This window comes from Coenobita brevimanus, chromosome 61 (assembly GCF_032717465.1).
Source record: "Coenobita brevimanus isolate Jiangsu-jjx chromosome 61, ASM3271746v2, whole genome shotgun sequence".
Lineage (NCBI taxonomy): Eukaryota > Metazoa > Arthropoda > Malacostraca > Decapoda > Coenobitidae > Coenobita > Coenobita brevimanus.
The window spans coordinates 14,949,021-15,021,109 of NC_137014.1; positions in this window are offsets into that span (position 1 = coordinate 14,949,021).

A 72,089-nucleotide genomic window follows, 5' to 3' on the forward strand; every position below is an offset into this window, starting at 1 on the left:
TGGTTCCCATGGATGCTTTGAATGCTGCTCCCATGATCAACTCCATTGCATGGTGCCGACAGGCCAGTAAGGTAAATCTCATCCAATCTTTTTTTGAAGGACAGCGCAGGTTCCTCCATGCTGACCCGTGTTCAACGTGGTAGTGTCAAAGCACATGGAACTAATCTGCTGGATTAGGCCGCAGTCATCAAGGCACTCCATGATGGCGTGGGCTGGGGCTTCTGCTGTCCCAGAAGAAAGCTTTGACACTCCCAACAGTTGCTCTGTCTCGAAGCCAGACACCAAAATCGGAAGACCGTCCGCATGTTCCCTTGAAGTAAAATCTTCCATAAGTTTTCCATCCAAGTGCACCGTCAATTTTTTATTTCTCTGAGCTCACTCTTCAGTTCTTGAGCCTTTTGGGCACGAAACTGTGCCAATTGGCAAAGTACGGTTGGTGGATTGATGTTTAGTTCAGGAGGATCATGACCTAACTGACAGCAGTCTCCATCAGAAGATACACTGCCTTGCGGGAGGATATGTTTGTTTGGTTGAGAGCGGCCAATAAGTCCTTTGTCGCATTATTTCTCATCGCTCGTTGTTTTGGAGGAAAAGGGTCATTTGTAGTGTCTGAATTGATGTGGATGGTCTAGCACAGGTTCCTTCAATCTTGGTCTCTTCCTCAGAACTGGCTGAGGAAGATTCCAGGATGATTTTCTCAGCAGCTGCCTCCACCTCATGCTTGGAACGCTTTCTCAACTTCTCAATAGTTTCTTGCCGTTGTTGTCAAGCCTTGACCTTTTTCTGGTGAATCATGTCGAGTCCGTCTATGCTTCCAGGACGTCCTTTCTGGCGATGAAGAAGGAGAAATTCCCAGTCCTCTCGACGAGATAACGCCACCCGACATCAGCATGAGCAGTGTCAAATAAATCTTCGAGGGAATCCAAAAACAAACGCTTCTTCCTTGTGAGATTCCGTTGTACGGGAAGAGTGTTTCTTCAGCTCAGACCCAAGCTGTGAAGATCTTTTTCAACTTCTTGATACAGCGGTATTCTTGTCGACATGGTAAATCTGCATTATCTCACAATGTCTTCACTGTGCGAACAGAATCACGAAATGCATCCCTTTTCTCTTTCCGTTGCTCTCTGTGCAAATGCATAAAGTACCTAAAGGCCTGTCGATTCGATGGTAGTTTTTTAGTTAACTCTGTAACCAGTGAACCGGGCAAGTAGACTGTCTTGCGAGTTTCCATTTGGGAATGACCTAAAATAAGTAAAACAATTAACACCCTTATTGAACACTGAAACCAAACAAACTAATGTATTCCATGAATGCATGAACGCTGGCCCTTTGATAGTTCAGAGTGTAGAGCAACAACAATGGGTGACAAGGGGTTAAACTCTACTGCTCCAGGGTGACCAGTAAATATCATCCAAATGGAATGAAAATCGGTGTGCCTTGTTTGGTTACGAGTAGAACTAAAACAGGGGGTGAGAAAAAGAAACATCAAACTTGTATTTCTAAGACACATCCAAACATATATATATATATATATATATATATATATATATATATGTATATATATATATATATATATATATATATATATATATATATATATATATATATATATATATATATATATATATATATATATATATATATATATATATGTATGTATATGACTAGCGGAGTTCCACAGGGCTCAGTGCTGGCACCAGTTATGTTTTTAGTGTATATAAATGATACAGACAGTAACATTGGAAATAAAAGCTATCTAAATATGTTTGCTGATGATGCAAAAATATAAAGGAGAATTACTAACACAGACTCTTGTAAAGAGCTACAAGAAGAATTTAATAAACTTCATGAATGGAGCAATACATGGCAAATGGAATTCAATGTGGACAAGTGTCATGTAATCAAGTTTGGTAAAAGTGGAAAAAGACCTGATTGGGATTATAAGTTAGGAAGTAAAACCCCACACACATCAGAAAAGAAGGACCTAGGTGTGATTATCAATAACAGACTATCTCCAGCTGACCACATCAGTGAAAAGGTACGGAACATGTATACACTGCTTGCATATATGAGAATAGCATTCACATACATAAATACAGACATGCTAAGAAAGATAACATCATTCATCAGACCAACCCTGGAGTATGCGTCAGTAGTCTGGAGTCCTCATCTTAAAAAAAAAAAAAAAAAAAAAAAAAAAAAAAAATACATAAGATTGAAAAAGTTCAAAGGATCGCTACAAGATGGGTACCAAGCTAAAGGGATCTAAGCTATGAAGAATGACTAGAAAAACTGAATCTACCTACACTACAGGAGAGAAGGAAAAGAGGAGACATGATTATACCATATAAATGCATATCAGGGAAGGAGAAAATAGAATTAAATGATTACATAACCTATGGGGATGCATCAGCTAGAGGACACTGCAAAAAACTGCAAAGAAAGAGAGGCGATAAAGACGTCAGGAAATTTAGTTTCCCAAATAGAGCAATTGATCAGTGGAATGCACTACCGAATGAAACAGTCTGTGCCAAAACAATTCATAACTTTAAGGATATGTACGATAAAAATGGTTTAAGACACGGGACAGTAAGAGCTTGACTCATTCCTGTAAAGATACAATTAGGTAAGAACACACACACACACACACACACACACACACACACACACACACACACACACACACACACACACACACACACACACACACACACACACACACACACACACACTTGCCTGTGTTGCTCAACGACCAGGAGAAAAAACTGTCGTTGATCTTCGTTCTTAGTCAACACTGGATTAAACTCCTGAATCAGTGCTACTCCTTATTCACCCCTCTTTCAGCAGTGTCATTTATTACCTGTAGACCCTGGATTATGGGCTCAGCTTCCTTGTAATCCTCAGGACTTTCCCATATGGATGGATTGAATTCTAGGAATGAATGAGGAAGGTAAAGCAGTGTCAAGATCTTCTTGGTGTTACTGTCCACAAAACTTGAAACTGCTTTCTGATTCAGTGTTGTTGCCTCAAGTTCAATTGTTGCTCTCTTTAGTTGACCTTTGATTCCTTCTTCATTAAGAACCATCACAATTTTTCGTTTCTCTTTAGGGTCAACAATTGGATCAAAAAAGGCCAGTCCAGTTAATTGCCCTGACAAATACCACAAGTGACGACCAAATGCTTTCAAGCAGACTAGTGAGATGTCCTTATCAGGATAAAGTGATAGTTCCTGAAGAAGCCTCAGATCGTTTGCTGGAGCTGGAGCTGATTTTGTTGCCATAAACCATGATTTCGTGTATTGTTTCATGACGAACACAACAAACCTCTTCAATCTTCGGCCTTGCTTAAGTGTGATGCTTGTCTGATGATGGAAAAGATAGATTTTGATGCTGTATATAACATTAGTTATCCGTCGGGCTTGGTGGCAAGCCCCAGGGCACTGAAACCATGTTCCAAGGAGCGGTTCACCACACAAGACAACAGGGGACAGTTCTAGCAGTTCTCGATAATCATCTCGAGGTTGGCTTAATTGCAGCTGTTTCATACAAAATGCTATGAGTGCATCACATTGCCCACTATTAATCACCGGCATTTCCTCATTGTCGTTCAAGGTCTGAAACCGTGTTGTGTCAATAGCATTCCATATGGCTTTGAACTGCTTAAATATGTGAATGTCGGGACCAGAGGACGGTCTAAGGCAAATGGTGGAGGCCTTTTGAGCAAGGATCTCAATAATGTGATTCCGACAAGCTAGGTGGAAGGGATCATTGCGCAGCTGTTGTTGAATAAGGGCGCACGCCCCTGCCCACAATCCAGTATTGCTGGCAGTGGTGTCGAATGCCATTCCTACCACATGTTCAGATATACCCCAGTCATTCAAGGTTTCAGTGATAGCATTGGCCATGGCCTTTCCTGTCCCTGATTCCAAACTGGATACCATCAAAAGTTTTGAAACTCCATCACGTGAGGCGAGAATTGGAAGACGTCCAGCAGCATCTGCCCCTGTTACATTGGGAATTAGTTTTCCATCCCAGTGCACTGCTACTGGCACAGTTGGATGGAATGATTTCTTCAGTCTTTGTGCAGAGTCCCTCCGACCCTTGATTCGATCTCGGAAGATACTTTGCCTGTTGATGGTATATATTGTTGGATCTTATCCACTGGCAGAAATGGTCGCAGAAAGCAGGTGGACTGCAGCACGGTCTGAAGTCTTGGTCCGATCTAAAGCATCGGCGACTGGAGAGGTGACAACTGTTTTTGTGCTCGTTGGCTTTTCAAAGGAGGAGATGCAGCCGAGAAGGAAGGACCTGCTATATCCGTATAATCGTCACCTGTGTCGTCCTCATCACTATTTGGGCTTTCTCTTACTGTTCGATGACATTTCTCACGCTCTCTCCTCTCCTGCTCAATCTGTTCTCTCTCCCCTCTCTCTCTCTCTCTCTCTCTCTCTCTCTCTCTCTCTCTCTCTCTCTCTTTCCAGTGGAGTTTGACATCAATACCCAGCATAAAGCCTCGCCTTCCTTTCTCCCTGTGAGCCACAGGAAACTCCTTATCCTCACGATTTTTGATGAGGTCGAAGGCATTCGTGTGTGCAGTGTCAAAGAGATCTTTCATCTGTTCTTGAAAGTTCTTTCACTTTTTCTCCTCTCTTTCTGTATTTCGGCTCTTACTCTTCTCCAACTTTCTCCATTCCTCATAAAGAGATTCGATTATGGGGATACGATTCCGTGGCTCAGATGAAGGAATGCGAGTTCTCTACCAGAATCCCCCTAGTTCCTCAGACAGAACACATGCTGAATCCCTCGTGTCTCTGTTCGCATCAGGAAGAATAGCCGCGCTAACACTTCTTCACAAGAATGTAACTTATTTCCAAGTTGTCTTTCACCTGGTTGGCCAACAAGTCAGATCTTGGTTCTGCTCCTGCTTTTCATCACTGGCGCTGACAATTTCACCTCAGTCATGGTAAATAAGTGCTTAGTAATAACTGAAAATACAAATCCACACACAAAAAAGAATCAAATACGGGTATTACTAAAATGTAGCCTCCAATTAAGTAAAGCAAACACTTGTTTTCCAGTTAAAAAAGAAAAATGAATATCACAACAATAATTCTACTTTTTAGTCTCAAACTTTGGGTGAGATGCAGCACTAGTAATTATCATCCAATTCGGCTAAAATCTGGTGTCTCAAGAGTTTACATCTAAACTCACAATATACACTGCCAGCAAAGAAAACATTCCAGAATTTATTTTCCCCCTTAGTAATAAGGACCACTGTATTTTATATATATATATATATATATATATATATATATATATATATATATAAGGGCTTTGGAGTGGAAACAAGGAATGGGCAGTGCAGAGTTTTTCAGTGTTTCTTCTTCCTACTCAAAGAAATCGTAAAATTTCCCCTGTCGTAAAGATTTTAGACTACGATGACTTTTTTTTATATTGTATTGTTGCAGTTTCCAGTCAATAAAATTCAAATTAGGAATGACCCCCCTATACTTAAGGCCGTGTTCCTGAAGGCTTTATAGAACCCCTCAAATTACAGAAGAGTCTTTTATCGTGAGTAAAATCGACGGGAAATTACAAGAATGGACCTATTTCTTACTTGGACATGTTGCTTACTTGACAATATCTGTTGCCTATTGTTGATCTTCTGTACTGAGAGAGAGAGAGAGAGAGAGAGAGAGAGAGAGAGAGAGAGAGAGAGAGAGAGAGAGAGAGAGAGAGAGAGAGAGAGAGAGAGAGAGAGAATATTTGTACATGAACATACGATGGTAATCATTCTACAAAGGATTGTAGTATTTCATACTTGCTCATTTCACATTAATGCTGCACCAGGAAAAGAAATATTTCATAAAACCGACACGTATCGCACTAGAACAATATTGCAGGTGTATATTTTCTAATAAACATAACACCTGTGTACCCTTGCATCCTGAGGATGTGTTTTCCAGTTTAATCAGGGTATCGCCAGACGACTTGATGGAACGATTTTAACTGTATCACTGAAAGTATTAACTGGCTGTTGCACCTCTCCCTACAACTGAGAAAGTCTATCTTATGCTGAAAAAAAAAAAATCGTGCAGAAAAAACAGAGTTAAGAACACACCACAGGTTTAACAGCTTAAATTAGTTAGAAAAGTTAATGTGATTTCTAAAACGAAAGACTAAATATAAAATGAGGAGAATAACTAGAAGATTATTTAAGCCTCTGCCTCGGGTAACTTATTAATTTATTTTTGCCCCCACCAGACGACTTTATTCATCTTATGATGAATTCCTGTTAACCAGGAAATGATTTAATATGCTAGACGGTAACCTTGTAACCAACCGACACATGTTCCCTACGTGTGAACAAGTGAGTTGGCGAAGGGTTAGTGCCCTTCCTCGGAGAAAAACTAAGTAAAAATACAAACAAAGTGCCTCAGATAAGGACAGACCAACAGGTGACGACCAAGGACCGGACAGAGAACATGGTTCTGATTGTAACGGGGTGCGAATGATGAGGTGTAAGAGACATTGTGCAGGTCCTTGAGGGTGCAAAAATGGATATGTGGATTGACTGAGACTAAATGGTGAAGTGACAGTGTGAGAGACTGAGAATATGGATGGGTTATATGAACGGGAGTAGGTGAGAATGACGAGGCAAAGAGGGTGGATGTATTGTCGTGTGCAAGAGATGGAAGGAGAATATAAAGAGATTCAGCTGGTTCCAGGATAAACGTGGGCTATTGTGTGTGTGTATGTGCCAACGCAAGATCATGCAAGCAGACTGAAAGAAGAGTTCTGGACAAATGTGGAAGCGTGCATGGAAAATTTCATAGGAATAAGAGAGTGTTTTTGACTGGAGATTAGAATGGAAAAGTAGGGAATGTGAAGGTGGATGAAGTAGGTGGTGAGTGGGGTGTGCCTGCGGAAATGGATGAGAATGGCAGTACTCTAGTGGACATTCATGTGGAGAGGAGGTTGGTGATAACTAATATCCTCTTTAGGCACAAAATAATCCACGGGTATACGTGGTGAGTGATGAGAAGGGAGGGTGGTGAACTGAATGAACTGAAGTCAGTGACTGATTATTTGTGTGTGATGAGAGAATGAGGAAGTATGTAATGGATGTAAGTGCATACAGAGGTCGGGGAAGTGGACTTCTTGACCACCAGTTGGTAGTGGTGAAAGTCAAGGTACAAATGCAATGGATGAACAGGAGGGAAGGACAGGAGGAAGTGGTGAATACAAGGAGGGTAGAAAGGTTGCGAGAGGATGGAAAAAATGCAGAAATTAAGAGAGAACTGAAGGAATGACTGGGTAAATATGATTTTGAGCAGAGCAGAAGGGGAAGGTGGAAGGTGTGTGCAAAATATTCACAAAAGAAATCTGTGCAGCATGTGAGGTGGTGCATGGGAGAAGAGAAGACGAAAGAGGGTGGAAGGAACAGCGTAGCGAAATGAAAAGGTAAGACAAGCTGTTGCGCAGAAGAAGAAAGCATATAGTGAGTGGATGGCAGCATAGGGATGGAGGAAGTTGAGAGAAGGAAGACAGAGTTATATGTGGAGAGGAGGAGAGAAGTGAAAAGCTTAGTAAGCGAGAGTAAGATGAGAGTGGATTAGGAATTTGAAAGGAATATGAGTATAAAGCTGAGAGAATGTAAGAAAATGCTCTGGAAGGAGGTAAAGAAAGTTAGACTGGGTGATAAAGAAGTTAGCAGTGGAGTGAAAGATAAAAATGGTTGATTGATAGCTAAGAAGGAAGAAAAATTAGTAGATGGAGAAAACACTTTAAGGAATTGTTAAAGACAGAGAGTGAAAGTAATGCGAGTATAAGTAGGTGGTGAGTGACTGGGAGAAGGAGGGAAGTGAGAAGGGAGGAAGAGATCAGTAGGATGGAAGTAGCGGATGCACTCAAGAAAGAAAACAGGGGGAAAGCCTCAGGAATTGATGGAGTGTGTGTGGTGCTGAAGCATGGGGGAGAGATAGTAGTAGAACGGATATGGAAGATGTGCAGATTGGCCTGGGAGGAAGACAGAGTCCTGGAGGATTGGAAGTAAGGTATAACAGACTAATTACCCTATTCAAAGGAAAGGTGGAAAAAGAAGTGTGTGGTAATCATAGGGGCATTTGCCTTCTTAGTTTAATAGGCAAAGTTCTCGTATATTGTAGGATACTTATTGACAGAGCTTGGGAAATAACAGAGGAATAAGTGGTGCTAGACACAACGAACCTCGACCAAAAGCAATTATTTTATTTTCAACCATTTTCAAGTTATAGCCATCGGTTCGTGATCTTGCATTTGACCTTTCAAGGTCATTCCAGGTCAAAGGTCATGGTGCCAAATGAACGCCCATAAGAGAGTTCTTATATCTTGATAACAGTTTATATATCATGAACCAGTTTCGAGTTATCCCTCGAATATCCATGACTTGAGTTTGTCCTTTCAGGGTCACTTAAGGTCAAAGATCATGGTATCAACGAAAAACCAATATGGGACTTCCTATATGTTGATAATAGTAAATCTCTATCTACAACCAGTTTCGAGTTGTAGCCCCCTGAATAACCGTGACCTTGAATTTGGCCTTTCAAGGTCACTTAAGGTCAGAGGTCATGGTACCAATTAAAAGTCCATATGGGACATCCAATCTGTTGATAGTTTTTCTGAAACTAGTTTCGAGTTATAGCCCCCTGAATATCCGTGACCTTGAGTTTGACCTTTCAAGGTCACTCAAGGTCAAAGGTCTTGGTGCCAGGTGAAAGCACATATGGGAGTTCCTGTACGTTGATAATAGTAAATATCTCTATCTTTAACCGGTTTCAAATTATAGCCTTCTGAAAACCGTGACATTGATTTTGTCCTTTCAGGGTCACTCAATTACCTCCAAAATTTAGCCACTCTTTTTTTTTATTTATTTTATTTTTTTTGACCAGTGCTCACAAATCCTGAAGTTGCATGTAATTTCATCCAGCCGTTTTTCCGTAATGTTGCTGACAAACAAAGAAACTCGACCAAAACAATACCTCGCTGGACTCTGTCTGGGAGAGGAAACTAGTCTGGAAAGAACAGCGAGGTTTAGGAAGGGAAATTGTGGTGTAAATCAGATATTCATCCTTAGGTATTTAGTGGAAAAGTTTCTTGAGAAGGGAAAGAAGTTGTATGCAGCCTTCATGGATCTGGAGAAAGCATATGACAGGGTGGATAGACTTGGAATGTGGAAAACATATGACGTAAAAAGGAAGCTGTTGAACGCCGTGAAAAGTATGAATGAAGGTGCTAAGGCTGCAATGGATGTGGATGGTTAAATGAGTGAATTTTTCTGTTTGAATTTTGGACTGAAACAGGGCTGTGTCATGTCTCCATGGTTGTTCAGTTTGTATGTGGACAAGGTTATAAAAGAGATACAAGGTAGGGCAGTGGATGTTGGAGCGTCCCTAATGAGAGAGGGCAGTGTTTGGAAACCATCTATCTATTGCCAGATGCCAAAATCCCGTAAGGGGTGGCCACAAATAAATCGCCTCCATGTCGCCCTGTCCCCCACCATTTCACTGCCCTGCTTCCAGCTCACACCCCCCTCCCTCATATACCTCTCCACTCCATCCTTCCATCTCATCCTTGTCCTCCCCCTCCCTCTCCCCCCCTCCACCTCACTCACATTCATTCTCCTCGTCAGTCTCTTTCTCTTCATTCTCTCCACATGCCTAAACCTTCATATACTTTTGTTTGCAGATGGCACTGGACTGTTGAGTGAAGGTGAAGGGGAACTGGAAGGCTTGGTGAATGAGACTGGGTGAGTGTAAAAGAAACGGAATCTAAAGGCGAATGTAGGGAAGAGTAAAGTTATGGTCTTCGAGAAGAATGAAGGCACTGAATGTACTAGAAAACAAAAATTTTCTTCTATAATGATTATTAAGAAGTAGGAATGGCAAAAGTGCACAGATAAGAGATTAAAAACGCACAAAAACAAGACAGCATTCAGGATGGAAAGATATTTGGAGACCTATACCCATTATTACCTTCCACCAGCTACGGTTTGTGGCTAAAGTGTGGAATGTAGTAGTAGTAATAGTGGTTGTTCCCTAGGCAGTCTGGCCAAACAGCCCTGAGTCCCTAAGGAAGGCCATGGCCGAGACCTGGCTTTCCCACAGAGCTCGCAAGGTGTGTATGTTATGTTGTTGACGTAGGTGATTGTGTGCAATGCAGTCTTCCATAGTGTGGCTAATAGTAAGGGGTGCTGTGTTAAATTTTGGAGAGGCGTCAGTGACGGAGTCATCCAGCCTCTTCTGGTAACTTAAGAGGGCTGGATGATGCTCACATCTCAACCTGGCCAGGTGGACCTTGTCCTCACGAGGGAGATAGGATTCAGAAGGGTGGATATCAGGAGGCCGTGCATGCAGCTGTATGTTGTCTTTAAGTGACTGAATGGAGCGGCGAGTGATTTGAGTATGGATATGCTTCTGGAGGCTGGTCTGAGGCAGGTGAGGGGGGAGAGATGACAGTATTTGTGTATGATATCGTGAGCTGGGTGTTGTTTTGATGTTCCTTGCAGTGTGTGTATGTGCTGCCATGTAGTGTAGTGGATGTTGTGGGTTTGTGGAGGTTGCAGGGAGAATTTGGGTGCCCCTCATGTCTGGGAGATCTCCTGGGGGTAGGGGAGTTTTTCAAGAATTCTCCCCCAGTATCCCTGCTTGTCGTAAAAGGCGACTAAAAGGGTTGGCGGAGGGTTAGTGCCCCTCCCCGGAAAATAACTAACTAAAAAGACAAACAAGAAGCCTCGGACAAGGACTGACCAAACGATGACGACCCAGGACCGGACAAAGGACTTGGTAATGGCAACATGGAATGTAAGAGGTGCGAATGATGAGGTGAAAGAGAGAGAGATTGTCCAGGTGCTTGAGGGTGCGAAAGTGGATGTATGTGGAATAACTGAAACAAAATGGGAGGAGAAAGTGTGAGCGAATGGGAGTATGGATGCGGTATATGTGCAGGAGTAGGTGAGAATGAGAGGGCAAAGGAAGGAGTATGTATAGTTGTGAGAAAAAGATGGAAGAAGAGCATAAGACAGTATGGATCACTTGGGTCAAGGATTGTGTGGGTAAGATTGAAAGTTGGAATACAAATGTGGGCGATTGTGTGTGTGTATGCACCAACGCAAGATCGTGCTAGCAGAGTGAGAGAAGAATTCTGGACAAATGTGGCAGTGTGCATGGAAAAGTTTGGAAGGAATGAGAGAGTGTTTTTGATCGGTGATATGAATGGTGTGCCTGCTGAGATAGATGAGATTGGCAGTGCGTTAGTGAACATTTGTGCTGGGAGGGGGTTGGTGATAGCCAATACCCTCTTCAGGCATAAAATGATCCACACGTATTCATGGCGAGTGATGAGAAGGGTGGGTGGTGAACTGAATGAAAAGAAGACAATGATTGATTATGTGTGTGGATGAAAGGATGCAAAGATGTGTAATGGATGCAAGAGCTTATAGAGGTTGGGGGAGTGGACTTTCTGACCACTACGTGGTGGTGGCCAGAATTAGGATCCAAGTAAGAAGGAGAAATAGAAGAAGGGAAAGGCGAGAGGAAGGAGTAGTTGCAAGGAGAGTGGAAAGGTTACAAGAGGATGAGAAAAAGGCAGAGTATAAGAGAGAAGTGGAGGAACGATTGGGCAAATATGAATTGGAGCAGATGGGGGACGTGGAAGGTGTGTGCAGGATATTTACAGAAGAAATATGTGCAGCATATGATATGGTGTGTGGGAGGAAGAGAAGATGGAGGGGGGTGCAAGGAACAGTGTGGTGGACTGAAGAGGTGAGACAGGCTGTGGCACAAAAGAAGAAAGCATATAATGAATGGATGAGAAATAGGGGCGTGAAAGAAGTTGAGACACGGAAGGAAGAGTTATATGTAAAAAGAAAGAGAGAGGTGAAAAGATTAGTAAGAGAGAGTAAGAAGATAGTGGATGAGGAATTTGGAAGGAATTTGTGTTTAAAGTGGAGGAACTGTAAGAAAATGTTCTGGAAAGAGATGAAGAGAGTAAGACAGGGTGGAAGTGAGGTTAGCAGGGGAGTGAAAGATAAAAATGGTAGATTACTAGTGGAGAAGGGAGAAAAAGTGAGCAGATGCAGAGAACACTTTAAGGAATTGTTGAACATACAGGATGGAAGTAATGCGAGTATAAGTGGGTGGGGAATGGCTGGGAGAAGGAGGGAGGTGAGAAGACAGGAAGAAATCAGTAGGATAGAACTTGTAGAAGCAATGAAGAAAGTTAAATTGGGGAAAGCCCCAGGAATTGATGGAGTGTGTGGTGAAATGCTGAAGCATGGGGGAGAGATAGTAGTAGAGTGGATGTGGAAGATGTGTAGATTGGCCTAGGAGGAAGGTAGAGTCTCAGATGATTGGAAGTCAGGTATAATTATTCCCTTGTACAAAGGAAAAGAGGAAAAAGAAGTGTGTGGTAATCATAGGGGCATTTGTTTTCTTAGTATAATAGGAAAAGTGTATGGTAGGATACTTATTGACAGAGTTAGAGAAAGAACAGAGGAATTAGTTGGAGAAGAACAGGGAGGCTTTAGGAAGGGAAGAGGTTGTGTAGATCAGATATTCATTCTTAGATCTTTAGTGGAAAAGTTTCTAGAGAAGGGAAAGAAGTTGTATGCAGCTTTCATGGATTTGGAGAAAGCATATGACAGGGTGGATAGACAAGGATTGTGGAAAGTATTAAGAATATATGGAGTAGATGGGAAGTTGTTGAATGCTGTGAAGAGTATGTATGACGGTGCTAAGGCTGCAGTGCGTGTGGATGGTGAACTAAGTGAATTTTTCTCTTTGAAGGTTGGGTTGAAACAGGGATGTGTCATGTCTCCATGATTGTTCAATCTGTACATGGATGAGGTAATAAAAAAGGTACAAGGTAGGGTAATGGATGTTGGAGTGGCCCTGGTGAGAGAGGATAGTGTTTGGAAACTCCCTGTACTGTTGTTTGGAGATGATACAGTGTTGTTGAGTGAAGACGAAGGGGAGCTGCAAGGCTTGGTGGATGAGTTTGGGAGAGTGTGTAAGAAACGGAATCTAAAGATGAATGTGAGGAAGAGTAAAGTGATGATCTTTGAGAGAGGTGAAGTCAGTGAATGTACAGCGAGGTTGGATGGTGAGGAATTGGAAAATGTGAGTACGTTTACTTGGGTAGTGTGATGAGTAAGGATGGAGGTTTGGAAGGTGAAGTGCTTGAAAGGGTACAGCAGGGAAGAAAGGTTGCTGGTTCTTTGAAAGCAGTGATAAGAAACAGGGAAGTGGGCATGGAAGTGAAAAAGTTACTACATGACAGTATTGTGATACCAACTCTAACGTATGGAAGTGAAGCTTGGACGTTGTTGGAAAGACACAAGTCAAGAGTGAGAGCAGTGGAAATGTGTTATTTAAGAGGAGCCTGTGGAGTCACATGGAGAGACAGGCTGACGAATGAGGATATAAAGCAGCATTGTGGTGTGGATGTGGATGTGATAGGAAGCGTTATGAGGAACACACTGAGGTGGTTTGGCCATGTGGAGAGGATGGAGGGTGAAAGACTGACGAAGAGAGTGTATGTGATGTGAGTGAGGTGGAGCGGGGAAGAGGGAGCGGGAGGGCGAGGATGAGATGGAGGGATGGGGTGGAGAGGTATATGAGAGAGGGGGGTGTGAGTTGGGAGCAGGGCAGTGAAATGGTGGAGGACAGGGCGACATGGAGGCGTTTTGTTTGTGGCCACCCCAAACGGGATTGAGGCGTCTGGCAGTAGATGGATAGATAGATAGGTTTCTTGATGTAAGTGGTCTGTGGGTGTAGTAGCTGTGCAGCCTATGATTATTTTTAGGGACTTGTTCTGTAAGGTCTGTAGAGTGTTGTAGTGTGTTTTAGTGAGGTTTGGAGCCCAAGCAGGGCTTGCATAATTCATCACTGAACGTATATATTGTTTGTATACTGTGGTGGTGGTTGTGTCCAAATGTTGTCTGGGCAAGTGACCTCAAGGCATTGAGTCTTGGTGTGTGTGTGTGTGTGTGTGTGTGTGTGTGTGTGTGTGTGTGTGTGTGTGTGTGTGTGTGTGTGTGTGTGTGTGTGTGTGTTTATGTTTGTGATGTGTTATTTAAATGACACTGATGTATGTTACATCAAGGATTTTGGGGGTGTGCGTGTGTGGTAGGGGAGTGTTGTTTATGGTGAGGTGTGGAATGTGACTGTGTTCTGCTGTCCAGTTTGTGAGAAGCGTAATTGTAGATTTGGCTGGGGCTATTTTGAGCCTGTTTGTGATTAACCATTCGTGTAGTGTGTTGACATAAGGTTGGAGGATGTGTGCAGATGTGTTTGCATTTTGGTGTGTACATGTAAGTGTTGTCATCTGCATAGGAAGCTACGTGTATCTGTGGTGTGTGGGGTGTGGGTATGTCGTGCATGTATAGGTTAAAGAGTGTAGGGGACAAAACAGATCCTTGAGGGACACCATTTGTGAAGTTTCTTATGTTCGAAGACTGACCGGCAAATGTTACATGTGCACATCTGCCTGCTAAGTAGTTTGTCAGCCATCTTTTTGTGTTACTGTGCATGTTTGTGTTGATTATTTTGTTTGTGAGGTTGTGGCGGGGGATGGTGTCAAAAGCTTTGCTAATGTTTAGTGTGACTAGGAGTGTTCTGTGTAGTGGCCTAGCTGAATTCATGCCATCAAAAACTCTCTGTGTAAGGTCTGTAAGAAGAGTGTTTGTGGAATGTAGTGGCCTAAAGCCATGTTGTGATGGGGCCAGGGGGAGGTGAGGTGTAACTAGTTGTAGTACCAGTCGTTCAGTGACTTTAGAGGGGGTGCAGAGGAGTGTGATGGGGCAGTGTGAGGAAGGTAACGTGGAGTCTTTGTTGGGTTTAGGGATAGTGATGATAATGTCATGTTTCCAGATGTTGGGTATAGTGCTTGTCTGCCTTGTGGTCCAAGGTGTTTAAACTGAATGTTGTTTATGTTGTCTGGTCCACAGGCAGATGAGTGCTTAAGGTTGCTAATGATGTGCTTCGTCTGGTTGTAAGAGAAAGGTGCGTAGTCTGGGTCTGTGGGGAATTGTCTCTTACGTCGGATGATATGTCGGTCGTTGCGATGGGGGTTTAGATGGCTGACATGTGAGAAGTGATTGATGAGACTGTTTGCTTGTTGTTTGTTTGAAGGTATGGTGTCTGTTGTTGTAATAATGTGATTGTGCAGTGTTGCTGTTGGAGAGTGTGATGCTGTTTAGTGTTTTGTAGAATTTGCTGGTGTTTGTTTTGTGGTCAAGTGTTTGGAGATAATTATTCCAGTTTAGTGTTTGCTGTTCTGATATTTTATTGTTTACTTGAGTGTTGAGTTCTTGTATTTGTTGTACGGTGTCTTGTGTGTGGGATGTTGGGGAGTTTCGTAGTGTGTCCCGTTGACTGATGAGGCATTGAATTTCTGGTGTGAAGTTGGGATTGTGTCTCTTTTTGTTGTCTCTAGGGATGTGTCATTTGTCGGCATTTTGTATAAGTGTATTGAAAGTGTGCACAGCAGTGTTGATGTTTGTGATGGCTGTACTGTTTGTTTCGAAATGTTGTTCTGTTTCAGTTGCGAAGGCCTCCCAGTTGGCTCTCTTATAATTAGTGTATGTGTGTCTGCATTCAGGTACTTGGGTAGTGTGATGAGTAAAGATGGAATGTTTGGGGATGAAGTGCATGAAAGGGTACAACAGGGAAGGTTGTTGGTTCACTGAAAGCAGTTATGAGAAATAGGGAGGTGAGCATGGATGTTAAGAAGTCATTGCATGATAGTATTATAATCTCTACCCTGTCGTATGGAAGCGAGGCATGGACCTTGCAAGAGGGGAACAAGTCAAGATTGAGGGCAATGGAAATGAGTTACTTGAGAGGAGCATGTGGAGTGACCTGTAGGGACAGGTTGACGAATGAAGAAGTGAAGGAACTTTGTGGGGTGGATGTGAATGTGGTTGAGAAGATAAAGAGAAATATACTGAGGTGGTTTGGACATGTGGAGAGAATGGAGAATGAAAGACTGACTAAGACGGTGTATGAAGGTGAGGTGGAGGGAGGGAGAGGGAGGGGTAGACCGAGGATGAGATGGAGGGATGGAGTTAAGAGGTATATGAGGGAGGGGGGAGTGAGTTGGGGGGAGGGTAGTCAAATGGTGGGTGACAGTGACTTGGAGGTGTTTTGTCTGTGGCCACCCTTTGCGGGGTTAGGGCGTTGGGCTATAGATAGATAGTGTCTGTGGCCAGCTGGGATGAGTCTGATTTTGGTAGTGATGATGACTAGGAGGTGATCAGATCCAAGGGATTTGACCACTCTCCAGGATGTAGTGGAGGCGAGGTTTGGGGAGCAAAAGGTGATGTCTGGAGATGATGGGAGGAAGAGAGCTGGTGTGGGATATGGGTATGTTGATGGAGATTATTCAGTATGAAAAGATGATCTGTTTGGGTTTGTAATACAGCCCACTGTCTGTGTCGGGGTTGCTGACATTCCAGATCGATGCCTTGACATTGAAATCACCACCCAGGATGATGTTGGGTATGTCAGTGATGTGGTGTATTTGTGGAGAGTAATTGTATGGTACTGTGGGAGACAACTGGGGACTGGGGGGGAATGTATGTGTTGGCGATTATTACATGTGATTTGTTACCAGTGCTTACTTTAATCGACTGTATTTCTGTTGTGGTGCCATGTAGGGGAAGAAGTGACTTTGTGTGTGCACTGATGTCTGAAAAGTTGATGGATTTATGTACCAGGGTGATGAGTCCACCGCCACCGCCGTCGGCCCGGTCTTGTCGAATGGTGGTGAACTTACCAAATGTAGGTGTTTTTTGTGTTCTGTGTGGTTTTGTTTCTTTTAAGATGGCAATGTGTATGTTTTGTTGTTTGATGAATTGTATGAATCTTGTTTTTTGGTGTTTATGCCATCTATGTTTAATTGAAGGACGTTTATGTTGTGTGTGTGATGTGTGTTGGCTGCTTCAGCACGGGCGGGAGATGGTGGTGTGGGTGGAGGGGAAGGGGTAGGAGAAGGTTGTGATGGAGGTAAGGGTTGGGGTGGATTAGGATGGGGTGGAATGGGAGGTTTGGGGGATTGGATGGTGTGGGAAGGATTGGTGGGTTTGGCTGAGGAGGTGTGAAGGAAGTAGGAGTAAGGTTGGTGGGGGGGTTAGTTGGTAGGGGGAAGGAGGATAAGGAGCAGGGCCAGGTGTTTGAGTAATTTTTTCTGGATGCAAGTGTTATGCAGGTGTAATGGGTCCAGTTCTTGCAGGAATTGCACTGAACTGAACCCTTTGTCTGTTGGCTCAACGTGATAGGTTTTGAGCATGTTGGACATACGTATTTGTTGGTGGGTCCTGGATTGCTCTCAATGTCCCCGGCTAGAAGAAGTCGTCGAGAAATGACTGCCGGGGAATCATTTCTCGGTGTAGAAAAAACAGTGTTGTTGTATGTGTTGTACTGAGAGATGTGGTACTTGCCCGGGCGACTGAAGCCACTTCCAGGTTCTCGGGCCCTGTGAGGGGCCTGGGGGGGTTGCGGTGGTTTGGCCCCCATGCTGTCCTCCTCTTCTGCTTCGACAGCCTCTGGGGGGTAGACCCACGGCGAAGATGCCACCGCTTCAGGTCCTATGGAATGTACTAATAGGTATAGGTCTCCAAATCTCCTCCCATCCTGAATGCTCTCTTGTTTCTGTGTTTTTTCATCTCTTCTCTGTGCACTTTTGCCACTGCTACTTATTAACAATCATTTTAGAAGAAAATATTTGTTTTCTAGTTTATGATCTTTTTGTGGAAGTATAATAATGCATAAAGCCAGTGTTGGGTTTGGATTGTTACATGCACTGCATACGGAAAGACTAAAGCGATGGTGAAAAGAAGTGTTTTGGTACTTTCTTTAACTGTAGGGGAGCTGTAGCTAACCAATATTTCACAAAATGGCATACTTAGGGGTGACCGTGATGCAGTTTGGAGGCCCTAACTCGGGAACCATAGCCTGAATGCTTTTCTAAACATGAAAAGAAACATCTACACTTGACAAGTAGTGCTTTGGTATATGGCATGCTCACATACGCCTTTTTGTTTTGGAGATATGACTGATGAAAAAGAAAGAAAGAAAGAAAGAAAGAAAGAACAAAATCGATATTATGTGGTTCGTTTTTGCGACTCCTACGAAGGTTAGTAAGACTCTACAGGTAGTTTTGCACTGTAATAGCAAAGGTCTTTTAGTTCATAAGCTTAGAACTAGGATTTGCCACCATTTTTGTGCAAATGCTCCTATACCCTATAGCACAGGATGCCATTTTGAACCTGCGCCACTCCTACTTGCGAAGTGCCACCGCACTCCATGATAATAAGGTTGGATGATGAGGAAATGGAAACTGTGAGTGCATTATTTCAAGTACTTGGGTAGTGTGATGAGTACAGATGGAAGTTGGGAGGATTAAGTGCTTGAAAGGATACAACAGAGAAGAGAGGTTGCTGGTTCTTTGAAAGCATTTTTTTTTTTTTTTTTTTTGGGGGGGGGACAATGAATTAAGGAAAGAAAAACAAAGGAAGTAAAAAAAAGTCTATGTGCCTAAAGGCACCCTCCATTCATAAAATATTTACAACAACTGGATTTAAATAAAAGTGGAATAAATGTTTGAGGGAAGCAACACCCAGGAAATGAATTCCAGAGAGAAGTAGTTCTGGGGATAAATGAATTTTGACAAGCAGAGGTTCTGCATTGTGGGGAAGACAGTGCAAGTTCAAGGGTGCTCCCAGCTGTGTGAGTATTTCGGGAGAAAATGTGAAGGGAAGGCACAATTGAAGCAAGTTCGTCAGAGCACTTGCGGTAAAAAAAATTGGTAAAATAATGCTAAAGATGCAACATCCTTATGTACTGATAATGGAGGAAGGTCCCGCGTAATAGCAGGATTATTGATTAATCTAATGGCTTTATTTTGAATTCTGTTCAACTGCCTCAATGCAAGAAACATCGTCTGTGGTACTTTGGAGTTGCTGTCTGGGAGGCCCTCAGGCAGTACTTCTTTGATTTTTCCTGAAATGATTGTTGCTTCCATGACCGTGAGCCATCTGAGTGTGCTTTGTGCATTACAGAGGTTATTCTCTCGGTCATGGAAGCATACATTCCTTTCTCGTATCCTTTGTTTAACACGAGAAAGCCTTGCTTTAATCACGCTTGTTCTAATGCTGTCCACAACAAGAAGAGGACCTACAAAAGGTAGCGGAGCCAACCCACCCCTCAATCACATCATGTTTACGTTTCTACCCGGAATCGTGCTAAGTCTGTTCTTCACACTGGTAAAAATAATTTTATCCGTACTAAATGCTCTCAACTCTCCAACTCGAATTCTTCCCACTCCTTCTGGCACCTTGCCAAAAACCTTTATAATAACTTTACCTAATCATCCTTCCCTCCTCTTTTCTACTCTGATGGTTCTGTAGCAATTTCTTCTACTGATAAAGCAGATCTCTTCGCACAGACTTTCTCCTCCAATTCCACCTTAGACGATTCCAGTGCTGTTCCTCCATTACTTCCCCCCTCTGACTTCCTCATGGCTGATATTAAAATTTCTTCCGCTGATGTATTTTCTGCCATCACAGGCCTCAATACTAACAAGGCATATGGGCCTGATAGGGTCCCTCCTGTTGTTCTCAAGAACTGTGCTTCTGTGCCTTTGCCTGTCAACTTGTACCTTTCCTTCTTACTGGAAGTTTGCTGTTATTCAGCCAGTCCCAAAGAAGGACGACCATTCCCAACCCTCTAACTATCGTCCAATTGCTTTAACGTCCTGCATTTCAAAAGTTTTCAAGTCAATTCTTAATAGAAAAATTTTAAGGCATCTTTCCTATCACAACCTTCTTTCTGATCGTCAGTACGGGTTCCGTCAGGCACGCTCCACTGGCGATCTTCTCACCTACTTTTCAGACTCTTGGTCATCCTCCTTTCCTTTGGCGAAAGCTTTGACATTGCACTCGACATCTCAAAGGCTTTCGATCGAGTCTGGCATAAATCTTTAATTTCCAAACTGCCCTCTTACGGTTTCTATCCTTCTATCTGTGCCTTCATTGCTAGCTTCCTTTCTGGTCGTTCTACGGCCACTGTTGTAGACGGCCATAATTCTTCTCCTAGATCTATCAACAGTGGTGTTCCTCAGGGCTCTGTCCTATCACCAACTCTCTTCCTTTTATTCATGAATGACCTTCTAAGCTGTTCATCTAACCCTATCCACTCATATGCTGATGACTCCACCCTTCATCTTTCCATTCGGTTCCCGCAAGGCCCATCTCAGCAGTTACTTCAACAAACAAGGGATGAGGCTATTGCACACCTAATGTCTGACTTGACTCGTATCTTGACTGGGGTAAAAATAATCTGGTTGTTTTTAATGCATCTAAGACTCGGTTCTTACACCTATCAACCCAACAAAATCTTCCACAGGTATACCCACTAATGTTTAATAATATTCAGCTAAATCCTGCATCACCCTTGAACATGCTTGGGGTTTCATTTACTCAGGCCTTATCTTGGAAAGATCATATTACATCTCTTGTAAAATCTGCTTCCAAGAGATTAGGTGTCCTAAGCTGACTCTGTTCTTTCTTTACCCCTGCACAATTGTTGACTCTATACAGGGGTTTTATCCACCCCTGTGTGGAGTACAACTCTCATGTGTGGGGAGGCTCCCCACATACAGCTCTTCTCAATAGGGTGGAGTCAAAGGCTTTTCGTCTCATTAACTCTCCTCCTCTTACTGACTTCCTTCAATCTCTGTCTCTTTGCTGCACTGTTGCATGTTTATCTCTTTTCTATCGCTACTTTAATGGTCACTGCTCCTCTGAACTGTCTTCATGCATTCCTCCACCTCTGTGACGGGCGCATGGCATCCGTCTGGCAGCAAACTCTCGTCCCTTTTCTGTCCAACTCTCTAATGCAAGAGTTAACCGTTACTCCCAGTCCTTCATTTATGCAACGGGTCAGCTCTGGAACTGTCTCCATCTGTCTGTGTTTCCTGCCGCCTATGATCTCCGATCTTTCAAACGCAGTGTGTCCAGGATCTCGAAATGATTGGATCTTGAATTTGGCTTTCTTTTGTATTTTGTTTTTCTCTTGGAGGGAATTGTTATTCCAGGCTTATGGCCTTTGGTTCCTTCTTCCTCGCATAAAAAAAAAAAAAAACGCTTCACATCCACGCCACAGTGGCGAACAGTATTAGATCTGAGAACGCACGTGACTTTTGTATACTGCGGCCAACCACTCGTCAGTGAAAAATTAACGAATTCTGTACAAGTCCCAATTTTTTTTAATTATTTTTAGCAAGGGATTAAACATAAGCTGTACAGCTTAGGTTGGTGTTTAGTGTGGCATCTAGGATATCAAATGTAATGCATATGGGAATATTGACATCATTTAAAATTATGTGGGAGTCTAAGGGATTCTTTCTGTTGGAGAAATTAATGTATTTAGTTTTCTTAGCATTAAATGAGACCAGAATTTGTCCCCATTGATTAATTTTACAAAGGTCCTGGTTCAGAGAAACTGCTGTGTTCATTTGGGAATTTATATTATCAGATTGTGTAAAGGAGGTACCATATGTGAAAGAACTATGAAGTGTCGAGTCATCGGCATAAGAATTTATTGCATTGTGTGTGACATATAGGAGGTCTTTTATATGAATGAGAAATAGGGTTGGGGCCAAAACTGATCCCTGAGGTACACTAGCATTTATGGAATGAAACTGGGAATAAATTCCATCTACCATGACCCGTATATTTCTATTATGAAGGTAAGAAGAAATTAGAGGAACCAGTGATGTGAGGCCATATAAGAAATAGGGAAGTGAGAATGGAAGTAAAAAAGTCGCTGCATGGTAGTATTGTGATACCAACTCTAACATATGGAAGTGAAACTTGGACCTTGTTGGAAGGACACAAGAGTGAGAGCAGTGGAAATGAGTTATTTGACAGGAGCGTGTGTGCAACGTGGAGAGACAGACTGACGAATGAGGAAGTGAAGGAGTGTTGTGGTGTGGATGAGGATGTGATAGAAGGCTTTAGGAGATACTTATACACAGAGGTGGTTTGGCCATGTGGAGAGGATGGAGAGTGAGAGACTAACAAGGAGAGTGTATATGAGTGAGGTGGAGGGGGAAAGAGTTGAGGGAGGGGAGGCTGAGGATGAGATGGAGGATTAGACTGGAGAGGTATTTGAGAGTGGAGGATGTGGGCTGGGGGAAGGGCAGTGAAATGCCAGGCGTCAGGGCGACATGGACTATAACTGTGGGCGATTATGTGCACGTATGCGCCAACGCAAGACCGTGCAAGCAGAGTGAGAGAAGAGTTCTGGACAAACGTGGAAGTGTGCATGGAAAAGTTTGAAAGGAATGAGAGAGTGTTTTGGATTGGTGATGTGAATGGTAGAGTAAGGAATGTGAAGATGGATGGAGTAGTTGGTGAGTTGGGTGTGCCTGCTGAGATAGATGAGAATGGCAGTGCTTTAGTGGACATTTGTGCAGGGAGGGGGTTGGTGATAGCCAATACCCTCTTCAGGCACAAAATGATCCACAGGTTACATGTCGAGTGATGAGATGGGTGGGTGGTGAACTGAATGAAAGGAAGTCAATGATTGATGATGTGTGTGTGTGGATGAAAGGATGCGAAGGTGTGTAATGGATGCAAGAGCATATAGAGTTTGGGGGAGTGGACTTTCTGATCACCCCCAAGTGGTGGTCAGAATCTAAGTCCAAGTAAAATGGAGAAATAGAAGAAGGGAAGGACGGGAGGAAGGAGTAGATGCAAGGAGAGCAGAAAGGTTACAAGAGGATGAGAAAAAGGCAGAATATCAGAGAAGTAGAAGAATGATTGGGTAAATATGAATTGGAGCAGATGGGGGACGTGGAAGGTGTGTGCAAGATATTCACATAAGAAATATGTGCAGCATGTGAGGTGGTCTGTGGGGTGAATAGAAGACGGAAGGGGATGCAAGGAACAGCATGGTGGAATGAAGAGGTGAGACAGGCTGTGGCAGAAAAGAAGAAAGCATATTGTTACATCCCAGTCCCTATGCTGCCACAGGCTCCAACAGCAGTAGTACAGTACAGGAAGGACGTTGCCCAGTGATTTGTTCTTCCTATGCTCAGCTTTTAGGTGTGCAGTACACAAGATCAGCTGAGGCAAAAATAAACACTGGCTCCTTAAAGTTCACTGTCTTTATTTGCCAAGTAATTCCACTTAATGGTTTCCAACTTCACTATTATCACAAGCATTGGAGCTATACAAACTTTACTAACTGCTCTTACACTTAATGCTTGACAAGACTTCACAGTTATTACACTTAATGCACTTCACTGTTTTCTCAAGTACCAATGATATACAAACATCAATAACACGTCACTGTTTGCCACTGTTTTTACTCGTACAAGTACCGAGAGTATTCAATCTTCACTGACACTGCACTACACCAAAACCGACTGCACTTCACACAAACTGACCTGAAACCCGACTAAACTCGTAATAATCTCTACCCCATCTTATATAAACTTGCATTATTCGAGAAACGTCTACATTTTATGAGTATACTCTCGACAAGCAACAGTTGCCAACTCAGACACATCAAAACATGTGGAGTTCTCACATTACATAACGCTCTAAATCATTTACCATACGAACTTAAATTACATAAAATAACAAGCAATCACTTAATTAAAACATTTTAAAGAAAAAGAGCAGAAAAATTAATGCATAACTTATGAAACAACTACGCTCACAAACACCAGGCAAATTGGCAACTCTGACTCGTGCCGATACTTACAGTACGAGAAACGTCTCGAAGGTACGAGACTACCTAACTGGCAAATCCCCCTTAACAATGGATGAGAAATAGGGGTGTGGAAGAAGTTGAGAGACGAAAGAGAGTTATATGTAGAAAGGAAGAGAGAGGTGAAAAGATTAGTAAGAGAGAGTAAGAAGAGAGTGGATTAGGAATTCGGAAGGAATTTGAGTGTAAAGTGGAGGGCCTGTAAGAAAATGTTCTGGAAAGAGGTAGAGTTAGATAGGGTGGCAATGAAGTTAGTAGGGGAATGAAAGATAAAACTGGTAGATTACTAGCGGAGAAGGGAGAAAAAGTGTGCAGATGGAGAGAACACTTTAACCCACGGCATCCCGTCGATGTGAATTAACGTCCACACGTTTTGTCACTGCCAATCTCGTTGACGTACATAAACGCGAATCAATTGCAAGGTCCCTAATTTGCACAATATTCAATTTTCGCGAGTGATTTTTGGCACGTATACATGGGACACCTTCCTCTACAAGATGCCAGGCAGGGACAATGCCTTACCCAGCATGACCTCCTCCCCCCCCCCTGCATGCCCTTTTCTCAGCAATTCACCTGTTATCAGTGACCTGGCCAGTAAAGCCATGTCATGCCACGGTACGAAATTCAGGGCCAGAGTGATTCCCCAATCGATGACAATGTGGAGGACAAACATTAGAGGAAGAAACAGTCAGAAATGATGATCAGGTAATGTGGCAAAAAAAGGTCAGGTATGGTGATGAGTTAGTGAGTGAAACAATGCTTATAATGCCTATATTATTGTTTGAAAACCAATATACTCTCATACTACATATAAATTCGTACCAAATAAATAAATAAATACCGTTTATGAGTGGTGTGGAATAGTTATCCTCCTATAGAACTCGTTTTCTTTGCAGCCAGCCTGATAGAAAACCCTGTAAGGTAAGGAGGTACTCCTACCTGGATCGAGTATTTTAAACCTCAGGTGAGCGATTTCTCTATGAATTTTCGATGTTCCTCAGCAAAAGCGGAGGTTTGAGCCAAAAAAAAAAAAAATCCAAAAATGGTCGGCACTGGGGGGAGTCAGTGGTGGAAAAGTGGTCAGGATGGGGAGGGTTAAGGAATTGTTGAACATAGAGAATGAAAGTAATGTGGGTATAAGTGGCTGGGGAATGGCTGGGAGAAGGAGGGAGGTGAGAAGACAGGAAGAAATCAGTAGGATGGAACTTGTCGAAGCAATGAAGAAAGGTAAAATGGGAAAAGCCGCATGAATTGATGAAATGTGTGGTGAAATGTTGAAGCATGGTGGAGAGATAGTAGTACAATGGATGTGGAAGATGTGCAGATTGGCCTGGGAGGAAGGTAGAGTCCCAGAAGATTGGAAGTCAGGTATAATTATTCCCTTGTACAAAGGGAAAGGGGAAAAAGAAGTGTGTGGTAATCATAGGGGCATTTGTATTCTTAGTGTAATAGGAAAAGTATATGGTGGGATACTTATTAACTGAGTTAGGGAAATATGAAAGGAATTAGTTGGAGAAGAACAGGGAAGTTTTAAGAAGGGAATAGGTTGTGTAGATCAGATATTCATTCTTAGATTTTTAGGGGAAAAGTTTCTACAGAAGGGAAAGAAATTGTATACACTTTCATGGATTTGGAGAAAGCATATGATAGGGTGGATAGACAAGGATTGTGGAAAGTATTAAGAATATATGGAGTAGATGGGAAGTTCTTGAATGCTGTGAGGAGTATGCATAAGGGTGTTAAGGCTGCAGTGCGTGTGGATAGTGAAGAGTGAATTTTCCTGTTTGAAGGTCGGGTTGAAACAGGGATGTGTCATGTCTCCATGGTTGTTTAATCTGTATATGGATGAGGTTAAAAAAGAGGTACAAGGTACGGCAGTGGATGTTGGAGTAGCCTTAGTGAGAGAGGGCAGTGTTTGGAAACTCCCTGTACTGTTGCTTGCAGATGATACTGTGTTGTTAAGTGAAGACAAAGGGGAGCTGCAAGGAGCTGCAAGGCTTGGTGGATGAGTTTGGGAGAGTGTGTAAGAAACAGAATCTAAAGGTGAATGTAGGGAAGAGTAAAGTTATAGTCTTCGAGAGACGTGAAGTCAGTGTATCTACAGTGAGGCTGGATGGTGAGGAAATGGATAATGTGAGTACGTTTAAGTACTTGGGTAGTGTGATGAGTAGGGATGGAGGTTTGGAGGATGAAGTGCTTGAAAGGTACGGCAAGAAAGGTTGCTGGTTCCTTGAAAGCAGTGATAAGAAACTGGGAAGTGAGCATGGAAGTGAAAAAGTTTCTACATGACAGTATTGTGATACCAACTCTAATGTATGGAAGTGAAACTTGGACGTTGTTGGAGGGACACAAGTCAAGAGAGAGAGCTGTGGAAATGAGTTATTTGAGAGGAGCATGTGGAGTCAGATGGAGAGACAGACTGATAAATGAGGATGTGAAGGAGCGTTGTGGTGTGGGTGTTGATTTGATAGGAAGCGTTAGGAGAAACACACTGAGTGGTTTGGCCATGTGAAGAGGATGGAGAATGAGAGACTGATAAATAGAGTGTATGTGAGTGAGGTGGAGGGGGAGATGGGGAGGGGGAGGCCAAGGATGAGTTGGAGGGATGGAATGGAGAGGTATTTGAGAGTTGGGAGTAGGGCAGTGATGTGCCAGGGGGCAGGGCGACGTGCAGGCGATTTGTTTGTCACCACCCTGTATGGGATTAAGGCGTCTGGCAATATATCTATATCTATCTATCTATCTATATCTATCTATCTATATATATATATATAATATATATATATATATATTTATATATATATATATATATATATATATATATATATATATCTATATCTATATCTATCTATCTATCTATATATATATATATATATATATATATATATATATATATATATATATATATATATATATATTTATATATATATATATATACTACACCATCGCGTCCAACATGCGTTAGTCCAGCACGATTCGGGTCCAGCACAGAGAGCAATTAATTAGTATTATTTAATACGATTTAATTATTGCAACACGAGTGTGTTAGCATAACACGCACAGAGCTCCGAGAAGTGGGCGAAATCCGCAGAGTTCACTCTAGCACGATCACCCCCGGTCCAGTACGGTCATACTGGACATTCCCATGATGATGATAGCCAATGAAAACTTCTGATCAAGTTGCCTTCCCCGCCCGCTATCGTGACGTGATCGTGATGCCGCCCAATTAAAAACGCTTCTGGTGTCATGTGATGTTTTGTTTAAATTTCTCCCACCACAGCGCCACTTAGTCGCATAATTGCATTGGAAGGTGCTTTTTTCTTGCTGCATTTTCTGCCCTTGTTACTGCATTTTACCCTGCTGCCTAGGAAGCCTTCTGAGAACCCCAAGAAGCATCGGCACCTCCCTCAGGCCACAAAGCTAGAAAGCATCGAGAGGAAGAAGAAAGGGGAGAGGAAAGTTGACATTGCCAAGGCCTACGACATGAATGAAGCCAACGTGAGGATCATAATAAAAACTAAGACAAGATCCTGGCAGCCGAAGGCTATCACACGGCATTTCATACCAGGTTTGCCGAGGATACGATGGTAAATCGGAACGGTAACGTGGTAAAATTGCCGACGATACCACGGGCATTTGGAATTCATCTGGATGGATTCCTGCCGAGGATACGACGGGCAAAACAGTGTGACCAAAACCCAGGCGACTCGACAGAGAATGTATCGTACTACAGCATTGAACATTTAGCCTGACACTGAATACATATTAATATTTTAGAATAAATATCAATCGTTTTGAAACCCTTCTCATCGGCGTGTGTACCAGTTTATAAACAAAGTTGCTTCTCCTATTCTCTACCGAGTCAGCGACAGCGATCACTTTCTACAGTCACGAGACGGGGCTATGGCAACAGTGTGAGAAGCATGCACTTTGCCGAGGACCTTCCATGGCTGTGGACGAAGATAGTGATTCTGAGTGTGATTTTGAAGGATTTGTGAGGGAGGTTGAGAAGGAGCAACAGCCATTACCTGCTAGTGACGCCAGCAGCCATCCTCCGGGGACTCAGTAGGACTACCTACAGCCTTGGATACCACCTTCCATTCCCAGCAAGCCCACCAAGAGTATTCTAAAAGGTTAGTTATCATTCATAGCACAGTACCATTTATTATAATTACAATAGTACCAATATATGTATAGGTATATGGTAGGTATTTAGGGTGACTTTTCCTAGGGTTGCTGACATTATTCATTTTTCCCCATAAGCTCTATTGTTAGTCTAACACGTTTTGGGTGCAACACGTGACCCATGCATGACAATATTACCGTGCTGGACGCGAGGGTACTATATATATATATATATATATATATATACACGAGGTGCTACCCAAAAATAATTTGAACAGGGGAGCCAACCTTTTGCAGTTTTGCCTTTTGCTGCTAGGAGGTGTTAGCAGCACCCCTTGTGCGTCACTGTGGCCCCGGCCGTATCTGTGAGCAGATGTGTTGTTGAGCTACGCTTACTATTGTAACGTGGTGTGTAGGAGGTTTGGCGGTTTTGCAATGGTGGACCAATGGCGCAGCAATGTCAAGTCGATGTTGATTCTTTTCTTCGATATCCAAGGGATTGTTCACAAGGAATTCGTCCTATCCGGTCAATCTGTCAGCAGAAATTTTACTGTCAAGTTTTGCATCGTCTGAAGGAGAACATCCACCGCAAACATCTAGAACAGTGGAAGAACAAGGACTGGGTCCTGCATCATGACAACGCCCCCGCCCACACGTCAATTGTTGTCCGGCAGTTCCTGGCTTCCACTAACACGGTAGCCCTTCCCCACCCACTCTATTCGCCTGACCTTGCCCCCTATGACTTTTTCCTGTTTCCCAATCTGAAATTACGACTGAAAGGGCGTCGATTTGACTCGACTGAGGAGTTCCAGACAGAATCGCAGGAGGTGCTCAAGATCATCACGCCTGAAGCCGTCCAGGGATACATGGACTCATGGAAAAATGCTGGGACCACTGTATACATGCCCAAGGGGACTACTTGGAAAGCGACCGTGAGAACTAGGGGGTAAGGTAACTTATTTTCCTACAATATTCAAATTACTGGAACTTTTGGGTAGCACCTCGTGTGTGTGTGTGTGTATATATATATATATATATATATATATATATGCTGAGGAGATACTTATATATTCCAGTATTTTTTATGTTTACAGAGTCAACTGTCTCAACCTCATAACCCAGAACTTTCTTAAGAGAAAAGCTTGTTAATAGTGTCATGTTAGAGATATGAAGCACGGCCATTTTCCTGCTTTGTTTCATTCTCATTACCATCCTTATTATTTTTAAGAGCAAATGTAAATAATAAATAGTTAGTATGATTAGTGCACGGAAAAGTGTACTATAACAGAGTACCAAAGAATAATAGTAATCGCAAAATTCTTTAAGTAACATAGTTGAATAGAGTAATTAAAAAAAAAAAGTATATGAAAAATATACTCTAGGTAGTTGTGAACACGTGAAAGGGATTTATAAATGAGCACTTCTTATACCTCGGCAGACAAATATAAGAATACATGGTATTCATTTATCATGAGAACTGAATCATTGACTCACACACTCAAATATGTGCACTGAAGGACATGAATATAATATACTGATGTACCATGCATAGCAACTCTAACACACAGGCAAATGCCTATGGACAGTTACAGGATACTTACGCACAAAATCTTTAGTTGACCATCTTTCCCAGTCTCTCATCCCCCACTTAGGGTTCAGCCACAGTCTGTTACGATAGACGGTCTGACGGGTTTGATACGTGGAGAAACGAACCATCATAGGTCTAGGTTCACCATTTGCCCGTGGACGGCCCAAACGATGAACCCGATCTATCTTACCTGATATATCTCATTGAGATTGAGTGGTTGCGACTTAACACACTTTGTCATTTATCAACTGTATGGTTAAATGAATAACGTCCTCATCTGGGGTCTCAGGAACTCCAGTACTACGTAGATTATTCCTTCTTGTATACTGTTCTTGTCTATCGATATCATCTTTCATTTTTTCAACTTGTTTCTCCAACGATGCAATTTTCTTGCCCCGTTCCTGAACCACCTGTCTGAGCTCCTTTACCTCCTTGGAGGGTTGTCCACATATGGATGATTCTGTTTCGCTAATAACACGTTCATCACCCAAGGCGAGAATAAAAGCTTTGACGAAGTCTTCTTGAGTGATGCCCATACTGGTTGATAGATTTCTTGACCACATAAACAGCAGGACAGATTGCTGGATTCTGAGTGATGTATACTGCTTCGAGTCTTGCTTCAGGCACTTGAATATTTACCGGAATAATTATGAGTGCACTTTATATATATATATATATATATATATATATATATATATATATATATATATATATATATATATATATATATATATATATATATATATATATATATATATATATATATATATATATTACATGCTGTTAATTTGTAACATCTGTATTCATCACACGTTTCCTCTCTTAATCACAAAAACGTTGATGTAAGTTACACCATGTTTAACTGCAATTAGCGGTAAATAAATCTGAAAAAAGCAGGAGCTGGACAGCTACAACCTTTTCACTCCACGTTCAGTCGAACACTGTATTCAGCATCTCCAATGCTCTTGCCAACGTTAAGTACTTTACATTTTTCAACGTTAAATTCCATTTGCAAATTTTTATACCATTTGGACAGTATTTCGAGGTCATTTTGTTAGTTAAGCCAAGCGTCAGTCATGTTAATGATACACCCTATTTTTGTGTCATCGGCAAATTTGCCAATACGCTTACGGCTAGTGATTCCTAAGTCTAGATCATTTATGTATATAATATATAATAAGGGACCGGGTACTGAACCCTGCAGTACACCCATAGTTACTAATCCCCATTCTGACTCAATTCCATTTATTAAAACTCTCTGCTTTCTTCCCTTTAGCCAGCATTCTATCCATTTTAAGACATCGCCGTCTATACCGTTTGCTCGAACCTTTCTGACTAGTGTTTCGTGTGGGACCCCATCAAAAGCTTTACTAAAGTCCAGATAAATAATATCGTAAGCTTTATCGCTGTCCGCCTCCTCACAGACCTCCGAGAAGAATGACAACAAGTTTCTGAGACAGGGTCGTCCTTGTCTGAATCTCTGCTGACTTTCATTTATAAGATTAAATCTTTCTAAGTGTTCCCTAATTTTATATGCCAAACTCGACTCAAGCATTTTTCCTACTATTGACGTTAGACTTATGAGACAATAATTCACTGCAGCTGCTTTATCACCCCTTTCAAAAATAGGCACTACGTTTGCGGTTTTCCACGCCTCTGGAACTTCTCTTGAATTTAAAGAATCATTAAATAATGTTAAAAGTGGCTGACCTAACTATTCTTTGGTTTCTTTTGTAATTTTTGAATATACATCATTCAGACCTGGCGATTAGAGAGGTTTTAACTTATTAATTTCTTTTCAGTAAGTCCACCAATTAATGGTTATTATACTAAGAATAGTATCCGTCTTATCATCGTAAGAAAAGTATCCGTCTTACCATCGTAAATATTTGTTGCTTACCAGGTCTAGCTTTTCCTTGGCAAATACTGATGCGAAATAAGTATTTAGGACAGTACACATTTCTTTGTCTTGACTGGTAATGTTAGCTGATTCCTTTCAGATAGGCCCTATCCTGTCTTTATTTTTCGTAAAACCCCTGGAGTTTTCTGTCGATTCACTAGCAACTTTAATTTCATAACCTCGCTTTGCTTTCCGTAGCTCCCTCTTTACAGCCCATTTCAAAATCGCGTACTGGTTACTTATGTTTTACTCTCCACTTTTTATTTTGCATAAATTCCTTTCCTTTGGCCCGTGAGAGTTTTTAATCTGTTGTTTGACCATCTTGTTTCTGAATTATTCGTTCTAAACGGTTTTGAAGGTATGCATGCATCTTGGCCTCTGTTATTATATTTACTAACTCATTATATTTCTCACAGGCTGAACGGCTGCTTAGTACCGGACCTGAGCTAATCTCCGTCACCTGAACTACACTTCCACCTATATCTTGTCCCTCACCTATTATGACCTGAGCTTCCCCAGTGACCTGGGGCACATTCCCATCCATTTCCTGCCCCTCTCACCTATGGGGTTTCCCACTGACCTGACTCTCCCTAAAGTAATTAGCCCTACGGTTCTAAAATAAGCTCTCAATCCACCCAAATCACATGCGAAAAGTAGGAACGGTCGAGGGGTTTTCAGTAGAACAGACTTCCCAGATAAATTTGAATGTAATTTTTTTTACGATTGCTATTATCAAATTGTCCACCAACTTCTATATCGCTAATGACGTTTTCTGTATTAGATAAAACCAAATGTAGCATATTATTACATCTGCTGGGCTCCCTGATATACTGATACTGGAAATTATACTGTAATACCTCTAGAAATTCATCTGACTGCATTCCCTGTCTGATTTCGCCAATCTATCCTTGGGAAGTTAAGATCTTCTACAGTAATTGCTGAACTGGATTGTGATGCTTTCCTAATTTCCTCCCAGAGGTATCTACTAGCCTATCTGCTCTACTTAATTTAGGAGATCTGTAAATAGGTCCTAAGACTAATTTCTCCCTGTTCTTACTAACTTCAACCCAGACTCTTTCCGTGTTCCTATTTACTTTGATTTCGGCTTTACTGTAACAGTTTAACGAGTCCTTTACATAAATAGCTACCCCACCCCCTTTTCTTCCCAGACTGTTTGACACAAATATTATAGCAATCTATCTGATATTTTGCTACAAATTCTTGAGTGTCAGTATTCACCCAAGTTTCACTAATAATGGCAATGTCTATTTTCTGTGTACAAATTAAAGCCCTCAGTCCATCCATTTTATTACATAAATTCCAGCTGTTTGTGTAGTACACTTTCAGATTATTAGATTTAGTTTTACCTCTACTTTGGGATTTAGATTTTTTGTTTTTGTTAAGAACTGAGAAACTCATTACTAATATAACAATATTTTGTACTATCACTTATTGTTCCTCTGTCATCGTTTGTTCTGTCCACTGTCATCGCCTTTTCATTTTGAAGTGCCTGAGTGGATGTATCTACTTTAATGGTTAACCTGTTCTTATTATTGCAAGCCTCAGTGCATCTATCCAGACCTGATGATAATGATTTCTGAGTGGAATTGTTACAACTTTCCTGTACATCTAACTTTCAACCTCGAAAAAAAAATAAATAAATAAAATCTAACTCCCTATCTATCATTCTAGCTAGAACAGTAACTCCCTGCCTGCTAAGATGAGTCCCATCCCAACTATACATGGCTCTCCGTCCATAAAACCGGTCATAGATGTCTGTGAAAGGTATTGCATTAACTTTGCAATAACTTTCAAGGTGGCAATTAAAACCTATCGCCCTTCTCAACCATTCCCTTCCAACCCCCCTCCTAGGCAAAACACCAGGTACAACATGGGGCACTCCACTCTCCCAAACTTTCTCCAAGATATCCATGTACTGCTGCCACAGTACCTCACTCCTTCTCCCACCAATAATATGGTTACCTGCCACACTGAGGTGGACAGTGAGTTTGTGTCCACTATCCTCCATGATATTTGAAAATTTTCCTAACACATCACCCACCCTGGCCCACGGAAGTCACATGTTTAGCGGGCGGAGTATACATTGCTCTGTTTAGATATCTTGCCTGGGAATCTCCAGCAAATACAACATATTTCTTACCTTTCTTGATCTCAGGATTCCTACGGGACGTACTCCCACCATCCTCTTCCTTTACCACACTCTCTGCCGTCCCTTCACATTCATCACGTAACGTGTCGAGTACATTTGTGGTTTTTGTCTCCGCTTGTTTCTTAATGGTGATCTTTCTTGCACCCTTGTGAACAAGTGTCCAACCTTCAGCCTCTTTCACTCTCTTCTCCAACATCTCCTCCAACAATTCCCTCATTTGTGACTTCTCCTGCATGAGAACCTGGTCCTCCCCTTTTAATTTGAGAAGTTCTTTTTTTAACTCAAGGTAGTTCTTCTCAAAACTTGCAGTGGAGACACAATTCTCTGTAGATGAAGCCATCATGCAGAGAAATACTAGAACACACTCGCACAACATTACCACAGGTCACTAGAACACACTAGCACAGCATTATCACAGGTCATTACAGCACAGTAGCACAGCACCGTCACAGGTCACCAAAACGCACTGGCACAACACTATCACAGGCCACTAAATTCACTGACAACACTCACAACAATCGGGTACACCTAGGTAAATTAGGAACGCTAGGAGACGACTGAACAGACTAACCTCAGTCTCAACATTTTGCCTACTACCCTGAGATTAACTCCATCACAACAATGATGTCTTATTTGTTTCATTCTTCCTGCCTCTACGCGACTGTATTTAATTTAGGGGAGACCTTTCGAACTGAAATGATTAGATATACCGTAACTTTCATTAACCCCCTCCACTAATAAGATGCTCTCTTAAGTTGCATAAAATCGTCTGGCAGTTGTACGTTTATAATCATTAATACTGTATATCATGGGATTAAAAGGGATAAAATAGGTACTGTTACTGAAGTGAAGACAGCGTGCTTCAGATGTTAATAAACTAAAGAGGCTTGTTCAACGACTACCTGCGTCGTTGCCTCAGCCTTACCGTCCCATCTGCTTGTCTACTTACCTGCCTACTGCTTGTTTACCTTTCATCTTGCCTGCCAACAGACCAAACAACCTTTCTACCTACCAGCCTGTCTACATTCTTGCCAACATACCTCCCTCCGTAGTAGTCAAATTGCATGCCTACACACTTACTTTCTTGCCTGCCTGCCGACCTACAGATATGCTTATCTTCTTATCTACTTGCATACCTACGTACCTACCCTATTCCTTCCCTGCCTGTCTTCCTACCCTCCTACATGTCTACCTGCCTGTCTTAATATCATCTTGACTATCCTCCTTTCCACACTTCTACCGCTTAACAACCTTCTTGTGTACGTACCTACCTGTCTATCTACTTATCTTTTTGCCAACCTAGCTATCCACCTACCTACTTACCTACCTGCCTACTTTCTTACCTATCTGCCTACAAATCCAGTCATCTTTTTTTATTTTTTTATTTATTTTTTTTACATCCACGGCATCTTTACCACCATTATTTCTCTCTCTGTTTTTCTCAGTTTTGTCTTTGTTTTCATCCATCCTTCATTTTTTGTATTCTTCTCTCTTTAATTCTCGTTTCATAGTTTTAATCACCGTATTCTTTTTCCTCTTTTTCATCAGTATTCATCCTTCTTATTATTCTTCTCCCTTACGGCCCTTCTTATTCCTCTCCTTTTCCTTCCCTTCCTTTAGCCTCTCTTTTTTCACCCCCCTTTCTACTTTTTTCTCTCTTTCTTTCTCTCCATTCCATAGATTCTGTCATGTCTTTTTCCCCATGTATCTGTGATTTTCTAAGTTCTTCATTGTATTCGTTCCTATATTCATATTATTCCTTTGACCCCTTGACCTTGATGTCCTAATCAGTTCATCGCCTTTTCATATTGTATCACTGACAAAAGTTTGGTCGAAATTCGTTGAAGGGTTCAGGAGTTAATGCACCCACATCCATATGACCTTAACCTTTGACCCCTTGACCTTGCTGACCCAATCAATTTATCGCTCCTCCACTTTGTATCACTGGCAAAAGTTCGGTCGAAATCTGTTTGGGAATTCAGGAGATATAGCGCCCACAATGATGAACTAAGTCGACCCCGTATGGCCTTGACCTTTGACTCCTTGACCTGGCTGATCTATCCAGTAAATCTTCTCTTCATACTGCATCACCGAAAAAAGTTTAGTGGAAATCTATCGATGTGTTCAGGAGATATCGTGCCCACAAAAGTGTTACAGACGAACGGACCCACGCACGCATGCAAAGACGCACACACGGACGGACAGATCAATCATTTATTGTCTCCTCCACCATAGGTGGGCGGAGGTATAATAATAATAATAATAATAATAATAATAATAATAATAATAATAATAATAATTCATGGTTTATAGTCTTCGTCATGTTTGTATGTTCTCTATCTCTTTCAAAATATATAATTTCATCTATTCATTCCTTTCTCTCCCTCGATGCCCTACCTTTTGTTCTATTTCTCTCCCCGTTTGTCCTCTCCACCTCCACTTCCTTTCCTTGCCTTTCATTCTCTCCTTTCATATTTCCTCTGTGATTTCCAGCCTCCTTCTTTCATATCCCTTTCCCTCTACCTGTTCCTCAACTTATCTCTCTATCGTCAGCCATTCTTTCCTTTTTACCTTCACGTCTGTGGCTTTCATTTTCATAGCTGGCTTTTTTTTTTTTTTTTTTTTTATGTAGTTCTCCTTCCTAGCACTTCCTATATTCCTCTTTCCTCCCTTCCTTTATCCTCTCCCCATCTGTTTTCCTCTCCTTGGCTCTCATTCCATTCTTTCAAGAGTTTCTTGTTTTGTGCACTCCTTTCTCTGTGATTTCCCTAGTTACTAATTTTATTCCCCTTCTGGCTCAACTTTTTAATTCTCTTTTCTTCTTTCCTAGTTAATTTTCCTTCCTATCTCTCAGCCATTTCTCTCCAACTCTGTTCTTTCCTCCCTCTCTCTCTCTCTCTCTCTCTCTCTCTCTCTCTCTCTCACTCACTCATCATTTTCTTTTACACATTGGTTAGATCTTACTAGAATTAGGACTTTTTCCCACAGATAACCTCGTCATTGGCCAACAGGCCTCCTGTCATGTGTACTTCTATGTACTCCATTGTACTCTGTCTCTGTCTCTGTCTATCTGTCTGTCTGTCTGTCTGTCTGTCTCTCTCTCTCTCTCTCTCTCCTTCCTTCCTTCCGTCCTTCCTTCTCTCTTTCATGTTTAACCTCCATCCCTGCGTCTTAATTTCTCTTTTCCCTAATTGCATCTGTGTTTGCTTCTCTTCCTTCCATCCCTCTCTTTTTCCTTCCGTCATTTATTCCTACATTGCTTCCATTCTCCCTCCATCCTTCTTCTCTTTCCTCCTTCCTTCCGTTCTTTCTTGTCTTTTTCCTTCTATCGTTACTTTCTTCTCTCCCCTCTCTCCTTGTTTTTGTTTTCTTTTTTCTCTACCCTTTTACTTGTCTGTGTATTATCTCCCTCCTTTTTCTCTCTCCTTCTCTCCATCCTTCCATCCTGCTTTCTTTCCTTCCCTTCCTCCCTGCCTTCTGCTTGACTCCTAGCCACTTCGTGCTTCATCACATTTCATCCCTGTTTCTGACTTTTCCCTCCTCTTGTATTACCACGAACATACTTTTTTACTCACTTATGAGTTCTTACCTTCTTCCTTTATTGAAATCTTTATCTCGCTGCTTTCCACGTCATGTCTCATTCATTTTCCTGTTTTTGCTGTTTTCTCTTTTTATTCCATTCCCCTTTTTGCTCCCTCTTCTTTCGCTGTTGCTGCTTCATTATACAATTTAGTCTCTATTCAGCTCAGATATAATTCATATTTTCTTTTATTAATTTTTGTTTATCGCTGCCTCAGTTTTCCCTTCTTCCGGATACCATCCACATTTTTTTTTTTTTTATGTGAGGAAGAAGGAACCAAAGGCAATGAGCCCGCAAAACTGTTCCTTCCAAGAGAAAAACAAAGTACAAGAGAGAGCCAAATTCAAGATCCATTCATTTCGAAATGCCTGGACACACTGCGTTTGAAAGACTGGAGATCATAGGAAGCAGGAAATACAGACAGATGGAGACAGTTCCAGAGCTGACCTGTTGCATAAATGAAGGACTGGGAGTAACGGTTAACTCTTGCATTAGAGAGTTGGACAGAAAAGGGGTGAGAGTTTGTTGCTAGACGGGTGCTAAACGCCCGTCGTAGAAGTGGAAGAATACATGCAGACAGTTCAGAGGAACAGTGACCATTGAAGTAGCGATAGAAAAGAGATGTGTTTCTACACATATGTAAGTGCGCGCTTATATCATCATTACAGCTCTTGTTTACACTTCTCATTTCTATTTGTACTCTTGTTCGATCATTTCTTTAAATATATTCCCTGTAAAATTTTCTGTAGTTCTGTTTTGTCTCCTTCGTGTCTTCTTGTTTTCCTACTTTTCGACGTTATACCTGTGACTTCCTTTCTTCTTTTTATTACCATTCTTTGTACTAAAATATTCCACCTCTTCCTTAGTGTATCCCCTTCCTTCCCCTGTTCCTAGCCAAATACTTTTTTTTACTCTTTTATGAGTGAGGTATCTTATATTTGTATTGCTGTTGTTATTACTCTTTTTTCTCGTCCAAGTTTTTGTTCATTTTTTAGTGGATCTAGCCCTCTTATTGTCCGAAGAGCTCTAGTATTCTACCCCGGCCAAAGCCAGACAGCTGTGTTCACCTGAATATAGTAACAGTAGCCCGAGGGTGTTAATGCGAGTACTTCCTCCTTGTCTTTGTCTACCTAATTTTTCAACCTTGCCGTTCTCTACATTTCTTTTATTATTCTCACCTTTTCTTCCTCTTTTCCCACCTATGCCACTTCCTTTTATCGTCCTTTCCTGCATTTCATCTTTAGCTTCATCATATTTTCTTTCGTTCCGTTGTTTATTTGGCTGCTCTCTCTCTCTCTCTCTCTCTCTCTCTCTCTCTCTCTCTCTCTCTCTGTCTGTCTGTCTGTCTGTCTGTCTGTCTCTCTCTCTCTCTCTCTCTTTCTAATACATAGCATATTTTGCTTTGTCGGTATCAGTGTTTCCATTTATCTTTTTTATTTATTTAGTTTTTTAAATGCTTGATTCCTCCCCCCTCCTGCGGCGGAGGGGACACGCACTGAGAGGTGGTACTACCACTCTACTACCAGATGGTGTTAGTAAGAATTCTGCCACCGCATTCCCTGTGTGTCGTAAAAGGCGACTAAATAGGGCGGGTTGAGGGGACTAGGGACCCTCTCCTCTGTTTTTTAGTTCCTACGATGAGACAGGGCATAGAAAGGGAAGGGGAAGTAAGCTATCCCTGTACCCTGAAGATTGGGTCTACGAATGTGCGTGGATGTAGTACGACTGAGGCTAAAAGGAAGGACATTAGGAGAATGTTTGTGAAAAGAATGTTGGATGTGTTAGCTTTGAGTGAAATAAAGATAAAAGGGAAAGGTGAATCTGAGTTTGGAAGTGTGACTGGAAGGATGTCAGGTGTTGACAGAGGAAGAGCAGGAGAAGGAATGGTCTTGTTAGTGAGCCTGAAGTACAGTAGTGTGCGACTGAATGGAAGAAGGTATCATCCAGACTGGTGTGGGTGAAAGCAAAATTTGAACGTGAATTGTGGGTATTTGTGGGTGCATATGGGCCTGGATGTGAAGAGGATGAAGAACAGAGGGGGTCCTTCTGGAATGATGTTGATGAGTGTCTGCAGTGTTCCGGAGAAAATGTGAATGTGGTAATGATGGGATATCTGAATGCTAGCTTGGGAAACGTAGCAGTTGGAGGTGTAGTTGTTATGCAGGGTGTGCGTGGAAGAAATGATAATGGGGAGAGAATGATAGGGACGTGTGATGAACGTGAGATGGTGACTGGAAATACCTTGTTTGAGAAGAAATATATTAATAAATGTACATGGGTGAGGCAGGGGGGTGGAAGGGTTGTTGACAGAGATTGATGGACTATCAGGCTGTGTCCAGGAATGTAAGAGGAAGATTGTTGGATGAGAGAGTTTAGAGAGGGGAGGGTGGAGGCATGTTTGACCACTACCTCGTGGAGGGAAAGTTAAGAGTAGGTAGGAGGTGGGTGGGAGCTAGGAGAGTTGGGTGTGGCAGTGCCATGAACTCGCCACATTGTGTTTTTAAACAAATTCATGACATTATATTATTATGGGAACTCACGATGCATTAGCACAAAAAAAAAAAAAAATCACCCAGCTAACCGTCCCGACAATGCCCCAATTAGGATTGTTTCTCGAAAGGTTTGTTATTGTTTCGCTAATGACTGCTATTTATGCACGCCCATAGAGTGATATTTTTTGTGAATTTATTGTTCCTCCCGCTGCTTCTCTAGCCGTTAAAGCTAGGCCACGCCTACTTCCGGTGATCATGTATTGCTTTGTGGCTAGCGAGAGAACATTAATCAGTTGGTGTAGTGCTGCCACTAAAGGAGGACGTCGAGAACAGTGCAGAGCAGTGAACATCCCGTCAAAGCAGCTTGATCACCCAGTCTGTAGCAGTTCTACAACCCCTGCATCCCCCCACCGAGCTGGTGATGTGCAAGCAGTAGACGTCGCAGCAGTGCAAAATGCAGTGGCCTAGTAGCAGAGCCGCCCAGTTTCTTCACAGCCGTCTCCATTCTCTCCACTGACCAGTATTTTCTTTCTGTATTTTCTAGGTTTAAGAGTATTAACTTGTCTGATTGCGTGAGTGAGTGCTTACTGTTTGCGTCACCTTATAAGAATTCATTTTGTTGTCATTAATAAATTACAGTTCTTTTCTTTGAGCCTGATTGATTGTAAGAATCGTGTTTCATTTTACCATATTGATCATACTTTAGTTTGCTTACTCCCAGTTTGCACAAACTTCTTATATTAATCATGACTGGTAGTTAAGCCAGTTCCTTCATATTAATTCATAAATCCGTTGTGCCAGCTAGGATTTAGCATCAGAAAGAATCTGTTTACTATTACTAAGTTCTATGGTATAATTAATTATTGACTGTTTGGGGTAAGGACACTTTCTCATAGGCCAACAGTATTAACAATTCAACATTCGTTAGTGATTAGTCTCCATTGTGTACTGTTATGAAAGTTTATGAGATTCTCGTCTTGAGAGAGTTAGTAAAGTAAGCCAGCATAAAATAAAAACTTAACACTGAATTCCACAAGCCGATTCCTCTCGTGTCAAAGGTGAATTTCCCTTTTCTCCCATAAGTAGTGGAGATACACTGCATTCTTTTCTCACCGTGACAACTGACGACTTATTGGTATTTTATTCATATTTCACTTCCCCCCATGACATCTGGCGACCTCATTCCAAAATATAACTCCTAGCACGATCTCTTTTCCAGGATATTAACTCCTAGCTTTAAAGATAAGTTACTGATGAAATAGTAACAACCTCACTCATAGCTAGTTATTAGTTATAATCATTATAGTTTAAAGGCACTAGCTTACCGGTTATTGTTTAGCAGGTCATTTCCCTCATTATTAATTATTGTGCGTCTTTCCCCTGTTATTGTGGATTACTGTTCTACCTTACCAGTTTGACTAGATAAAACTGGTCACCACCAGCCAGTGCCTACACATCCTTAATTGTTAGCATTCGACTGCAAAAAAGCACAGTTCGTGCGCCACTTTTAGTCACTCCGTTTAAGTCTTGGTTTGAATGAGCAGCATGACTTCTAACCTGTTTATACAGGAAGCCAAGGATATGGGGCTTACTGATCATCAGGAGATTAAGCAGTACATCCCACAACGCAAATCTGATGCCCATGAAAACCTTAAAATTCAACGCGAGCCTAAGTGAGAACAGCGTGAGGACCCTGAGAGAAAGCGTGAACATGAGCGAGAACAACGCCAGGAACATGAGAGAGAACGTGAACACCAACGTGCCGAGAGCAAGGCATGTGAGAAACACGAGATTGAGGTGTTGAAACTGAAGCGAGACTCCTTGGCTTCGGGCACATCTGGTGCCGCCGACTGTAGCTTCGTGAATGTTCCCCCAACATCCATTTTTGCAACCCCCGTGCCTCAAGCTTCCTTCATACAAGGAAGATGAGCGACTCGAGCTGTTCATACCTCTTTTGAGAACATAGTATAGTAGTACCAGCTGGATAAGGCAGCCAAATGGATCCAATTTCTTAGCTTGTTTGAGTGTCCCTCTCGATATTCTCCACAGAATTCGTGGAGACAAAATCACCTATGAGAAGATGAAGGCCACACTCATCAATGCATACGGTCTCAGATAATGACATCAGGAGTTAATTCACGCGGGTGCATCTCCAAGAAAGGAGACTGCTGTCCAGTTCCCCGACCGTCTCACCTACTTAGACGAACGGATGGAGAAGGATGAGACCCCTTGCACTCGAGAGGGGATAATTGACCTTATGCTGCGTGTGCAGTTTGGAAAAGTCGTGGCTTGCTGAGCTCATGGCTCAGCTAAAGTTTGGTCAGGTAATATGACAGCCAAATAGTGGAGAAGGCTGATGCATTCTTCACCACATACGGGTACCAGACTCATAAGCAACAGTCCTGGAATAAGAAAGATACTGCCAAGTCTGGGAAGCCATTTCAGAGCGAACCCCAACATCAAGACTGTTCTCAGAACAATGGCCAAAGTCCAGACAAAGCACAGAAAAAGGACCAAAGGCAGAATGTTCAGCAACCTGGCTAGAAGAGGTACAACAAGTACCCTAACCAGCAGCAGTATCAGCCACGCAATCAACAGCTGGGACAATCTTTTTCAGCACCAGCCCCAGTGTTTCGGAGGCTGGAGATAAATGCTGCCTGTATTCCCTGACAGTCACATGGTGGTGTCATCCCTAGCACCACAGTTCATCCCTCACAAGTAACTAGTCCCCCTAAGATGGTGAGCCCTCCTCCACAGGTGGTCAGCGCTCCCTCTCCTCAGATGGTGAGTACGACCCATCAGGCATCTAGTCCTCAGGGCGTCATATTCGCAGATTTCTGTGCTATGCAGCCTTATCAATGGCTGGCCGCTTCCTCTGCAGGCCTTCCCACAGGTAACAGTACCTTCCTTGTTCAGCCAAGGCTTGTGTGAGGTGTTTCTGTAAATATCCTAAGAGACAATGGTTCCTCAGCTTGCTCTGTCAGGCAGGGTCTAGTTCGGCTTAAGGAGTACACAGGTAGGCAGATCCAAGTTAGACATTGATGGATCAGTGGGACTTTCCTAAGGCACATATTCAGCTAGCGTCTGCATTTTATACTGGCTTGCAGTTGCAGTTGTCATGCCTGAACCTCTGTTTGACCTTATTATAGGTAACATACCAAGCATTAAAAATAGTTGCGCTGTAGACGTTGCTACTGAGACTTCGGCTGCTGCAGTACCAAGAGCCATGGCTAAGGATCTAAACTGTGTCACCTCGTTGACCATTACGATGCCGCAAGATCAGATTTGTAGTCAAGATGTTGTCCAAGAACAACACTCTGATCCAACACTTTCCATAGCGCATTAGAAATTTGAGGGTAATGTGTTTAACCCGTGGATTGCGAGCCACAGCTCAGGCTGGGTAGTGTCCCGTTGTGAGCCACAGCTTAGGCTATGCTGGCCATGCATTACCGTAAACAACTCAACCCCTATGCAAACTTATGCAAGATGCTATGCAAAGACAGAGAGAGAAAGAGAGAAAGAGAGAGATTTTTTCTTTTCACCAGACGATGCCCTGAATGTTTATCCTGAAGTTTATCATAAACAATTTTTTTTTTTTTTATTCATTTTTTCACTACTCCCATATGTAAACTTACGCATGGCCCTATGCAAAGACGGAGAGAGAGAGAGAGAGAGAGAGAGAGAGAGAGAGAGAGAGAGAGAGAGAGAGAGAGAGATTTTCTTTTCACCAGATGATGTCTTGGATGTTTATCTTCAAGTTTATAATAAACAAAAACTAAAAAAAAAAAAATAATCCTTCATTTCTTGTGCACCACGGGGTGAGATAAAAAAGGTAATTGCACAATCCACGAGTTAAACATTCACAGGAAGGTCAAGCCAGGTTCCACCATGAACGAGAACGGCTGTACAGTGAGTCACAAACACTGCAGGGTGAGGTTCACCTGCTGTTTGTTGTTCCCATAAAGTATTGCCAAGCAGTGTTTGAATTGGGTCATTGTTCGGTGATGGGAGGTCACATGGACCAAAAGAAAATCTTTCACCACATCCAGCCTGACTTTTTCTGGACAGGAATGGGACAGGTAAAAAATAAGCCTGTGCATTCCTGCGATAGGTGTCAATGCACCACTGATCAGGGACGTGTCCATCCTGTCTCATTGGAACGAATGCCCATAGAAAGAGAGGGCTGTGGCAATGCAGACACAGACCTGATGTCTTGCCTGTTGTCCCACAGGACACGTTACGTCCAGTGCCTATACTGTACATATATATGTGCCATAGGTTAAGGGGGAAGTTCAAGAACCAGGCAGAGGCAGTCCGAGGCTGTGACTAAATTATCTTGTGGTGTGCCTCGAGCTGTGGGCCTTTCTGAGGATTCCCGGATAATACACGCTTCATCCACGTGAGTGTTCACACCCACACTGAGTGTTAAAATGTGACCTGCTCGCATTTGCATGGGGATTCTTAGCTTATTGATGTTAGTCATAAGTGTAGAGTTATAAGGGTAAGTATGCTCTTAGGATGTCCAAGTGATTAAGAACGAATAATGCTGATCGGTACTTAGACTAGGAGCATATGCACAGATAGCCCTGAGTTAGCAATCACTATTCTCACTTTCAACCTGTGACAGGCTGTGGGTCACTGTGGGCACCCATTGGGATCTTTCTAACATACAAGGGGTTGATGCTGCAGGGAATGGATCAGCTGAAGTGAAATATGGTCCTGCAGATGATAGCAGGAGCTGGCTTCTGACTGACTGCTGTCTTTCTTGAAAGTGCCAGGCAAAGCTCAAGACCTCACCCCTTTTATCCATCTGTGCCTATGCATTAACCAGGGAACAGCTTGTTCTCCATTTAATAGAGATATAGGGTCTAATCAGTAAAATACTGGCTGTTCTAAGCGATTTATCAAATCCAAGTACTAGCACATTTCCTAGTTAATAATCTACCAGTAAGAAATTACTGGTGACCTTGCATGCACCAAGCTCTGGCTGGTGCCTGAATTTTTCACCTAGGGCATACTTTTCATAGCATATGCATTGACTACTAGGCAGAGGGTAATTGCAATTTAATATATATTGTTTTTCACATTGACACTATTGATGCTCACCCCTGATTGATTTCACAGGTACAGTTGGTGGGTAGAGCAGTTTTGCTGTGCAAGTCTAGCAATAGGTGTAGCAGTTTTGCCGTGCAAGTCAGCTGATCATCTCTGCCTCAAGCTGCCACCTCTTCTCCTCTGCCTTCGTTGTCTCCACATTGTTATTAATTTGTATTATACCATTTTACACGTAGGTACAGTTACACTACAACTGTCACACGTACACCATGTATCACATACGCCATGCTACATAACAATTAGTCATGTTAATGCACAGTAAATGTTGCTAGAGTTTGGTCAGCTTGACCTCAGCACAGGATTTTTCACCATTGTCACAGAGTTATTCCCTCAAGCTTGCTTTTGTTAATGTAAATACAAGGTTTTAAAGCTCATTGACGACAGTGATCTTCTTCTGTATCATGATGGTACACACACCACAGTGTGAATCATGTGTGACTGAGTTAGGATGTATTTATATCTTGTAAAATTTTAAAGAGAAAATTCATTTTGATGAGGCGTAATGCGATGAATTCACCACATTATGGTTTTATACAAATTCATAAGATTGTAGTACTGTGGGAACTCATGACACATTAGTGAAAAACCCAGAAATATTCGCTCAGCTAACTGTCCTGACAGTGCCAGTGCCCTAATTGGGTTTGTTTCTCAAAACTTTTGTTGTTGTTGCACTAGTGACTTCTACCCTTGGCGCATTACTGAGTTAAATTTTTTGTGTATTTATTGTTCCTCCCGCTGCCTCTCTAGCAGTTAAAGCTAGGTCATGCCTATTGCCTGTGATCATGTATTGCTTTGTGGCTGATATGAGAACATTAATCAGTTGGTGTAGTGCTGCCACGGGAAGAGGGCATCAAGAGCAGTGTAGAGCAGTGAACACCCCGTCATAGTGGCTTGATCACCCAATCTGTAGCAGTTCAACAACCCCTCCATCTCCCCACAGCTCTGGTGATAGGCAAGCACTGGACGTCGCAGCAGTGCAAAGTGCAGTGGCCTGAGTAGCAGATCCACTCAGTCTCTTCACAGCCGTGTCTCCATTCTCTCCACTGGCTAGTATTTTCTAGGTTTAAGAGTATGAGCTAGTTTGATTGCTTGAGTGAGTGATTACTCTTTTAGGTTATCTTGTAAGAATTCATTTTGTTGTCGTTAATAAATTAGTTCTTTTCTTTGAGCTTGATTAAATACCATATTGATCTTACTTAGTTTGCTTACTTCCAGTTTGCACAAATTTCTTATATTATTCACGACTGGTAGTTAAGCCAGTTCCTTCATATTAATTTATAAATCCATTGTGGCGGCTAAGAGTTAGCATCAGCAAGAATCTGTTTACTATTACAAAGTTCAATGGTAAAATTGGTTATCTGGAGTAAGGACATTTTCTCAGAGGCCAACAGTATTAACAATTCAACATTCGTGAGTGATTAGTCTTCACTGTGTACTGTTGAGAAAGTTTATGAAATTCACATCTTTAGAGAGTTGGGAAAGCAAGCCGGCATAAAGTAAAAACTTAACACTTGAATTCCACAAGCCGATCCCTCTCGTGTCAATGGCAAATTTCCCGTTTCTCCCATATGTAATCGTGATATATTTCTTTTCCCACCATGACAACTGACGACTTCTTGGCAATTAATTCATATTTCACTTTCCCCTGTGACAGGCAGGGCGGGTTTGAATGTGAGTGAGTTGGATAAAGGAGAGAAAATCATAGAGCATTAGGAGAACTTGACAGAGGAGTGGAACGCAGTGAAAGATCAGGAAAATGGCTGTGTGGAGGAGGAATGGCAGTTGTTTCAGAGTGCTGTGGTAGGATATGCAGAAGAGGTGTGTGGTGTGAGATGAGTGGGTGTTGGTGTAAGAAAGGGAAGTGAATGGTGGTGTGAGGAAGTAAGTATGGCTGTAGCTGAGCCATATAATGTGTGGCTGCAGAGAAAGGATGAGGCTCCATATGAGAGGCATAAGAACCAGAGGAATTGGCCAAAAAGGGCTGTGCATGACGCTACAGTGGCAGCAGATGAGAGATGGGGTAGGTGATTGACTGAGAATTTTCAACTTAATAAGAAAATGTTTGGAAGGAGGTGAAGAGGGTGCGAGGGGGAGAGTCTAGGAAGGAAAAGCGAGTAAAAGCATATGATGGAAGGATGTTAACTGAAATGAATGCAGCAAGGAAGAGATGGTCAGAGTATTTTTAAAGACTGACAAATGTAGAGGAGGAGAGGGAGACTAAGATTGTGGCAGATGGAAGAGCACAAGGAATAAATTTATTGAGAGAGTTGAATGATTCTTTGATCATGATGGAGGAAATGCAGGAGGCAGTAAAGGAGATAAAAGCAAGGAAAGCTGCAGGCATGGAGAAGTGTGCTGTGGAATGTCTGAAAGATGGTAGAGCGACTATTATTGAGTAGTTAGTAAGATTGGTGAATGGGTGTTTTGTGAGTGGTATTGTGCCAATTGACTAGGCAAGTGCTTGCGTGGTTCCTTTGTATAAAGATATGGTGTTAACTTTTAGAGGTATGAGTCTATTGAGTGTTGTAAATAAGGTTTATGGTAGTGCTGATTAAGAGAGTTAGGGAGGGTACAGAGAGAGTGATTGTTGATGAGCAGTGTGGCTTTAGGAGAGGGAGGGGATGCATGGATCAGGTGTTTACTCTGAGACAAATGTGTGAAAAGTATTTAGCAAAAGCTAAGGATGTGTTGTTTGCGTTCAGGGATTTAGAGAAAGTGTATGACAGAATTCATAGGGAGGCTTTGCGGACTAATCTGAGACTGTATGGACTAGATGGTAGTTGTTAAAAGGAATGAAAAGTTTTTATGTAAATAGTAGAGCGTGTTTAAGAGTGGGAAATGCTGTAAGTGATTGGTTTCCCATGAGAGTGGAGCTGCAGCAGGGATGTGTGATGTCACCTTGGTTGTTTAATATCGATATGGATGGTGTTACAAGGGAGGTGAATGAGAGAGGGTTAGGTGGAGGTTTGAGTATGGTGAATGCTGATACTCGTAGTAGAGAGTGGAATCTGAATCAGCTGTCTTTGCGGATGATACTGCTCTGTTGGCTGATTTGGAGGAGAGATTGAGACAGTTGGTAGAGTAGTTTGGAAGGGTGTGTGAAAGGAGGAAATTGAGAATAAGTGAGAATAAGAGTAAAGTGATGAAGTTGTATGAGGTTGGTACATGGTAGGAGGATGAATGCGGTTTTGAATGGCGAGTTGCTTGAGGAGGTAGAGTGTTTTAAGTATTTAGGGTCACATGTTGCTGTGGATGGAATAATAGGTGCAGAAGTGAAGTTTAGAATGAATGAAGTAGGAATGGTGCTGGGAGGAGTGAAAAAAGTGTGTAGATGTCGTTTGTTTACAATGGATGTAAAGAGAAGGTTGTATGAGGGTGTAGTGGTTCCGACTGCATTATATGGGGCTGAAACATGGAATATGGGTGCAGCAGAGAGGAAGATTTGAATGTAATGGAGATGAGGTGTCTGAGGAGTATGTGTGGAGTGATGCATATGGATCGAGTGAGAAATGATGAAGTGGGAAGGAGAACTGGAATTATGCGGGAGATGGCTAAATGAGTTGAACTGAGAGTGTTGTGATGGTTGCAGAATACTGAGAGAATGGATGAAGAGTGATTGGTGAACGTGATACTTGGATCGGATGTGAGAGGTGTAAGGCTGAGAGGAGGACCACGAATAGATTGAATGGACAGTGTGAAGAGAGCGTTAGATGCGATAGGGATGTCTGTAGTGCAAGGAAAATTGGTTGCTCGTGATGGGGATCACTGGAGAGAAACTGCGAGTGAATAAATGGTGACGTGGTCCCTAGGGGATATTCTCCCACATTTGGTCTGATCAGCTAATCAGGTCAGGTGCAGGTAAGGGGTTGGGTCTATTATGATGTGGCAGAGGTAAAGCAGCTCTGCTGTTGGGCCCTGCTCTGGATGTCGCTGATTGCACTGAGCAGTTGACCTTCGTGAGGTGTGGTACGGTAAGCATCTGCCCCTTTTCCCCTTGGATCTAAGATGTGAGCAAATGTGTGTATGTGTGTGGATGAGTAAAAGGGGAATGTGTCGTCCTATCTCGGCTACCCCCCCCCCCTTTTGAGGGAAGCAGCAGAGGTGTACAGCTACAGTAGATAGATTCTTGGTTCTTACACTTTTTTTTTGTAGTTTATTTTGGAATGATGAAGCGAGGCAGGCTCTGTCACAAACGAAAGCATATAGTGAATAGTTGAGAAACGGGGATGTGGAAGAAGTTGGGAGACGGAAGAGAGAGTTATATGTAGAGAGGCAGAGAGAGATGAAAAGACTAATATGACAGAGTAAGAAGAGTGGATGAGGAATTTGGAAGTAATTTGAGTGTAAGTGCAGGGAATGTAAGAAAATGTTATGGAAAGAGGTAAAGAGAGTTAGACAGGGTGTCAAAGAAGTGAGTCGGGGAGTGAAAGATAAAAATGGTAGATTACTAGTGGAAAAGAGAGAAAAATTGAGCAGTTGGAGACACCACTTTAAGGAACTGTTGAACACAGAGAATGAATATAATGCAAGTATAAGTGCCTGGGGAATGGCTGGGAGAAAGAGCGATGTGAGAAGAGATGAAGAAATCAGTAGGATGGAAGTTGTGGAAGCAATGACGAAAGTCAAAATTGGGAAAGCCCAGGAATTGATGGAGTGTGTGATGCAGTGCTGAAGCATGGGGAGAGAAAGTACTAGAATGGATGTGGAAGATGTGCAGACTGGACTGGGAGGAAGGTAGTGTCCCAGATGATTGGAAGTCAGATATAACTATTCCCCTGTACGAAGGAAAAGGGGAAAAAGAAGTGTGTGGTAATCATAGGGGCATTTGCCCTCTTAGTGTAACAGAAAAGGTAAATGATAGGATAGTGTTAGGGGTATAAAAGAAGAATTAGTTGGAGAGGAACAGGGAGGTTTTAGGAAGGGAAGAGGTTGTGTAGACCAGATATTCATTCTTAGATCTTTAATGAAAAAGTTTCTAGAGAAGGGAAAGAAATTGTATGCATCCTTCATGGATCTGGAGAAAGGATATGATAGGGTGGATAGACAAGGATTATGGAGTAGATGGAAAGTTGTTGAATGCTGCAAATAGTATGTATGAGGGTGCTACTGTAGTGCCCGGAAGTGATAATGAGTTGTATCTAGTTCATTTTATATGACCAAAAGGTCGGTTAAGTGAGACAGTGTGGCCTGGGCATGGCTGTTACCATGCGGACGTGACCAGAACATAGATTAATTATCTAGTTGCTAAGTCACTTTTTTTTCCCTACTGTAAGATACTAGTATTAAGTCTTTTTATAATATAAAAACTCGAGTGAGATGGGAACATGTGCCTTTGGTCATGTGATCCAGCATAATGTATGTGTGGGCAAAGTGATGTAAGGCACGATGATTTTCATTATTTTTCGATGTAAGAGTATAAAGAGAGAGAGGTTGCTGAGTAATTATTGTAACTAGAGAATGTTATTTTTTTTTAGTAATCGATTGTAAGGGGAAAGACATCACACTGAGTCTGTCTCGAGTCTGTAATAATTAAAATCTTAAACTGCGTACACCGTCATCCCCCCCTTCCCTTTGCGTACGCAGTTTTGGCGTGTCTCACCCGCTCACCGGCTGTGGTAGGTGGCAGTTGGTCGGTACTGTCGTCATCCTCCCCCCCCCCTCCAAGGAATTCTGTAAGTAATTTGATATTAATGATATGTCTGGTATGTTGAAGCGCGAATAGTGATATCCCACGAGTGAAAATAGTGACGAAATTAAGAAACGGACTCGGATGGAGTCAAGTGCTGTCATTCCTCAGGGAGTGTAACGGTGACGCCATTAGCCTTTGGAGAAGCAAGTCCTGTGTGCCCACTCACCTCCCCTACATTTTTAAGCTGAAAAGTGAGGTATTTCCCATATTTTTGTGTACTGTACTTTATATTATTTAGTAACTAGAATACGATAATGCTAGCTAGTTCTGTCTGAGCCTCAGATAAACGTGTGATTTTTGTAGGCCCAGGGACTGTGAATTATCTATTATTGTGTTGAAATAACTTTGGAATTCAGTTCTTATTAGGGCTATGTTATGATTTAATGTTCACATAGTTACTTTGTGAGGCACAATGATAATGATGCAGTGATGATTTTCATGGTTAGAGGTACAGTTATTTATGCTTACTGTATTTGTTATAGTACTTTTTCTTCCATGTTATCCCTACAATAAGTATTATTTTGAGCAGATCTATGTGTCTGTAGTGCCACGTGTTATTCTATTATTACTTGAGATGCCGAGTGTTGTAACTCATGTTTCTTTATTATGAGACTTTCCTGATCATGTGAAGGGGTTACTTGCATTGGGAAGAATAGTTATTCATTATACATATTAACTTCTAGCGGGTCCAAGTGTGGAGGTCTAAGTACCAGTGAGTCCAAGTCCAAGTGTGGAGGTCTAAGTACCAGTGAGTCCAAGTCCAAGTGTGGAGGTCTAAGTACCAGTGAGTCCAAGTCCAAGTGTGGAGGTCTAAGTACCAGTGAGTGAGTTGAAGTCCAGGCGTGGAGGTCGAAGTCCCAGTGAATCAAGGTCCCAGTGTGGAAGTTAAGGTCGGGAGTGGCAGAGGACTGGACCAGTGAAATTTGTGCTAAGAGGGACGATTATGAAGAAACACATTGGACTGGGACAGAGGAGCTAAGTTTTGTGGATTTGATGTTAGGGCCATATTGAGATATATTTTTCGAACAATGTGCCAACTGATTCATGTTTAATCTGTAAAGCAAATAGCTGCGGAAGATTTCTACTTTTTGATCTTGTTAATACACATTCCCTCCCACCCTAACTATTGTTTGTGTAACCCTTGAGAACTGGTGGTATAGAGCTTACCTAGTAGTTTGTTAATGTGCAACTTAGAACATTCTGGGAAACTGCGAAGGTTGGGCTTGGATTGGCCTAGTTGGAGACTGGCCCCGTCATTTAGGCATGCTACCATTCTTAACGAGCACTTGAAATATAATAAACACAACCGAAGAGGCCGCTAATGGGAGAGAGTCTCCATCAATCTGAGTTCCTGACCGTTCCAGCACACAGTGGTCATCAATAGTGACTACCTTGTTTTCTGCCCCTTTTGACTACGTAAGAGTCTGGATCACAGAAGTGACAGTACAAGTGGTGGCACAGCGTTGGGATGACCTATTAATGTGAGGGTAATTTAACTTGAAATTAAAGTAATAGCTTATCCCCCAGTTCTCAAAGGTATATGTACATAGCATTATGCATAAAATTATAAGGTATGTGTATTTGTAGTGTGTACTATTTTGGTGATGCAGTTGAGCATTCACCTCCTGGGGTTGCTCAAGTTGCAGTTGGGGCATTTTCGTAGTTGAGCATTCACCTCCTGGGGTTGCTCAAGTTGCAATTGGGGCATTTTCGTAGTTGAGCATTCACCTCCTGGGGTTGCTCAAGTTGCAGTTGGGGCATTTTCGTAGTTGAGCATTCACCTCCTGGGGTTGCTCAAGTTGCAGTTGGGGCATTTTCGTAGTTGAGCATTCACCTCCTGGGGTTGCTCACGTTTGTATAATTCATGATGGAGTCCCGTGTTGAAAAATTGATCGACATTGAAACTGAAATGCCTGAGGGAGTAGAGGTGAAACAGGAACCATCCATAATTGATGAGTGTTTTGAGCGTATTAGAACATTGGAAGAGATGTTACGCCCACCCGGACTCACCCTAACCAAGGTTGGAGGTCCATCACAGTATACTCCCGTTAAGTCTGGAAATCCATTTAGGCAGTCAACTCCACAGTGATCAAATTTGCCTGTAGGAGGTATGCAGAGCTATCAGGGAAATTCGGTAGTACTAGAGTGTAAGGATGCTGATGTTTTAAAGATGAGTGAAATGTATGGTCTACATACTAGGACCCCGGTGGATCACAAGTTTTTGACCAGTGAGGAGGAGGAAGAGATACTGCCTATTGTAAGATCCCGGAGACCGCCTGAGAGGTTGCAGTACACACAGATGATGGGTGTATGGTGTATATAGTGTATATACTAATTTTTTTTCTCTGAGCACGTCTTGTCCTTGCCTTAATTAACTGGGAACATGGAGTCAAGTATGCCCTTCCAGGTCTCTCCGCACTGTTCCTGTGTATTTATCTTTTCTACCAGTATCTATGATGTAATGTTGGGTTGATTAATAGAGTTGAGTAGTTGTTTAGGGTATGTCCAGCTTTTGGAGAGATGAGGCGTGGAAGCTGCATGTTGTCAAATCGAGTGCACCTCGGTGTATAGACCGTCGTTCTTGCCTTACCTCGATTCTTTTTTTTCTTTAGGTTAGATTGTTAGGCTTAGTTAGGGAAAATGAGCTCTCACAGTTAGGACTTTAATCTTTTTTTTCCCCAGAGTTAGGGAACTGTACATGTGAGGGGCAGTTCTACCTGAAGGTCTCCACCTGGAGGTTTCCTACTTGCTTTGAGAACCTTGAGCGCTGAGTGTATGTAATACCCAAACTGCAGTATAGGATTGCTCAGAGAGAGAGGGGAAGTTTCCAGTTTCTCTATAGGGCTTGAAGAAGTTGAACTATGGGACTCTCGCATGTTAGGAGAGGTAGGTAGGTTTCGTTCGGTCTCTCTGGACAGAACGCAGTGGAGCGACTCGTGTTACTCTTAACTAAGCACAAAGTTTCTCTTGGTAGCAGGACATTCTCCTTATGAGTAACATGCCTGGTGAGTGGCATACGTCGTCAGTTGCACATAGTGAGTAGCAGGAGAAAATTTACTTGTGGTAGAGGATTTTTTTTTGTGGACATGATAGCCGCCGACTGTTCTCGAGCATGGAGCTTATGTAATATCCCACAGTCGCAGTATAGGACACGTTGGCTGGTGTTTTGGAGGCGTGCAGATTGGTTTCCCCTCACGAGCGAGGAGCGTGTGAAACACCCCACAGTAGCAGTATTGAGGGAGACTGGTCAAGTAGGTGAACTTGCGTACCGTGTGGGTTAATTATGGGTACTGGGTATTTCTGAGGAGTTCAGGTCCAGTTGCCCGAACTTTTGGTCTTCCCTAACCGTGGGCGGATGTAGTGCCCGGAAGTGATAATGAGTTGTATTTAGTTCATTTTATATGACCAAAACTTCAGTTAAGTGAGAGAGTGTGGCCTGGGCATGGCTGTTACCATGCAGACGTGACCAGAACATAGATTAATTACCTAGTTGCTAAGTCATTTTTTTTCCCTACTGTAATCTACTAGTATTAAGTCTCCTTATAATATAAAAACTCGAGTTAGATGGGAACATGTGCCTTTGGTCACGTGATCCAGCATAATGTACGCGTGAGCAAAGTGATGTAAAGCACGATGATTTTCATTATTTTTCGATGTAAGAGTATAAAGAGAGAGGTTGCTGAGTAATTATTGTAACTAGAGAATGTTATTATTTTTAAGTAATCGATTGTAAGGGGAAAGATATCACACTGAGTCTGTCTCGAGTCTGTAATAATTAAAATCTTAAATTGCGTACACCGTCATCCCCCCCTTCCCTTTGCATACACAGTTTTGGCGTGTCTCACTCGCTCACCAGCCGTGGTAGGTGGCAGTTAGTCGGTACTGTCGTCATCCTCCCCCCCCCCTCCAAGGAATTCTGTAAATAATTTGATATTAATGATATGTCTGGTATGTTGAAGCGCTAATAATGATATCCCACGAGTGAAAATAGTGACGAAATTAAGAAACGGACTCGGGTAGTGTCAAGTGTTGTCATTCTTCAGGGAGTGTAACGGTGACACCATTAGCCTTTGGAGAAGCGAGTCCTGTGTTCCCGCTCACCTCCCCTACATTTATGAGCTGAATATTAAGGTATTTCCCATATTTTTGTGTACTGTACTTTATATTAATTAGTAACTAGAATACGATAATGCTAGCTAGTTCTGTCTGAGCCTCAGACAAATGTGTGATTCTTGTAGGCCAAGTATCAGGTGCCCAGGGACTGTGAGTTATTTATTATTGTGTTGAAATGACTTTGCAATTCAGTACTTATTAGGGTTATGTTATGATTTAATGTTCACGTAGTTACTTTGTGAGGCACAATGATAATGATGCAGTGATGATTTTCATGGTTAGAGGTACAGTTATTTATGCTTATTGTATTTGTTATAGTACTTTTTCTTCCATGTTATATCTACAATAAGTATTATTTTGAGCAGACCTATGTGTCAATAGTGCCACGTGTTATTCTATTATTGCTTGAGATGCCGAGTGTTGTAACTCATGTTTCTTTATTATGAGACTTTCCTGATCATGTGAAGGGATTACTTGCATTGGGAAGAATAGTTATTCATTATACATATTAACTTCTAGCGGGTCCAAGTGTGGAGGTCTAAGTACCAGTGAGTCCAAGTCCAAGTGTGGAGGTCTAAGTACCAGTGAGTCCAATTCCAAGTGTGGAGGTCTAAGTACCAGTGAGTGAGTCGAAGTCCAGGCGTGGAGGTCGAAGTCCCAGTGAATCAAGGTCCCAGTGTGGAAGTTAAGGTCGGGAGTGGCAGAGGACTGTACCAGTGAAATTTGTGCTAAGAGGGACGATTATGAAGAAACACATTGGACTGGGACAGAGGAGCTAAATTTTGTGGATTTGATGTTAGGACCATATAGAGATATATTTTTCGAACAATGTGCCAACTGATTCATGTTTAATCTATAAAGCAAGTAGCTGGGGAAGATTTCTACTTTTTGGTCTTGTCAATACACATTCCCTCCCACCCTAACTTTATTGTTTGTATAACCCTTGAGAGCTGGTGGTATAGAGCTTACCTAGTAGTTTGTTAATATGCAACTTAGAACATTCTGGGAAACTGCGAAGGTTGGGCTTGGGTTGGCCTAGTTGGAGACTGGCCCCGTCATTTAGGCATGCTACCATTCTTAACGACCACTTGAAATAAAATAAACGCAACCGAAGAGGCTGCTAATGGGAGACAGTCTCCATCAATCTGAGTTCCAGACCGTTCCAGCACACAGTGGTCATCTGTAGTGACTTGTTTTCTGCCCCTTTTGACCACGTAAGAGTCTGGATCGAAGAGGTGACAGTACACTACGGCTGCAGTGCATGTGGATAGTGAATTGTGTGAATTGTTCTATATGAAGTTTGGATTGAAACAGGGATATGTCATGTCTCCATGGTTGTTCAGTCTGTATATGGATGGGGTTATAAACGAGATACAAGGCAGGAGAGTGGATGTTGGAGCGGCCCTAATGAGAGAGGGCACTGTTTGGAAACCCTCTGTATTGTTGTTTGCAGATGATACTGTGTTGCTAAGCGAAGATAAAGGGGAGCTTCAAGGCTTGGTGGATGAGTTTGGGTGAGTGTGTAAGAAACGGAATCTAAAGGTGAATGTAGGGAAGAGTAAAGTTATGGTCTTCGAGAGAAATGAAGTCAGTGAATGTACAGTGAGGTTGGATGAGAAGGAAATCGAAATTGTGAATGCGTTAACTTGGGTAGTGTCATGAGTCAGGATGGAGGTTTAGAGGGTGAAGTGCTTGAAACGGTACAACAAGGAAGAAAGGTTGCTGATTCCTTGAAAGCAGTGATAAGAAACGGGGAAGTGAGCATGGAGGTGAAAAAGTTACTGCATGGCAGTATTGTGATACCAACTCTAACGTATGGAAGTGAAGCTTGGACTTTGTTGGAGGGACAGAAATCAAGAGCGAGAGAGGTGGAAATGAGTTATTTGAGAGGAGCATGTGGAGTCACATGGAGAGGCAGACTGACAAATGAGGAAGTGAAGGAGCATTGTGGTGTGGATGTGGATGTGATACGGAGCGTTAGGAGAAACACATTAAGGTGGTTCGGCCATGTGGAGAGGATGGAGAGTGAGAGACTGATGAGTAGAGTGTATCTGAGGGAGGGGGAGGCCAAGGATGAGATGGAGGGATGGAGTGGAGTGGTATATGAAAGAGGGGGCTGTGAGATGGGAGCAGGGCAGTGAAATGGTGGGGGACAGGGCGACATGGAGGCGATTTGTTTGTGGCCACCCCTTACGGAATTAAGGCGTCTGGCAATAGATAGATAGACAGAGTTTTTTTTTCACTGATGGGCTGTGTTATAGATGTAGGTCTATTAATTATTTTTTCTCCTTCAGACTGAGAAGCCCTTACGATAGTAAGAAGGAAGTTACAGTAACAGTGTTCTTTCTCTCTCTCTCTCTCTCTCTCTCTCTCTAGTAGTTGCCAAAACTCTTTTCAAATGCATCTTCTTGTTTGTCAGTCAAAATTCTTGTGTCTTAATGGATAACGAAGATTGGTTTTAATCTCTTGAGCACGAGATGTCTATATTATGGCCAGTATATTAATCCGGCTATGGCAACATAAGATATACCCATCATCCAAAAATATGCTGCCTCATGAGGAGCGTAGATAAAACAAAAATGACCAAAATAAAAAGCAGGAATAAACAACGTTCTTGAACTGAAGTTAGAAAGGTATAACCTCTTTCTTTCTCTCTCTCTCTCTCTCTCTCTCTCTCTCTCACATACACACACACACACACACACACACACACACATATACACAATTGCTACACTCACCTTCCTGTCCTCTTTTCTGCTTTCCCAACCCCTATCATCGCATTCATCTGCCCATCCCCCTCTCGCCTCGTTTTCAACTCCTCTTCCCATCCCCCTCTCCACCGTCCTTCTGCTTCTCACCCTTTCTCATTTCCCTCAACCGCCTCCTTTTCTCCATTCCTCTTTCTCTTCTCACCATCTCCCTCACATCCTCCTAATTCTCCCTCTTTGGCTCATCTCTCTATGTTTCCCCCCTTTTCCCATGATTCCTCACTCTCTCTCTCTCCTATTATTTAGTATCTGTCTACCCTCTCCCTATCATTTTTCTCAACACACCCCCAACATCTCCCTTCTTCATCCCTAATTTCTCTCCCTCTGTCCTATCTCCTACTCTCCCCAATTCTTCCCAGTTCGTCCCCCTTTCCTTCATCTTCTAATCCCCTCTCTCACTTCACTTCATTTCATATTCCTCAATCTCTTCCGCCAGTCTTCTCTCATCATCATCATCTTCATCCCATCACAGCCTTTCCTCTTTCCTCTCATTTTCTCCGTCTCATCTTTTCCATCTTTTCCTCATACCTCTCTCTCTCTCTCTCTCTCTCTCTCTCTCTCTCTCTCACACACACACACACACACACACACACACACACACACATTATCTCTCATTTTCCCTTCGCTCCTCCTTTCATCTTTTCCCTCATCCCAGCCTTCTCTTTTCTCCCGATTTCCCTTTCTCAACATTTTTCTGTCCGAAAAGGTGTTCACCTTCTCCCTCCTTCCATTTTTTCTGGTCTTTAAAGTCTTATTATTAAGGAACAGTGTGAAGGTGTGGAAATGCCCCCAGCTTTGGACGATATATACTTTATGAAGGAAGTGACGATGGTAGAGTGTAAATGACCTTTCCCTGTCGCTTCTGACTATATTTTGCAGAGAGGGGTTCAGATGAGTTGAAAGGAAATGAAACAGCATGGAAACCCTTTTTCCTTATTAGCCTGTTCGATGTAGGGAAATTAACAGTACGGCTAATTTAACTTCTCCTGAGTAAGGAGAGTAAAGTAGGATGACTCCATCCACCAAACTCTGCAGTCGGAATCGTCAGGTAAACCGTGCAGCATGTAGGAGGGGTCATGAAAAATTCATAGTAAAGATGAAAGGAAATAACACTGAATTATACATTATCATGGCCATATAGGAGAAGCAGCATCAACTCGTTGCTAATTACCTATCGATATTGCATTACAGGTGTGTCGTCTGTAGGTCGTACTATGGAAGGCATTATAAATCAGAAACTAGATATCCTGCCTATCTATTGCCAGACGCCTTAATCCCCTAAGGGGTGGCCACAAACAAATAGCCTCCATGTCGCCCTGTCCCCCGCCATTTCACCGCCCTGCTACCAGCTCACACACCCCTCTCTCATATACCTCTCCACTCTATCCCTCCATCTCATTCTTGGCCTCCCCCTCCCTCTCCCCCCTTCCACCTCACACACATACACTTTCCTTGTCAGTCTCTCACTCTCCATCCTCTCTACATGGCCAAACCACCCCAGAGTGTTTCTCCTAACGTTTCCTATCACATCCACATCCACACCACAACGATCCTTCACTTCCTCATTTGTCAGTCTCTCTCTCCATGTGACTCCACATGCTTCTCTCTAATAACTCATTTTCACTGCTCTTATTCTTGATCTTTGTCCCTCCAACAAGGTCCAAGCTTCACTTCCATACGTTAGAGTTGGTATCACAAAACTGTCATGAAGTAACTTTTTCACTTCCATGCTCACTTCCCTGTTTCTTATCACTGTTTTCAAGGAACCAGCAAGTTTTCTTCCTTGTTGTACGGTTTCAAGCACTTCACTCTCTAAACTTCCATCCTTACTCATCATACTACCCAAGTACTTAAATGCACTCACATTTTCCATTTCCTCCTCATCCAACCTCACTGTATATTCAGTGACTTCAATTCTCTCGAAGACTATAACTTTACTCTTCCCTACATTCACCTTTAGATTCCGTTTCTTACTTACTCTCCCAGACTCATCCACCAAGCCTTGCAGCTCCCCTTCGTCTTCACTGTTCAACACAGTATCATCTGCAAACAGCAATACAGGGAGTTTCCAAACACTGCCCTCTCTCATTGGGGCCGCTCCAACATCCACTGCCCTACCTTGTATCTCTTTTATAACCCCATCCATATACAGATTGAACAACCATTGAGACATGACACATCCCTGTTTCAATCCAACGTACAAATAGAAAAATTCACTCAGGTCACTATCCACATGCAGCCTTAGCACCCTCATACATACTCTTCACGGCATTCAACAATTTCCAATCTACTTGATATATTCTTAATACTTTTCACAATACTTGTCTATCCACCCTGTTATATGCTTTCTCCAAATCCATGAAGGCTGAATACAACTTCTTTGCATTATCTAAAAACGTTTCTACTAACGATCTAAGAATGAATATCTGATCTACACAACCTCTTCCCTTCCTAATCCCTGTTCTTCTCCAACTAATTCCCCTGTTAATTCCCTTATTCTGTCAATAATTATCCTACCATATACTTTTCCGATTACACTGAGAAGATAAATGCCCCTATGATTACTACATACTTCTTTTTCCTCTTTTCCTTTGTACAGGGGAATAATGATACCTAACTTCCAATCCTCCGAGACTCTTCCTTCCTCCCAGGTCAATTTGTACATCTTCCACATCCATTCTACTACTATCTTTCCCCAGGCTTCAGCATTTCAACACACACTTCAACAATTCCAGGGACTTTCCCTACTTTAACTTTCTCCATTGCTTCCACAACTTTCATCCTACCGATTTTTTCCTCTCTTCTCACATCCCTCCGTCTCCCAACCATTCCCCAGCCACTTACACTCGCATTGCTTTCATTCTCTATGTTCAACAGCTTCTTAAAGTGTTGTCTCCATCTGCTCACCTTTTCTCCCTTCTCCACTAGTAATAAACCATTGTTATCTTTTATTCCCCAGCTAGCTTCTTTGGCACCCTGTCTAACTCTCTTTACCTCTTTCCAGAACATTTTCTCGACTTTACACTCAATTTCTTTCCAAATTCTCATCCACTCTCTTCGTACTCTCTCTTACTAATCTCTTCCCCTCTCTCTTCCCCTCTACATATAACTCCTCTTCCTTCTCTCAAATTCTACGTCCCTGAATCTCATCCACTCACTACAGCATATGCTTTCTTCTTTTGTGCCAAGCCTCTCTCACCTCTTCATTCCACCATGCTGTTCCCTGCACCCCCTTTCTTCTTCTCTTCACCCTACACACCACCTCACATGCTGCACATATTTCTTCTGTGAATATCTCGCACACCCCTTCCACGTCCTCCATCTGCTCCAATCCATTTACTTAATTGCTCCTCCACTTCCCTCTTTTATTTTGTCCTTTTTCCATCTTCTTGTAACCTTTCCACCCTTCTTGCATGAACTACTTCCTCCTGTTTTTCCCTTCTTCTATTTCTCCATTTCACTTGGACATTGTTTCTGACCACCACCAAGTAGTGGTCAGAAAGTCCACTCCCCCAGCCTGTATATACTCTTGCATTCATTACACACCCTTTCATCCTGTCATCCACATACATATAATCAGTCATTGCCTTCCGTTCATTCAGTTCACCACCCACCCTTCTCATTACTCGCCACGTATACCTATGGATCATTTGCCTGAAGAGGGTACTGACTATCACCAACCCCCCTGGGGGTAGGGGGGTTTCAAGAATACTTCCCCAGTATCCTTGCTTGTCGTACGAGGCGACTAAAAGGGTTGGTGGTGGGTTAGTGCCCCACCCTGTAAAAAGAACTAACTAAAAAAACGAATAAAGCGCCTCGGACCCGGATGGACCATACGTTGACGACTAAGGAACGGACAAAGGACATTCTTAGGGTGGGAACGTGGAATGTGAGAGGAGTGAATGATGAAGTGAAAGAGAGATTGTTCAGGTGCTTAAGTGGATATATGTGGATTGACTGAAACTAAATGGAGGGGTGAAAGGGTGAGAGAATGAGAATATGGTTTAGGTATATGTGCAGGAATCAATGAGAATGAGAGGGCAAGAGAGGGAGTAAGTCTGATGATAAGCAAGAAGTGGAAGGAGAATATAAGAGAGTATGGAACAGTGGGTGCAAGGATTGTATGGGTCAGGATGAAAGTAGGTATACAAGCGTGGGCGATTGAATGTGTGTATGCCCCGACAGATGATCGAGTGGCAAGAGTGAAAGATGAGTTTTGGCCGAGAGTAGAAGCATGTATGGACAAGTTTGAGAGGAGCGAGAGAGTGCTGTTGATTGGAGACATGAATGGCAAAGTTGGGAATGTACGAGTAGATGGAGTGGTTGGTCAGAGGGGTGTGCCAGCTGAAGTAGATGGGAATGGTAGTGCTTTGGTGGACATCTGTGCTTGTAAGGGGTTGGCAATAGCCAACACCTACTTTCGTCATAAGATGATCCACCGGTATACATGGAGAGTAATGAGGAGGATGGATGGTGAACTTGTTGAACGAAAGGCAATGATAGACTACGTGTGTGTGGATGAGCGAATGAGAAGACAAGTGTTGGATGCAAGAGTGTGGAGAGGGTGGGGGAATGGAGTCTCGAATCATCACTTAGTGATGGCCAAGGTAGAGCTGCAAAGAAAGTGGTTGAGGAGACGAAGGGGAAGACAGGAGGAAGCAGCTCCTGTGAGAGGAGTGGAGAAATTGCAAGATAGTGAGAAAATGACAGAGTATAAGAGCATAGTGGAAGAAAGATTGGGAAGGTATGAGCTAGAACAGATGGAAGGGGTGGAAGACGTATGTAAGATATTCACGGAAGAGATAGGTGCAGCGTGTGAGGCGTTTTGTGGAGTGAGGAGGAGATGCAAGGGTGTGCAAGGGACAGCATGGTGGAATGATGAGGTGAAACGAGCAGTGGAACAAAAGAAGAAGGCATATAGTGAATAGTTAGCGAGTAGAGGTAGGGGAGAAGATGAGAGAGAGAAGAGAGAGGTATATGTGAGCAGGAGAAGGGAGGTTAAGAGACTGGTGAAGGAGAGTAAGAAGAAAGTGGCTGAAGAGTTTGGGAGGAATCTGAGTGTGAAATGGAGGGAGAGTAAGAAATTGTTTTAGAAGGAGGTAAAGAAAGTAAGGCAGTGTGAAAGGGGAAATAGAAGGGGAGTGAAAGATAGGACTAATAGATTGTTGGTGGAGAAGAGAGAGAAATTGAGGAGATGGAAGGAGCACTTTGAGGATTTGTTGAATGTAGAGAGTGAGAGCAGTGCGAGTGTAAGTGGTTGGGGAATGGCTGGGAGAAGAAGAGATGAGAGGAGGGAGGAAGAGATCAGTAGGGCGGAAGTAGTGGAAGCGATGAAGAAGATTAAGTTGGGAAAGGCCCCAGGAATTGATGAAGTGTGTGGTGAAATGCTTAGGTATGGGGGTGAGATTGTTGTGGAGTGGATATGGAAGTTGTGTAGATTGGCGTGGGAAGAGGGAAGGGTTCCAGAGGACTGGAAATCAGGTATAATTGTTCCTTTATACAAAGGAAAAAGGGAGAGAGAAGTATGTGGTAACCATAGGGGTATTTGCCTTCTTAGTGTGACTGGTAAAATATCTGGTAGAATACTCATTGATAGGGTTAGGCATATGACAGAGGAGCTAGTTGGAGAAGAACAAGGGGGATTTAGGAAGGGAAAAGTGTGTGCAGATCAGATATTTGTTCTAAGATGTTTAGTGGAGAAGTATCTAGAGAAGGGAAGGAAAGTGCATGCTGCCTTCATGGACTTGGAGAAAGCTTATGACAGAATAGATAGGCAAGGTATGTGGAAGGTATTAAGAATATATGGAGTGGATGGGAAATTGTTGAGTGCTGTGAAGAGTATGTACGAGGGAGCTAGGGCTACGGTGCGAGTGGATGATGAGCTGAGTGAGTTCTTTGATCTCAATGTGGGACTGAAACAGGGTTGTGTGATGTCTCCATGGCTGTTTAATATATACATGGATGGGGTTGTAAAGGAGGTGCAAGGTAGGGCAGTGGATGTGGAGGTGGCTCTAATGAATGAGGATGAGATTTGGAAGATTCCGGTGTTGCTGTTTGCTGATGATACAGTATTGTTGAGTGAAGATGAATGGGAGTTGCAAGGTTTGGTGAATGAATTTGAAACAGTGTGTAGGAGGAGGAATCTGAAAGTTAATGTAAACAAAGTAAAGTTATGGTGTTTGAAAGGAATAAAGTCACAGAGTGTGCAGTGAGGTTGGATGGTGAGGATATGGAGAATGTGAGTGCATTCAAGTACTTGGGTAGTGTGATGAGTAAGTATGGAACTTTGGGGGATGAAGTGCGTGAAAGGGTACAGCAGGGAAGGAAGGTTGTTGGTACACTGAAAGCTGTGATGAGAAATAGAGAGTTGAGTATGGAAGTTAAGAAGTCTCTGCATGATAGTATTGTGATCCCTACCCTGACATATGGAAGCGAGGCATGGACCTTGCAAGAGAGGAACAAGTCAAGAGTGAGAGCAGTAGAAATGAGTTACTTGAGGGAAGCGTGTGGAGTAACGTGGAGGGACAGGTTGACGAATGAAGAAGTGAAGCAACGTTGTGGGGTGGATGTGGATGTGGTTGAGAAGATTAGGAGAAATACACTGAGGTGGTTTGGACATGTGAAGAGAATGGAGAATGAGAGACTGACTCAGATGGTGTATGTAGGTGAGGTGGAGGGAGGGAGAGGGAGGGGTAGACCGAGGATGAGGTGGAGGAATGGAGTTGAGATGTATATGAGGGAGGGGGGGTGAGTTGGGGGGAGGGTAGTCAAATGGTGGGTGACAGAGCGACTTGGAGGCGTTTTGTCTGCGGCCACCCTTTGCGGGATTAGGGCGTCGGGCTATAGATAGATAGATAGACTTTTGTTCCACATATTCAGTAGTCTGTAGAAGAAATGCCCAGCTTCATGTGACTGGAACATTTGCCAGCATTATTATGATCATTATCTCTAGTATAATTGGATCGTTCTTCTATGATATATATATATATATATATATATATATATATATATATATATATATATATATATATATATATATATATATATATATATATATATTATATATATATATATATATATATATATATATATATATATATATATATATATATATATATATATATATATATATATATATATATATATATTTACTGCCACAGTTTCATGTCTCTTTGATGATTTTGTATATTTGGATTAAACCTCTTCACAATCTGCACACACACTACAAAAGCAACTGGCTGCTCTGCCTCAAAATAAAATGGATAGGAGCGGCCCGTTTCATCAGCAATGCACACCATACTCTCACCACGATTTCTGTCTCGTGACATCTGGCTTCTCTCTAAGCTTGCTTCAAACGAACGTGTGTAAGTTAAGCATACCTCAGTCATGCACTAGCTGAGCTATCGAGAGGCATTGCAAATTTCTCGCCTAGCCAGGACTCTCGGCTAATGCTTCCCGTTGTATTTGATATTTTTGTGTGCACTCTAGTGACTACATATAGCGGCTATCAATCTAACTAGTGAGCAAAAGGCTCGTATTTTTGCCTGGAGGCAGGAAAACATCCATACCAAAGAAACAGCACAACGAACCGGAAGGTCAAAATGGCCTCCCACCGAATATTGTCCTGCTAAGAAAATCTAATCCAGGACGACAATGCTTGACAACGAAGGTTACAGACAATCTCTTTAGACATAAAGAGCTTAAAACTCCTGATATTTCGGCTGAACATCTGAAAGTTAATCATTCCAAGCTTCTACAAAGTGTCTGTGTCTGCATCATCCAGCACTTGTTGCAGCAGGAAGTGAACCTGCCATCATGCTTGCCAGCCAACAAGCCACTTCTGACCAAACAAATACGCCAGAAATAGTTGATTTCTGCAAGAATAGACTGTACCTCCGAAGACAAGAAAGGTGACGTTCTCTGATTAGAGCACCTTTTTGTGTTTTCGTCCTCATATTAGGCAGGTAAGGAGGCCTCCCAAGTTGCGAGGCAACGTCAGTCGCCACGCCCCCACTGCACACAGAAGACAAGCACAGTGATACCGTAATGATATGGGGTTGTTTTGGCCGGAAAGTGGGCAAGAGAGACCTCTACCTCCTTCCTAGAGACAAGAAAATGAATGCAGGACAACCGTCTGCAATTTTGTGACATTCATGGTTGCACAAAAATTTTTATGCAGGACTCTACCCCATATCACAAGGCTAAAGGGGTTGCGAAATTTCTCTCAGATCATGACACTGAAGTGCTGGATTGGCTAGGTAATTCTCTGGATCTGAATTCCATTGAAAGCACATGGAATTGTATGAAGGATAAGCTTACAACACGCATCACTTCATTAATGCCTCGCCTAATGAATGAGGTTTGCAAAATGTGGGTCAAGGAGATGGATGCAGAATACTATTCTTCCACAATTTAGCACACAGCATGCCCAAACGTCTGCAGATTGTAACTGAAGCCAAGGGAAACACGACCACGTATTAGGACGCAGTTATGTTGCACAGTTTTGTCTGTATCATTAATATAATGCAAGGAGTGTTATTCTTTTTTACAATGTGTCCAGAGCGGTCAGTTTCTTTTGCAGAGACTGTAATTAAGGTCAAAATATTTATACAGCTGTTCTAAGAGCTTCTCCTATGATTTATTTCCATTTCTTTCCTGTACATTCTTATGCCTTTCTACATTTTATTTGTAAAAAAGATGACAAGAACTGGACACTGCACTCCAACTGCTGGTGTACTAGGGAATTGTACAAAGTAAGGATGATATTCGAATATTCGACCTACGAACACGATTGATTTGTTTGATTTCTTAACAACCTCTGTACGCTGTTTCACTGGTCTCAGGTAATACACAGTGTAAGACAAGGCCATAGGATCCCATCCATCATGAAACATTTGGTCCATAGTTAAAGACTGTAGCCATGCATTATTTTATTCAAGATTGAAGGAAAGGCATACCACAGTATGTAGATGCTCTTGCTAGAATATTTCATCCCAGCTCACTCATCTAGTACATTCCCATACCGCCCACACCTGTTAGGGGGCATTTTTGTCCCTCTTTTATACAAAAGGTGAAAAGAGTAAGGGAAAAAATCCATACACCATATTACAGGTGTGTCCCACTCATACACAATCTGTAACAATATGACTTGAACTGTAACAGATTGAAGTGGGAGGGGGGGGGGAACTAATCTAGGAAGCAAGTTCCGAAGTGAAGCAGTTCGTGGAATGCAGGAATTCTGATGGGCAGAAGTTCTGCAATATGGCAGTCTGAGTCAGGTCATGAGAGGTACCATGTGCAACATTCAGTCTTACTTGTAGGGGAAGTAGTTCTTTGTAACTATTGAATTATTGATTATTAATATAGCCTTGTTCTGAAGCTTGTCTAGATGTTTTAGTGCAACCTCTCCACATCCACTCCACAAGGGTCAGCACTTTCGAGATGAGAGTGCACATGACTCTTGTAAATTATGGTTAACTGTTCATCATTGAAAAAGTTACGGATACAGTATTTCAATCCATGTTTTTTTTGGGTAGTTTCTGCAAGTGATCTGACGTAGGTCCAACTGAATGTATTGGTAAGAGAAACAATGAGAATGTCAGTACTTTTAGATGTTGGAAATGTTGGTTGCATCAAAGGCAATTTAGGTACAGGTAATATCTTTCTATCAGTAAATTGGTTACAGTGGTTTTCTTAGCATCAAATGAGACACTGTTATTTTATGTCCATCCAGTGATCTTAGTTGTCTTGATATATGGAGATTGTTGTGTTGCACTGAGAGTTAGATACATCAAAGTCTGTGAATGGGTGGTTAAGTGTAAAGGAACTGTGAAACACAGAGTCATCTACATGCGAATACATGGGTTTATGGGTGACAGACAAGTGATCACTAACAGGGATGAGGAGCAGGGTTGGAGCTAGAACTGATGCTTGTGGCACAGTAGCATTAACTGAGTTGAAATTGAAATATACACCATCTGCCTTTACTCTTATCTTTCTGTCGCTGAGATATGAGATCAGTGGGACAAAAGATGACTGGCCGAGACAAGGGAGTTTGGATAACAGAGAATTGTGCCACAGTGTCAAATGCTTTAGAAATATCAAGGGCTACTGCATACTTTTCTCAATGTTGGTCTCTTGACTGATGGATTCTATGAGTATTGAGGCCAAGTATATTAACAGTGGATCTTTCACGGCGAAAACCATACTGTCTGCCACTAATTAAGTTGTTGGCTTCAAGGTGTTTAACAGTTTACTTGTTAATGATAAACTCAAATATTTTACAAAGAGAAGATGGGGAAGTAATGGGTCTGTAATAAGAGAGATCAGAGGAATTTCCTTTCTTTGGAATTGGATGGCTGTTGACTTATTTCCAAGAACTAGGGAATAAGAAGTACAGTCTCCAGCGAAAGTTGAGCGACCGGCTCGACAAGCAGGTTGGTACATGTGGCACCGCCGCACCCCCATTCGTCCACCCCTACCTCGTTCCCATTCATTCGTTTACCCTCCACCCCCCCACATCCAAGGACAAGAGAGTAAGGCTTTGTCGCATTGTCTCAACCACTCTTCCGTCATCCATTTGTCTTGGGAAATAATGGTTTTGTTACGATAACGAATAAAAACACATAACAAAGTGTTTTACTCCATAGTATAGACATTTATACACCATGATCTGAACGCAGGGTGATATAAAATAGTAGTATATTCGTATGATAGTGAACTCTGTAATCATACAAGTTATCATTTTGATGGTTGTATCCAGTCAGTGCGTAACATTTAACACCCGGATGCTAAAGCAGATGTTTATAGTGGTCGATGCTGTGCTCCTTCCCTTACTCGAAGTAATCACTGTTACTTTACAAACTCTATTATAGGTCATTACCATTAGTTACTATTAATACCCCATGTGTGATAATAGCAAAGTGTTGCTGATGAGTAAAACACATGATCAGTATCATCTTGGTTATTGATGTCTTAATGCATGATATCAGATAACGTTGGGCAACAGGGACTGGATGATAGCTTGTCTGGTGGTTAAACCGACTAAGCTGGTCAAGCCGAGGCCATGACTTGGTTGCTGGCATTATCAAAGGTCAGTCAATATTTAGATGCCATTCAATGCTGCTGGGAGTATTATAAGTATCAAGGTCAATTTCATACACAGGACAGCCAACAGTAGAGTGAGCCGCGCGGTGTGCTGACCCTGCGCACACCATACAACCAGGGCCGGATTACCAGTCATAGGCAAATTGGGCAACTGCCTACCAGGCCATGGCCTGTCACAGGCCATCACTTCCAGAGCGGAATAAATACACGCTTTGGGCGTCCAAATAAGTGCCATCACCCATCAGGCCATCAAAAAAGGCCATTGTAGGCCATGCCAACAGTTCACTGGAAATAACGGAAAAAAGAGACCTGTATGTTGCAGGCCAACCGTCTGCATTGCCTACCAGGACACAGCAGGGTTAATCCGGCGCTGCATACAACCAACCCCCTCCACCCCTTGCCTCAGCTGCTTATCGCCACGCACTCCAGCAAGAGACTCACCATCACCTGATAATAATATCAGGAATATAACCTTGCCTTATATAGTTATAACTGCAATAGGGTGTAATTTGTGATTCACACGATTATAACACGACTTATTTCGAAAAAGGTAACCAGTAACAAAATGGGCAAATGGATGATCTGCATAGTAGCCAAACAAATTTTGTCTTGATTGCAGCTTACGCTAATCAACATTATCGTGCCATACAACAGATAATTCAGTTTATTCGTTTTCAGCGAGAACGTTTTCAACAAAGGTTTGATGAGTTACAGTTCACACTGGTCAGTTTTACATATAGCACCGTAATGGACGTAGCGGTCAGATTAACCTTATGATTATTTGCTCTTCAACTTGTGTCCCATGTCTGTTATTACTTTCCTCTATCTCTGTGTGGTCATGGTTTTTCCCATTAACTATCGTCAGCCGAAACGTCAATTGCCTCAGAGAGGGAGGGATGATAAAATGGACAAACGGTTTTGGTTACACAAATATTTAATAAGGAAGACAAACTGACTATCGGTATATTTAAGAACACATTTTAAAACGATATGAAACATTTGGGTCATACACTGGATTTATATGATAAGGGATTATTATGGGAAACTGGGGGAGTGATAAGGTAACCCTTTCAACACCGAGTAGGACTACCCACCACATTTGCTATCGCCATGTTCCACTTGCCCTACAATAACATGTGGTATAGTGACAATTGTGAATGTTTTACCAGATCTGGTGTTTTACCCTGACTTACCCTGCAGAGTTAAAGGCTACGTTCAAACTAATGTATTATAATCTGCTATTGCACTGCATATCTGATTGAATAACATTTAGAAAATAAGGTCTTATTGTGTACTGATCATTAAATGCTTATTCGCCACATCGTTAAACCACAAATATACCTATTATATGACGCAGTGGACAATATTGTAATGCACACTTCATGGTGATAATAAAGACGTGTTCATGAGCATTGCTGGAAAACACACACACACACACACACACACACATTATCCAGCCTGGGCAGCGCCGTCGACCCAGGGCACATTTCCCTCTCCCCATGCCCCCACCAGAACGTGTAACGGCCAGCTACCTGCCCCCTACACACCACCGACCACTACAAACATCTACTTATAGCTTCTGACTGTTTAATATTACACACTGACTGGATACAACCGTCAAAATGATAAATAGTATGATTACAGACCTCCTACTTTCTCTATACTCATTTCAAAGCCAAAGGTGGCTGTTGTGTATATATACGCAACGACTTATCTTGCTCTTGTGTTACTGAACTTGATTCTTCTGAATTCACTACACTCTGGCTTTGGCTTACCTGTCATTCTCTGACTAATTATATCTGCACTGTTTACTTATGCCCTAATTCTGCTATCAAAAATTCTTCGACAATCTTACTTCTACAGTGAAACATATTCTATCCATTTCTCCTTTCTCTGAAATCTTCATTCTAGGAGACTTCAATATTCACTACCACCTTTGGCTCTCCTCTCCTTTCACTGATCCATCTGGTGAACAGGCCTACATCTTTCCTATCCTTAATGACCTACAGCAGCTTGTACAGCATCCTACCCGTATTCCTGACCGCCTTGGAGAGAGCTCCAACATACTTGACCTATTCCTTACAACTAATCCTTCTCCTTACCTTGTTTATCTTTTCTCTCCATTGGGCTCCTCTGATCACAACCTTATCACCTTAACCTGTCCTATCGCTCCAGTACGGCCCTTCAAAGAAACGTCGTCTATGGCACTTTGGAGCTGCGGATTTGGAGGCCCTCAGGCAGTACTTCTTTGATTTTCCCTGGAATGATTATTGCTTTCATGGCCGGAAGCCATCTGGGTGTGCCTTGCACATTACGGAGGTTATTATCTCGGGCATGGAAGCATACATTCCTTTCTCATATCCTTTGACTAATGCAAGAAATCCTTGGTTTAATCACGCTTCTTCTAATGCTGTCCAGAACAAGGAGAAGGCCTAGAAAAGGTACAGGAGCCAACCCTCCCCTGAATCACATCATTTTTACCTTTCTGCCCGGAATCGTGCTAAGTCTGTTCTTCGCTCTGCTAGAAATAATTTCATCCGTACTAAATGCTCTCAAACTCCAATTCGAATTCTTCTTGCTCCTTCTGGCACCTTGCCAAAAACCTTTCTAACAACTTTACCTCATCATCCTTCCCTCCTCTTTTCTACTCCGATGGTTTTGTAGCTATTTCTTCTACTGAAAAACCAGATCTCTTTGCTCAGACTATCTCCTCAAATTCCACCTTAGACGATTCCTGTTCTGTTCTTCCTTCACTTCCCCCCTCTGACTTCCTCATGGCTGACATTAAAATATCTTCAGCTGATGTATTTTCTATCATCACTGGCCTCAGTACTAACAAGGCATATGGGCCTGATGGAGTCCCTCCTGTTGTTCTCAAAAACTGTGGTTCTGTGCTTACACCCTGCCTAGGCAAACTCTTTCGCCTTTGTCTGTCAACTTGTACCTTTCCTTCTTGGTGGAAGTTTGCTCTCATTCAGCCAGTCCCAAAGAATGATGACCATTCCCAGCCCTCTAACTATCGTCCAATTGCTTTAACGTCCTGTATCTCAAAAGTTTTCAAGTCAATTTTTAAGAGAAAAATTTAAAATTATCTTTCCTATCACAACCTTCTTTCTGATCATCAGTATGGGTTCCGTCAGGGACGCACCACTAGCGATCTTCTCACCTACCTTTCAGACACATGGTCATCCTCCTTGCAGGACTTTGGCAAAAGCTTTGCCATTGCACTTGACATCTCAAAGGCTTTCGATCGAGTCTGGCATAAATCTTTAATTTCCAAACTACCCTCTTACGGTTTCTATCCTTCTATCTGTGCCTTCATCTCTAGCTTCCTTTCTCATCGGTCTATAGCCGCTGTTGTAGACGGCCATCATTCTTCTCCTAGATCTATCAACAGTGGTGTTCCTCAGGGCTCTGTCCTATCACCAACTCTTCCGTTTATTCAATGACCTTCTAAGCTGTATGTCTAACCCTGTCCACTCGTATGCTGATGACTCCACTCTTCATCTTTCCATTCGGTTCTCGCAACGTCCATCTCAACAGTTACTTCAACAAATAAGGGATGAGGCTATGGCACACCTAATGTGTGACTTGGCTTATATCTCTGAGTGGGGTAAAAATAATC